The 72089-nt window shown below is 41.3% G+C and overlaps 1 protein-coding gene across 1 annotated transcript; it reads right to left on the reverse strand.

Annotated features, from left to right (window-relative positions):
- Positions 1–22268: 22268 nt before the first annotated feature.
- Positions 22269–46940, reverse strand: Trim42 (tripartite motif containing 42). The gene is made up of 5 exons (XM_005407776.2): positions 46417–46940; positions 41987–42684; positions 36429–37249; positions 33214–33438; positions 22269–22532 (listed from the first exon to the last, which is right to left on the reverse strand). The coding sequence occupies exons 1-5, from the start codon at positions 46755–46757 to the stop codon at positions 22446–22448; spliced, it is 2172 nt and encodes a 723-aa protein (XP_005407833.1). The 5' UTR covers positions 46758–46940; the 3' UTR covers positions 22269–22445.
- Between the last annotated feature and the right edge of the window lie 25149 nt (positions 46941–72089).

Raw genomic sequence — 72089 nt, forward strand, 5'->3', positions numbered from 1 at the left:
CAATTTCATTTTATAGATAGAGAAACTTGTTGAATGTGGTAACTTGCCTAGGGTAAAATTATAGCTCAGAGGATGAGCATAGTCTCAGCTCAGCCAGCTGAGTGCTCTGTACCATTAGCAAGATGTACTATGATATTATCTAATACTCCTTTTCTGTGTATCAGTGACCACAACCTAGGACTCATTCTTTGTCCTTTATCTTTCTTCCCTCCCACAGGTGGGAGGAGACAGAGCCAGGGATTAGTCACAGAGGAGAAATAAGAAAGTGACTGTTTTTAAATAAGTTTGGAATGGACTTTATTGACATTAGGTAAGAAGACTGGATTCTCAGTGATGTAATCTGCCCTAGCATATGGGATAGTAGTGTCTAAAAGTGGAGCTCTAATGATCCTGAGAAGACAAAGCCTTCCTTTTTCTTGACTATAGATGGTTTCCTTTATGCAGACCAAAACAAAAACAAATAAAAAAAGAAGAAAGAAAGAAAATAAAAAGAAAACCCCCCTAACTCTGTAGGATCTAAATTGGTGTGCTTAGCATGCATGCATGCTCATAAGTGACAGGGTGTGGGTAAGCAGGCATGTGCCTTGGCCCATGAGATCTGGCATTTGTACAGGGTCCTCTGTTGGCTTGGATCAGGAAGTTTTACAGAGCAGAGCCAAGATGAAGGTTTGCATGCAGCTCGGTTCTTTTGGTAAGTGATTGCAGGGAGCAAAAATGGAGGACTGATAGAAGGAAAACAGAAAAGGTGGGAGAGCCAGCCCAAGGATGTGTCATCAGACCAGTCACTGGTGGGTTTTACCCTGTGGGAACCTTTTGTGTCATTCACCGCTATGTTTCTTAGAATGGTCTACTTACAGGATGGAGGAAGGAGGCACTATCTGAGGCATCAATAACCTTCCCATTTCTAAGCTTGTTAATGCCTCAGAGTGGATGTTGCGTTGGGATGTTGAATATCCCTCAAAGAACCTTGAAGGTGTGGACCAGGGAGGAGATATTGGGAGGTGGTGGACACTTTAGGGAATGTAGCCAAATGGGAGGTCATTAGAGCACTGGGGGCATGCCCTTAAAGAGAACTGTGGAACCCTGGTCTTGTCCTCTTCCCACCTTTTGCTTCCTGACTATGGATATGAGGAGTTTGACCTACTATGTGCTTTCCACCATTGCCATCTGACACTCCCACCAGAGTCCCAGATCAATGGATCCATCCAGTCTTAGAGGGAAACCTCAAAAACCGTGAGGCAAAGTAGCTTCTTTCTTTATAGATCATTAGTGAGCTGTGATTGAAAAGTACAGTTAATATTTAAAAAATTATTACTATAAAGGACACATTGTCATTAATCCTCCTTAAAATACTTTTCCTTGCTTCCAAATCACTTATTCCTTCATTGTATCACTTTCTTGAAGCCACTTTGGAAGTCCTCTTTCGTGTCTTGAGTTGTGAGGTGGCTACTTCAACGTTCTGAAAAAATTCAAAACAGTTATCTTTCATGGTCATTTGACTTTGGGGAAGAGCCAGAAATTTCACAGTACCAGATCCAGCGAATAAAGTGGATGAGGACACTCTTTCATGTTTTTATTTCATAGAAATTATTGTAAACATTTTGAATCAATTCAGGACATCAAGGCAGCCATAAAAATACAAGAAATAGGACTTCTAGAACTTCTTCAGAAAGCGGCAAGAACAGAAAGCTAAGTGTGTTCAAAACATGGAGTATTTTGCAGGGGATTAGTGGAAATGTGTCTTTTAGGGTAATACACTTTAAAAAATTTAAATGTTCACTATAATGTTTGATCATGCCTCCTAGATCAGGTATTTCTTAACACGAAGATAACTAGTAGAGTGGCTGGCCACGCTGCATGGGCATTTCATGGGTGGAGAAGTCTGGGGGCAGAAAGAGAGAAAGACTGAGAGACAGAGCAGCTAGAAAGGGAGGGTAAGAGCTGTCGTGAGTATGTTTTCTTGCACTAACTTCAGTAAATAAAAAGGAAGGAATAAAAAGGAAGGCAAACAGGATGTGAAATGAGGCATATGACATGTCTGATACATCCTCTTACCGGAACATTGTTTTTTACTATTGAAACCTCTATTCTGTGATATTATTAAAAGTATTTTCCATACAGTGGAGACCATTAGAGACCTGATGAGTTTTGTCCAAGCCCAGGCAACTGCTTAGGACCTTTCCAAACGAAGTGTCATATCAAAGGAGTGACATTGACCCAGGATCTCTGATTCATCGTAGGCTTCACTAGACAAAGACAGGAAGAGATGAACATAATGTGAATTCCTGTCATAGCACAGTGGGGATGCTGGCTGGTGGCAATCAAGTGAGGGTTAGAACTGCCTTCAGCTCTTCAATTTGTAAGAATCAGCACACACTTCTGAGAACCTGATTTTTCATTGGTAGGAAGATGATAGTAATTCCTCCAGAGGAATGATAGAGGAATCACAGGATAGAATGAAAGTACAGTCTACTTAACCCAGTGTTTAACATGATTGCAGTGAGAACCTTGCTTTCCCGTGGGAGACTCTGAGGCCAGGTGATGGCTGAGTGCTATGCTGATATCTATGGTAGAGGCAAGCAAAGTGGGTACTGAGAGGAAGGGTCTTCATTACTTTTCTCATGGCTGGAACAAAATACCCAGTACCCACAAGTTAAGGGAGGAAAGGTTTGCTTAGCTAACAGTTCGTAGAGGTTTCAGTTTATAGTCAGTTGGATCCAAGGCAGGATGGCAGGGCAGATGCACATTGCAGAGGAGAAAGAGTTCATGGTAAGGCAATGAGGAGGCAGCAAGCAGCAGCCTGCCTTCTGTCTGTCCCTCAGGCCTCAAACTTACTGATGGGTGCCAGCCAGGATGGGGCACCCTTAATCCCATCATCACGCCCTTAATCCACATTCACACACCTTATCTAGCCACCTTTGAAACTCCCCACCTATGACCGCATGAGGTTTTGGGGGGACATTTAGATAGAAGCCATAACAGAAGGCTTCCTAGAGAAAGAAATAGGTGGTACAAAGATAGAAAAAAAGATGAAGATGAGCAATTTTGAGCAAGCATAAGAATTAGAAACAAATTCAGATGTTTGAATGTTGACGAGTAAACCTAACAAAGGAGGAGCCCTGTCCACGTGAGAGAAGGTTTGAAGTAATAGATAAACATACTGTGGGTTTTTTTTTTTTTTTTTTTAATTTTATTTTAAGGATAAAAGGAGGGAAACATTAACAGACATACAACATTTTACAACATATCACAAGCACAATACAGACAATACAGAGTTACAAACAAAGTGGTAGGGAATTAACAATGGTGGTTGTATTACATATTGATATCTTCAAAGTGGCTTCTCATGAAAACAGATATAGACATGCAATACTGGTCAACCAAAGACTCATTGTTTTGTTTTTTGTCTTTTTTGAGACAGGGTCTTGCTATGCAGTTAAGGCTGGGTTTGAGCTCATTTTATAGCCCAGGCTGGTCTCAAACTCATAAGGACCCTCCTGCCTCAGCCTCCTGAGTGCTGGGATTACAGACGTGATCCACCTCACCTGGCCATACTGTGTTTCTAAGCGGAAAGAGACAATATTTAAAATATGGCATTTCTCCTCTATTGTATAAATTTAGTAATTCACATTCTTTGTTAGTGTGGGATTCATTGCTACCCCTCATTATTGGAAATAAATTTGTCAGTATCTCCCATATCATACCTTTTGACCCAGCTATTCAATTACAGAAGTGTACCCTTCAGCAATACTTAAGTGTCCCAGATTCGTTGTAATAGTTTGTGTTAGTAGAAATTGGAAATCTTACTATTCTACATGAAGAAATGATCACTTTTTATTATGGAATACAATGCAGTGGCAAATGAGGGTTTTGTTAATGCATAGGTATGGACAGGGAGGTGTTCTAAGACACTGAACCACAGAATAATATATAGAGTATGGTCCCAATTGTGTAGAAAATGTAGTAAGTATATATATGTGCGCAAATGAAGCCATGAACCTGGAAGACATTGATGGGAACTGGATGTTAAACAAATGTAATGTTTTCTTTCAAATAAAAGAACATTGAGTTAAAGTGAAAAAAAAAGATGAAAAGAAGTAAAATATATTTTCTTTATGGGAATAGTCCCAGCATAGTTTTGATATGTAATTATTCCAAAACTGGATTCCTAGCTGATACTCCTAGTTTTAGGAAAATAGCATAGTCATTGAGCAAAAGCCTAAATGAGGTTATTTGTTTCCAGTTTTCTTGACTTATGACTTAAAATACAGTTTTTAGTCATGATTATTGAATATCGATTTTTCCATTTTCTTATACTTTAGATTAATATCCCTATTCATATAAAAATCAATGTTTGGGTGACTTATTAAGGTTTATGTTCCTTTTTATCCCTTGATCATAATTTTTTCCTTTTTACATAAATAATACTTGAATGCACTTTTGACTTTCATGTTTTACTTTACATCCTACCCTACCCTTTCAGTTTGTTACATAACCTCTTAGCTATGCTCACACACCTGAGTCGTTGTCTTAACTGGTGGAGTCAACAGTCAGAACTTGGGGTTTCAATGCAAAGTGTTCTCTTACTGTTTTGTCGGAGTCACTGACTAGTTCTCAGGCCCATGGTGGTGGGAGTTCAGGAGCCGCCTCACGTCTCCACAGTAGATAGTTTTTCCTCCCTTTTGCCATCCCCTGTAGGGTTGTGCTGAGGAGCGGGAGTCCTGTGCACCCTGGAGAGTTTAGGGTTTTCCATCTTCCAGGAAGCAGCACAGAAACAAGCAAGTCTTTCTCTTCCTAGCATTGCCAAGACTTACTTCTGTGGGCTATCTTATTATTCTCTTTCCAGGATGGGGGTAAATAGGAAGGAAAAGAAGCTGAAAGGAAAAGCAACACTCCTTCTACCAGGCTCGTGGAATGTCCATTAAGGATGAGAAGGAGTTTGCCACGTGGGTGAATGGGGGACAGTCCAGACAGAGAGGATGGTCAAAGAAGGACCAAATGGGGAGGGCAGGAGCCACAGCAGCTCCGGTGCTGGACAGCACCAGTAAGGCGCTGCCTTTTTTGGAAACCAGCTTGGGTTTAGAGAGTTGCTGCCTTTGCCTCAGTTTCTTCACCTGTAAAATGGGGATAACACTAGTGTCTACTTCATATGTTTGTTGTGAGGCTTTAATCAGTTAACATGTGTAAAGTGCTTAAGACAGGGCCTGGTGAGTGGTGAGAGCCATGTCAGTGTGTGTGTTATAAACAAGCTATGGTCTTTAATGGTGCAGCAATTTCCTTACATATAATTTATCTGCTTTTTATCTTTCTTAGAATTTTTTTTTCCTTTCATGGAGAGAAGTGATCTCACAACTCGGTACATTTAAACAACATAATGGTTTGATTTCACAAACAGTCTCTATTATCCCGTCCTGGCCAAAAGCTTTTTGGCAGTTATTTTTCTGTTGGGTTCATCTGATCCGATAAAAGGTTGGCTGGCCTCTGACCACAGTTTCTCTTTGCCATCTTCCCCTCAGGCTGGAAAATCAATGCTGGCTGGCCATCAGAGGGCCCTTGCTTGGCTTCATGTACCTTGTAGAAAAGCTCTGTTTACTATTAAAGGAAGATGTGCTGTAGGACCAAAGCCCCTCACAATGTCCCACTCCCTTCCTCTGTGGACTCTTTGGGGGCCTTGGTGGGTGAGGATAGAAGGGGAGTGAATACTGCCAGCAGAAGTGTGCTGGAAAACCACTTCTGAGGGCTGAACGCTTTGGTGTACATTGTTTCGTGATTACCTAGTGTAAATACTCCCCCATGGCCAACTTCAGACTACCAGCGATAGGTTGGGAGAGAAGGCCGCTTTCATCTCTCACAAGCTACTCACAGCTACTTCCATAGCGCAGGGGCTGAGCAGATGCTGGGGACGCCGGAGGGCGGGGAGGAGATAATTAGCATGTGCCAAGCATCTCCAGAGTGTGTTCTGAGCTGTGTGCTCTGCAGACATGATCTCATTTGATCTTTGTAATGACATTGTGAGTCCGCTAACCTCAGCCCCAACTTCCCACGGAGAGGCAGAGCCTCGGAAGAGTTAGGTAGCACACCCAAGGTGACACCGGAGTGGTGAAATGGTAGTGACTCGTGGATTCAAAGCAGCAGAGAATAATGCTAATAAAAAAGTTACAGGTAGTGCTGTGGGGTACATCTATTTTAACTTTAACTTTGCCCTGCCCCTCTGACATGAAAATCATTGATTTTAAGACCTGGGAAGAGCATTTTTTTTTATTTAGCTCAACTGCTCAGCAAGCAGATGAGGGATGTGAGCTAGAACAGTTTAATTTTAGCATGAAACGGCGTTAATGCGAGAACCTGTGCTTGCTGTGATAGTGAGGAAGGCGCACTGTGTTCCTGGGGTAAAGAGCCTGGAAGGAGGTGATTTTACTCCCCTAGGCCCTGCCCTTTGGGCAGAATGCAAGGGCACCGATGCCCTAATTCTAGGGAAAACAGAGCAATTCCTGGGACCAGGATTTTGGACAAGCCCTTAGGAAATTATGCAACTTTTCTACACTACCTGGTCTTTCCCATGGACTTGAGGACACGAATTAAAGCTCAAAGCAAGCGACAGTACTTGGACATGCTGACACCTTCAGTTCTCTGGGCAGGTTGTTCCTTTGGGTCACACACCTCATGGTCTCCATCCAAGGAGGGGCACTTTTTTGTGTGATACTAAGATTGAAGCCAGGGCTGTCACACTGACTTCCACCCCTGGCCCTGTTTTATTTCCTATGTGAGACAGCATCTCAGGGTCACTGAGCTGCCTAGGCTGGCCATGAACTTATGATCCTCCTGCCTTAGTCTCCCAGACTGCTGGGATTACAGGCGTGTTTCACCCCAGAGGGCCATGTCAGCCTTTGTCTATAGGGGAGAAACTGAATGAGGACATTTCAAATCCACTGTCCATCCTGCCTTGATTCCTCCGATGGTGGGTTAGTCAGGACCTGGTGACAGGGGTGGTGCTCACTAGGGAAAGGGTGCCATATCCAAGAGGCTGCAGGCACACATCCCTGTCACACCTGGGACCAAGGGTGTGGGATCTCTTCCCCTCCCTGTGGCTCACGTGCAGGTTCACTCAGGAAAGGGATGCTTCTTCAGCATTGGGCCACTGCAGTCTTTTCTCCAATCCAGACGGTGAGGTGGGTGGGTGAATAACTTGAGAATCACTTGTCAGAACTGGAGCATTATACTGGAGGCACAAAATAGAGCTCAGTGGAAATGAATAGAATTTGTTGTTATCCTACACTACTGTCTTCTGTGGGAGTTGTGTATCCTATAAAATGTGCTGTTGTGTTATACAGGGCTCACTCGCACACTCATTCTGTTTATGCATTTGTCAACAAACTTCTGTGCCAGGAATCTGCTGGACTCTTAAAGAGCCTGAGCCTTTTGCTCTTCTCCTGCATGCTCCACAGGCTCTGTTTTATGGCTAGTCACCCAGGAGTCCTCTACAGAGGTCTTGGACTTTAGCTTCTGGAATCTCCTGGAGTTAATTCAGACCTTTTAGATGCCCATTTACAGGCTCTGCACCTGTGGGGCCAGACCACATGCACTTTGCTCCTCAACCACTGCAGATGTTAGACTGAGCTATGAATCTCCGGGATTTCAAAAGATTCCTGCTTAATGACCCAGCCCTGGCTCCCGTCTATAAAAGTCATGGAACCTTACCTAAGCCAGTCAGCACAGCTGGCAGATAGATCCATGGAGAAATGGGTTATCAGAGATTCAGGGAGGAGGACAGAGCACAGCTGCTTCTGCTCTGGGAGTCCCAAGGGTCTAAGCCAGTGCAGCAGGGAGGGGCCAACAAGCAGGCCTTAGTGATGGATGGATGAGCCTCATAGTCCCCAAAGCCAGGACTTTGCTGGATGGAGCCAGAGGTTATTTCCTTTTCTAATGAAAGGGCAATTTGTCCCAGCACAGAGAAAAGAATTATCAGCATATAAAGTCTTCAGCTTCTTGAGGTAGAATTGCTCAGGAAGTGGCTGCCTGGGGAACCTGGAAGCTCAGGCTGAGGGGTGTATAGCCCTAAGTTCAAACTTTGGCAATCAGGTTCCATATGTTAAAGGGAAGAGTGTCAACTTGTGGGCATATTTTAAATTCACTGCACCTTAGATTTGACTGGACCCAGGGACAAAAATGAGGTGTCATTCTTTCCTTCCCTTCCTCTCTCTTTCTGTTCTTCTTCTTTTCCTATTTTAGCTCCCAATGCCAACAGATCTCTTTACACTGGCACAAAGAAGAGAGGCTGGCTTGTGGACTCCTGGCTTACATTATGCTGGCTCCAAGGCCAGAAGGTTAAGATCCAATCTTCTTCATTTAGTAAAATCACAAGAAGAGGCTCTGATTGGCTTCATTTGAATCACATGGTCATGCCTGTGTCAATGTCCCCCCCCCTCCAGGAAAGTAATTCTCTGATTGGCTGAACCTGAGTCACATGTCCACTCTTATGTTGCGAAGTAGTGAGTGTTGTTCATTAGTCCCTTGGGAGTCACTTGATAATGCTGAGGGAGAAAGACCCCCCCCATCATGATATCTCTTATATGTGATGGAGGAAGGTGATAACTCCTATATAGGCGACAGGTGAAGAGTACAATGCTTCCAGGCTAGCCAACTTTGGGGAGAATTTGAATTTTTTTGGTTTGAAGGAGCTGGAAGCAGCAGTCAGAGACAGGCTAAAGAGGAGCCTTGTGATCCTGGAAACCTCCCATGCTGCACCAAGTGTATTAGGCAGCTTTCTTACTGCTGGGAAAAATGTCTGACAACTGTAGGTATTAAATGAGGGGAAGTTTATTTGGTTCACAGTTTCAGAGGATTCAGTCCATGGATACCTGGCTCCAAAGCAGAAACATCACAGTGGAAGGACATGATGGAGAAAAAACTGCTGGTGGGTGGCTGGAAAGCAGAGAGCGGGGAAGAGCCCAGAGGGGAAGGATCCAGAGTCAAGACTGCTCCCAAGGTGATGTCCCATGACCCACCGAGACACAACCATAAGTGTGCTTTAATAATCTTTTAGCCATTTCTCAAGTCAATCAAGTTGACAATCAAAATTAACAGTCACATGCTCTGATCAGTATCTGTCTTGAAATAAATAATGTTAGAACAAGGCCATGGTGTAATCCTGTCTATCTGGAGAGAGTTTACTCTGACAGTAATTTAGAGGCTGGATTGGAGGAGGCTGATTGGAGACCAAAATGCTGGTTCAGAAACTGTTTCAATGATACAGCTGAAAAAAAACAAAACAAAACAAAACAAAAAAAACGGTTTCAGTAAGAATTTTAAATGTCATCATGTGTGGTTGAATTTTAGTTATTCTTGTTGAGTTTCTGGAAGAAGATTCTGGGTAGGAGAAATTTTTAGGCTTTTTCATCAAGGTATTTATTAGAAATGCCTTGACTATTCTTGTTAAGCCCTTCCTATGTCCCTCATTTACTCGATGAATGTTTATGAGGCACTTAGACATGGCAATAGTTAAGCCAAAGAACTGAATTTCTAGTGATGAAATAGCCAATATCGTGGCAGGTAACTAAGGAAGATATTTTTGGGTAAAAAACATAATTACCTCTTTTTTCTATGCACAAAACTGCCTTATCTCATGATAATTAAATGCAAAGGGACTTCTGCTTTTTACATCTTTTCAAATTTCATCCTCACAGCACATACTGTTAAGCCCTCCTACATGAGCACTGAGGCCCTGGCTGTTTGAGTGCATGGGGTTTGACACCTGTCACACCAGCAGCAGCAGCAGCAGCAGCAGAGATAGCAATTTAAAATGTTGTATGCATTTTTCCAGGTGTTCTGCATGCTTTATCTCATTTGATTCTCACAGCAGCTCCAAGAGATGAGTACTGTTACTGTACCCATTTATGCAGCTGAGAAAGCTGAGGCATACAGAAGTCAAGCAGATTGTTCCAAGTCACACACTGGGAAGTGGCGGTTTTGAATCCAGGCAGTGAGATTCCTGCTGTGTTGCTGTACCTGCTCTGCTGTACTGAATCAGTAAGCACCAGAAGGTAAGGCAAGAGCATGAGCCCTGGGTGCACACTTGCCCGTGTGGGAGGGATGAGGCGTCTCCATGTGCTCAGTGGAGCTAGCAGATGGGTACTATTGTGAACTCTTTCCTCAGGAACATTGCATTGTCTACAGATGCCCAGGCAGGGTCAGGATTTCAGCCCTGTCATTCCCCAGGGAAACACGAGAAGCAGCAAAGAGAATCTTGTAAAAAAAAAACCCCAAACCAAAACTCAAGACAAAAACCCTCAACAACAATCAATCAATTAATGTAGCATTTTAGAATGGGAGAATGAAGCAACACGGAGTGCACTTTTCTCTCTCCATCTTTATATAGGTGCTGGTGCACTGAAAGGAGCCTCTGAAAACATCCTTGAAACAATCCTATCCCAGTGTGGTCATTAGGAAAGCAGTTCTCTAGTATTTCTAGCTCTCCTTCTGGGGCAGGACGAGGTTGCACCTACTTCTGCCCCCTTGAGGCTCATGTGCTGAGTGACTTTGTGTTGCAGCCAGCTGACTTCTTAAGAGTTAGTAGGCAACTCTCCATGCTCCTGTCCTGTGTCATGGTGCTTGGCAGGCTGCAGATGGCCCATGTTCTTAGCCTATGTCTCAGAGCAGGAGACTCCCAGCTGACCTGTGGCGGACACTTTCCAGGAAAGAGTAACATTCTTTTTTATCTTACAGCATTGATTTGGGGTTATTAGTTCCTAGATCTACCATGTCATGGCTGAAGCATCAAGTCAGTTCAACCAAAAGAGTCTTGTGTTCCTCTGCTGAAGGAATTACCTTGTGTTCTTAATTGCAATTTGGCTAAAGGACAGAGAGTCATGGGAGACTGTGTAGGTCTGTTTTGACTGGGCATATTGCTTCCCTCAACATCACAGTAAACAGGCTCGGTATATAGCTCGGAGACAGAGCACTGGCCTAGCACGTACAAGGCCCTGGGTTTTATCCCCAGCACAAAAATGTCACACTAGCCAAAGTAGAATAGAAACGGAAAATCGAAAAAATCATAATGGCACTTGATAGATGTGATAGATGCATAGAGACTTAACTTTTCAAGAGTTTTTGCATCTATCTACTTTTAACCCAGGATAATGACAAAAACAATGTGTAACAGAGTCTATTTTCCAAAGATTGCCTTGATGACATCTGCTACCCCGCACACACTTCTGCTGTGCGGCCTTGCCATTTCCCCGTCGAGAGGTGGAGTTGGTTTCTCCACGCTTGAGTCTGCATGGGCTGAACACGCCCAGAAGTCCTCTGGCTCCAGTTCTGGAAAAAGCCCAGCTTTGGCGGCCAGCTTGTGCTTCCTGTCTGCCGCACGGCGGGGGGAGCCTCTATACAAAAAGCCCAACCACCCTTAGACCTCAGAGTGAGAGGAGCCCATGTGTTGTGTTGAGGCTGTGGGTGCGACACCATCATGAAACTGTATCCTCCAGCCCCGAGGCCCTAGCTAACGCCACAGGACCTCAGTGAAGCAGCTTGCCGAGTCCTTTCCAAGTCACTGACTCACATAAATATAAGCAAAATAGATGGTTGTTCTAGTCAGTATTCTTTGTGCTAGCGTCATCTAGCAACAGACAAAATATTAAACAGCAGTAACACTTTCTTATTTTAAAGGTAAGGAAATTGATCCTTAAAGGAAGTAAATCATTTTCTTAGGGTCCTAGTGCTGCTTGGGAGGATTAGAACACAGACACTGTGATTAGCACTCCGCTCAGGGCTCTTCCAGAGCAAACCACATCCTGGCACATAGGATATGTAGGGTAGATCCTACGAGGATCTACATGAGAAGGGAATTAAGGCAAGAGAGGTTGAGGGCCTTGGTTAAGGTCACACAGCAGGTTTGGGCCACTGACCAGACAAGAATCCCACCTTCTGACTCCGGCGTCCGGTTCTCTGCCCTGCAGAGTTCTAACTCCTCCAATATGTAAGACAGGAAGAGCCAAGCTGTTTGAACAATTAAAGGGTGTTTTTGTTGCCATTGTTTCTTGGTAATACTCTATAAAAGCAAACCATAATTCTCAGGAGGATATTAAATAAAAAGCTATAAAAATGTCTCATTGCCACAGGCTGAACATTTGAAGGGAAATTTGCTGAAGAATATGCCATCGTGTTAGAACGAAGGGAACTAAGGACAGGAGAAGGCCAGGGATCTGTTTCTATTTCAGAAGCCCCCTACTCACAGGAAGTCCTGGCTTAGACCCACCACTGCCCATTTGCTTTCCTCAAACAGAAACAAAAACAAAACTATCTTTATGGGCATGCTTAATGTGTCATCTACAGACAGTTTCCCAAAGTAAAGATGACTCAGGTCTCCCAGGGAGTGGAGCTGGAGGGCATGGCACTTTTCACTCTTTCTCGATATCCCACTTTCTCACTGCTGGCTCCTGCACTCTCTACTTTTTCCCGTAAAGGTGCACTCACAGTCTCTTACCAGTGGGTTCCCTCTGCTTGTAGAGAGCATTTTAAACACAATTCCATTAGGATGATTCTAACCCACAAAATTCCGTGGTGTCCACTTGACATGTAAGAATCTCACACATCCTCACCCTACCAGACGGAGGCAGTGTAGGCCGCCTAACTTTGTCTCATCTCTTTGTCTTGACATGATGAGCATTTATGCTGGGTTCTGCATTCATAATTTTCCAGGCAAGGTTCAAAGACGAGTCAAGCTCCCAGTGGAAATAATGAAAGTGTCTGAAGAATTCTTATTATCATATGGGTTAGCTATTGCCACAATAACGCTGCCTGACAAATCACCCCCAAGTGCAGACGCCTGTGACAGCATCCTCACCCTGGTGCTGGCCTTGCTGGGCAGCTTGATTGCAAACGGTGGTGGTTCCAGGTGGTGTGAGCTCCTGACAGCGTGGATTTGCTGCATGCGTGCTCCTTCTGCGCCAACAGTAAAGGAGAATCAGCTGCCAGGGGAAAAGCAACACCCAGGAGATGACAGAAGCACAAGGGAAGAAAGTGAATTGTGTATGTACACCTTAAGCTTCTGAGTGCATCTTATCTGTTTATAGCTCACTGGCCAGAGCAAGTCCCAAGACTGAGTCCAAAGGGCAGGGGTGGGGAGGTGGGTATGCTCTTTTCACAGTGGGGGCAGAGCAAGCCCCACAAGAAAGCCCAACATCATCAGGGTAGGGAAAACAGTCCCACAGCGATGGCTGGTGGAAGGGAACATTTTCTCAATAGAAATCTAATTTTCAGTCACCAAGGTGGGATTCCATTTCTGCAGCTCTGCTTCCAAGCATCCTGATCTCTAGGTGATTCTCCTTCTGCTTCCTTTAGGGGAGAGATTCCTTCCTCCTCGTGACAAAGAAAGGAAAGAGAGTGATTCTGCCTATGTTCAATTAACTTTGTTTGACTGATTCATTTTTTCATGTATAGCCAGGATAGGGTAGAGGTCACTAGGTGGTTTTGCTGACTTTCAGCAAGACCCGCGTGGGTGTCAGGATTTTGATAGTGCGTGTCTATGTTACCTTCTGTTCTCAGCTTTGGAGCTTTAGCTAAGCAGAGAAAGGTTCCCAGTCAAAGAAAAATTCTTTTCCATAGTATTCTGCTATAATTCTTCTTATATTATCTGTCACCCCCAAATTGATCAGTGGCTATCTTTCTATGAAAGATTGAAAGGACATCTGAAGGCCAAAGGAGAGATCAGTCACTGGAGTCCCTGGGATGTAGCAGTGGTTGGTTCCTGTCACTGAGGCAAATAACATACAGAATACAGAGATGAAAAAGATGTTCATTCAGATACCCAGCTGCCACTTAATGAAAGGAACGAATGACAGACTGATTGCGTTCAGAGTCCCTGAATGTATCATTTGCACCCTGGAATTTATGCCCTGATATTTACTGTTGATCAAAGTTGTATCCAAGCTTCCATGATGCTGCCTTTGCTGTTTGTATGACTTTTTGAGTAATCCTATTACATTGGTAAGAACTTTAAAATATTTTTAACTTATTTCTTTTCTGATTACTAAATAAACGCATTCCCTTCTGAAAGTACGGGAAAGGTATAAAAGTACAGGAAAAGATGTACTTATAACCCCACCATCTAGGAGTTATAGGAAGATGCTGGTGTTCTGGCTCTGGTACAAATATAGTTGGTCCTCTGATCAACAGGTTCTGCATCTAAAGATCCAGTCAACTGTGAATAGAAAATATTAGAAAAAAATACATCTGTATAGAACACACACACAGATTTTTTTCTTGCCACTGTTTCTTAAATAATACAGTATAACATCTACTCACATAGCATTTATATTACATATTATATATAATCCACAGATGATTTAAAGTATATGGTGGGGGCTGGGCATGGGAGCGTACACCTATAATCCTAGCATTCGAGGAGGCAGAGTCAGGAGCATCACAAGTTCAATTGTCTGGCCAATCGATGTACATAGTGAGACCCTGTCACTAAATAAAAAAATAAAACAGGCTGAGGATGTAGCTAAGTGCAAAGACTAGGAGTTAAATATCCAGTAGATGTCATATACAAATACTATGCAGTTTATAGAAGGAACTTGAACATTCATAGATCTTGGTGTCTGCAGGGAGGCTGGACCGGGGCTGGCTGGCTGCCTGGGTCCTGGATGCACCCACCACAGAGACATAAGAATCCACGGTTTTGTTGCTGGGTCTGCAGGACTGGACAGCCAATGATGTTGGATGCATCCTGAACACAGGTAACTCAGGTGATCAATATTTACAAAGGAAGAAAGAAAAAGAAGTGACAAATGTGTTCATTCTTAAGACAGTGGCCTCTGGAAGCTCAGTAAAGAGCAGGAAGAGAAGGGGAGAGGTGCAGGATTGGAACCAGGGGAAGAGAGCATGGAGATAAAGGTTAATTTACGCAAACTTTGCTCATTACTACTGTTAAAAGTTCTTCCAGTTTCCATTGGCTAAAGCATAGGACACTGAAACATTTTAAACTTGCCATTTTGATTGAGTAGTGGTGTGGGTACAAACTGAAATAGGCTTCCCAAATTTGAAAATCAAGTAAAGCTATTCTTTTTTTTTTTTTTTTTTGGTTTTTCTCCAGTACCGGGAACCAAACTCACGACCTTGTGCTTGCCAGGCAGGCGCTTTTGCCGCTGAGCTAAATCCCCAGCCCCAAGTAAAGCTATTCTTTAAAATGCAGTTTTAGCTTCTGTAACTTTGATGGATAGAGATAAAATGAAAGAGAAAGATGAGCAAACTGAACCCAGACCTTTCTCTTCCAGTCTGAGATCGAGAAATGGAAAACTCCCCAAGTGTCCATAGGCAGAGCCTGTGACCTGGGAGCCCCAGAGATGGGGCTTATTTGACAGTGTTAAGCAAAAGAACCCATGAATACGGCATGATTTGCTCTGTTTAAACCACACTCTAAAAGGTTTCCACTTTAATTATATCAGCTGTAGTGGGAGGCAGTTTACTCTGACATTGCCTAGGCAACCCTCCGTCACAGATGCCCAACCTGGACAGGGGCCAGGGAGCGGGCGGCCAGACGCAGCAGGGATTTCTGACCCTGTCAAGTCTGAGGGTCTCCTTAAATGTCAACATATTCCTGGTATCCCCACAGGCAGATGCTTGTGCTTTTAGTGACTCTTCGTATTTTGTATTTATTCATTACTACAATGGCTTCCCACCTTTGAAAAACACAAGCTTAGGTGTGGGATGGGCGTTGCTGTTTTCTGTCTGCACCGGGGCTGTGCAGCCTCATTCCTGGGGTTCTTTGGCGGCTCTGCGGCCCACATGTTGGGCCTCCCTCATCTGGGAGATGTCTGTAACCTGTTCATGGTAGACATGGTGACAGGCCTCGCTAGGCTGCCCTGGGAAAAATGCAAGGAGGTCATCTTTCTCGGATCTCAGTACAAAAATAATGAGCTCAGAGATGGGCCAGTTCCCTTGAGTGCAGGACCTCTGAATCGATCCTGGAACCCCTGGAAGCTTTCAGTGGAACAAGGTAGGACTACCGGCTTCTCAACACCACTGAAGTCCTGTGCAAAATCTTGTGTGTAATGTATGACCTTTTTTTCTAAGGCCTGTCCTTCTTCCTGAGAGTTGGAACCTTGACATAGAGGAAAGAGGCAGCGGCTTGAAGGCTGTGCTAGTTGGAAAGATGGCATCGCGTGGATTGTCACTGGGACTGATCTCACTATGGGGCACGGGCAGCAGGCCAGGCCCTGAGCTGGAACCTGTGGGCTATGTTCTCATACTTTATCCATGTGGGTGTTCCTATGGCATTTCACAGAGGGAAGCCCTGTGGCCAAGAGAGTATAAATATACTGATAAGGCCCAAATCCTACAGGGACAGCAGAGACCTGCACCCAGGCTGGGGGGTGGGAGCTGACATCACTGCTACTTTCCAGCACCACCCAAGAAAGGTGACAGTGCCCTGCTGGGAATCCCATGAATATACCAGGGACTTTTTATCCTGGCTGTTTCTGGGGAGCCACAAGAAAGACCCTATTTGTCCATGTAGAGGCCAATCCAGGAAGAAAATCTGCTCCTCATGGACTGGATGAGGGGAGGTTGGTCTCTTCACCCCAGCAGGCACTGCAGAGGCACTGGACTTCCCCTGAGAGAAGCTGACCTTTTTACTTTCCAAGCCAGCGCTGATCACTTTTACCCATATTAGTCTTGTGGCTTATTTTAAACGGGGAAGAAGACACTGTGGTCAGGGGCACTGAATGCCTGACTGCGGACATCGGGGTCTTTCTCTTACTGTTCCTGTATGGAAATGGACACCAAAACCCACTAGTGAGGGGAGGCAGTGATACAGGGGGCAGGGGAGAGTCTGGAGGAGGATGAGAAGTGGGCAGGAAGGCCTACAGTTGCAGGAGGGTGGAGCAATAGGGAAGAGTTTGTTCCCTCGGTAGGGTCTCTTTAATCTTGATGTCCCCAGTGTTGGTACCATGCCCAGCACTTAGCGCTACTGAGAAAGGCAGAATCTTCTAGCTGAGGTTGAGCCCAATCTGATTAAATAAAGGGAGGAGAGGAAGCACTTGGTTAGTGCAGAACCACTACGCCAACTAATTTAAACCACAAAGAAGGGCTAGAGAGGACAAAGGTAGCTCCTTCTGCAGAACTGGGAGTATGGCCAGGTCCCCTCTCACATCTAACCTGAGATCCTCTGCTTTGGAGCTTAATTCTCCTAGACTACTTGGGGGACAGGGCATGGGTGTGAGGATCCGGAACCACCTCAGCACAGCCTCCAGGGCACAAACTCCACTGTGTACAAGCACAGTGACCTTGGGTTAGATACTTAACCTTTCTGCACCTCAGTTTTCTCATTAGCAAATTGGAGAAAACAGTGTCTACCTCACAGGACTGTTGTGAGATTTCAATGAGCCGATGTGCGTAAAGTACTTGGTGCAGTGCTTGGCACCGCTACAAGTGTTAGCTACTATGGAGTACTTACTACTGCTGTTCACTTCTAGCTCTGTAATCAACATATGATCCTCACTAGCCACAGGATAAATTCAAAATCTGTTTTTCGCTAATCCTTACAATCTGCTCACCAGCCCCCTCCAGGCCTCTCATTCATTCATACATACGACATGTGAGTCCAGCTCCTGCACCCTGGTTTAGGCTGTCCCCCTACCTTGTATGCCCACACCCATTTTCTCTGCACCTCTAATTCCCCATTCAGCATGCACAGCCCCATTATGTTCCACTCCTTCCACAAGACTTGGCTCAGATGCAGAAGCCTTCTTCGGGGAAACCTGATTTTTTTCCCCCCACCATTTCATACATATAAGCCCATGGAGGGCAGAACTGCTTTATTTGCTCCAGATGCCGTGAGCAGGCTGGTGCAACGCTTGGTCAATTTTTATTGAGTGAATTTGTTGTCAGAGAGAAACTTCCCACGTCTGGCTTTATTAAGATGAAAGACTCTCTTTATTATGGTTTTCTTGGAAGAAAAAAAAAAATCAAAGACATAAGCCTTGAAACAGCTACAGTTTTATATAGAAAGCATTATTTCTGAGCTAAATGATTTTTTTCCTGAAGGAAAATTTAGACATTATAGCTCCTGGTGGAATTAAAGGAATGGAAATGAAGCCATGCACAGATTCACAGCATCTGAAGAACTCTGTTTGGAATCCATTTTGCTAACTTCTACAACTCAGTATAAGTAATTCAAGCTTCTGGGCCCAGTTCAGCTTTGCAGTAACACATGCCCCTTGGGCAGCTCTACAAATTGCATTTCCCCCCTTTAGATTTAGTTAGATATTTGCCTTAAAAATGTGGTTGCTTCTCTGAGGATGACTACACAACCAGACTCATTGGCAAAGAAAGTCCTTGATTTAAACCAAAAAGGTCTTGCAGATCATTTGGAAGTGTGGGGGAGAGACAGGAAGATGCCCCATTGCTCCCTCTTCCAGTGGGTCAGCCTTGCCCTCCTCCTCCTTTGCTCTTTTGTGACAAATGTCAAAATGGCTCAGTGGCTGCTGATGTGTTTGTGGGTGTAGGCATCTGTGTGAATGCAGGCACGTGTCAGTGTGGCTGACATGGGCCTACACGTGCTTATGTGGGTCCACATATGTGTTCCCTGCTGGGGAAGAAGGGCCAAGTGCTGCACCTGGCCATGGCTATGGACCAAGCACGGCAGCTTCTAAGTGTTCCTCTCCATAACCTTGGAGTCATATTATCTTCCAGTTCCCTGTGGATCCCCCTCCCCCCCTCTGGAGGGTTGCTCTGCTCCTCTCCTAGGCTTTCAGAAAAAATTCAGGCCATTCTTATATTATCGATTAGACATATATTGAGTGGAATCAGATTCATGCTATTGGAGTGGGGCAACTGTGCAAATGATAGCAACAGTCTAATTGATAGCAACGTTTTCCCACAAACCCTACTTCTCGCGAGCTCTCTAAAGAGGGAGGGAGGTACCATATGTGGTAAACTGAGTTCAACCACTCAAATCAGTGAGCATTTTTGAGTCCTCTGTGACTGCCTCCCCTTTCTTTCCTGGCTCCCTGTCTTTTTCAAACTGCCTCCCCCTCATGGCAGCCTCCTCTGTCCCCTTCCATGTCTAATTTTTAACTCTGGTCCTAACCCACACAGGAATCATCTTCCAAAAACTTGTGTCGCCATCTAGAGGTCTTTAGTATTCGTTAAGTTGGACAAAGGCTGCCCATCAGAATCACAGTGAGGATTTCACAAGACTCACATCAGGGAACCGGGGCTCTGTACTTTTAAAGACTCCATAAGCGATTATAATGCTCACCTTTGTTGAGGATAGAGGCCATGTCACACACTGAAGTGCCTAATAGCTCTTCAGTTGTTCTTGCAGTGGTCAGAAAGCAACACGAAGATAGGAGTTTTGTGTCTTTCTGGTCTACTGTATGCAACCTAGCTAAGCTCAGGGCACTCCATGTCTGAAGTGTTCTAGCGCAGTCATGCCCCCTGATGGTTCCCAACTTTAGGTCCCCAGCCCACGGATATCCTCTGAGCTCCAGTCTTACATAGTCATGCTGATTGTGAAGTTGGGCCTCTGTCCCAAGCTGCCTTTGTACACCAGCCTATGATGCTCATGCTGGAGTTCCACAGATGCCATCTTCCTTTGCCCCCTGGCTCTGCTGGGTTGTGCTACCAGAGGAGACCAGAGAAGCCCTGGAAGCATGGAAGGGGAAAAAGAAAGCCCTCTGTTCAACACTCTGCATGGCATCAATGCACCTAGTCTTTTGGGGCAGTGGCATTACAGCCTTTGCTGTCCATGTCCTGTTGTCTTTCTATGTTCCTAGAACCAGTCCCTTGGAAGCCTCTTATGTAGAACAGTGCCAGCCAGGCAGTGACCCCTCCTCAGAGATCTGAATCCCAGCTCAGAGCTCCTTCTCTGGAGCATCTGCCTCTGATAATCCCATCCTTTTTCTTTCCTCCATTTTCCCCCAGTCCTAGGGGTGATAGTGGCTTCCTACCATTGTTCTCTTTGTTATTACTCACAAGCTCTCTTCTGTCCTCAGCCCTCCAATACTTATTTAACCAATCCCCAATATTCAATTCTATCTGTTAAAATAACTGGTGAGGTTTCAGTTTCCTGACTCCATCAACTGATGTAATATCCACCTGACACTATTAGATTCTACTCAGCTGTCCCTCAAGCATTTCACATTTCATTCACCCAAAGCACAATCTTTGGAGTTTCCCTCAAACTTGTTTGTTTTCCCCTGTCAGGATGTGCAATCCACCCAATACTTACTTCTGAATCTTGGGCATTGCTCTTGACTCCTCTCTCTTTTTCACTGGCATACATATCATGGATTAGAGAGGGTTGTCAATTCCACCATGAATCCCTTCCCCACCTGACCTACCATGTCTTTGCTAGCAACCCTCCTGCCTTTTCTCTTGGCCCTCACAACTCACTTTCCACAGAAGCAAAAGTAATGCTACTAAAGATAAACATGAGTGTGGCATTGTTTTGTGCCACCTCCTCCTTGAGCTTCCTGTGGTGCTCACCCTCTGTGATGGTGCTCTCCAGTGCTGCTGGAGACGTGTATGTTCCTTGTTCCTTGTACTCCAGCCTTCCAGTGGTGTTCATTTTTGAACACACCAAGTCTTTTCTTTCTCTGTTTTTTTTTTTTTTTTTTTTTTTGTGGTGCTGAGTATCAAACTCATGACCTTGTGCTTGCCAAGCAGGCGCTTATGCCACTGAGCTATATCCCCAGCCCCCACACCAAGTCTTTCCATGCTCAAGGTCTTGGAACCTGCTGCCTTGCTGCCCAAAATGCATTTTTCTTCTGCACATATGTCCTGGCTCCTTCTCATTTTTGAGGAAGTGGCTTTATGGTCACCTCTTTGGGGAGTCCTTCACTGATACCCTCCTCAGAGATGACGTCTCCCTGCTCGACGCTACTTTCCTTGCTACCGTGTCTTCTCATTTTCAGTCACTGTGTGTTTGTGCCTTTACTTACATGATGTCTTACTCGTTAGACTGCAAGATATGTGGAGCGGAGCCTGGGTCTGTTTAATTCACTGCTGTGTTCCTACAGGTCTCATTACAGATGTACTAATGAAAGACTGAATCTAGAATGGGTACCAAAAGAAAAAAAGGAGGGGCAAAAACTACCATTAATATAACTAGCAAGTGTTCTATCATGCTGAGAGATATTCTTAGGACTCTGCCACTAATTATTTGTTCCTGTAGCCAAAGACTCTTCACTAAAGAAAGGTTATTAGGGTTGTTGATCTATGTGGCTATATAGAGAAATTATTGCTCAATATGGTGGGATATATTTGTAAATTTATATCGGCCAGCCTCTTGGTTATATTTAGCATACCTATATATAGGCCAGTATACATATATGTCTTTACCTCAAGGACAGTTCTGGGATTGGGGTTTTCATGTAAATCATAGCTTCAGAGGCCAAACAATGGTCAGGAGTTTCCTTGTTTAGAAATCTCTGTTGCATTTGGTAAATTCATTCTTCAAGAATCCATTCACGAAAAAATCCAACTTGAAGGCCTTTTTCAGTGTTCTCTACAGAGTCAAGATCAGGGTGCTACAGCTTATTTAATTCTAGTTTAGTCCTTGTTCGTGCCATGAGTAGGTGTGATCATTAAAATGCAATTTCATACAGTTAAAGTTTTTTTTTAAGTTTGATTTCATTTTAGTTTATCAGTAGTAAAATCCCTGCTGGCGTGTCATTTAATTTGCTCCCCATGCTAATGATGATTCTGAAGCTTTTTACAGAAATGATTATATGGTAATACCAAATCTGATAGTGGATTCAAGCCATCATTTATAGTAATAGGATCATAACAAAGCTCCCTGGGGAAACTGTTCTTGTAATACTGCAATGTATCCAGGCGCCTACAGCTCCTCATTTGCTCAGGGGCACAGAGGGAGTGAGACAAGGGAAGGCACATAGTCTCTGTGGTCCAGAGGCATATCTCAGAGGAAGGGGTGGAAGTTGTGGGAAGATACATTTAGGTTCAATAATTAGGAAGGGCATCTTACAGTGTTGGCTAAACTTAATATTGAAATAGATCACATGGTAAGGTCTAAGCTCCCCATCAAAGAGTGACTCACTCAAACACTCAGAGCAAGTCAGCATTAAAATGCATGCCCAGGGGACCCAACTACAGATAGAGCCCTCTTTTTAATGCCCAGGACATGGTGCTTGTCAGACACAGCACACAGAATGCTGAGCCTAGCCTGGACCTGAGGTGACAGAGACATACAGATTTGCTGACTGTATCTTGCTTTCATCATAATGGGCAAAGAGCAGGTCAGCAGGTCATGATGTTGGGGATTTCCTTTTATTAGCTCTCAGAAGACCCTTGTTGGAAAACTTAGTCCTGGGAACTTTCATCTACAACCTCCTTGAAGAATGTAGTGAGAAAAATACAATACATAGGTATGTATATAGATGGGTCTATTTTGGGGGGCATCTTAGCGGGGGCTCTGTGGGGGCTCAGAAGCGCTTCTGGAGGGCGGACTGAATATTCTTCAGCAGGCCCCACTTGGCTCGGTTCTTCCCACGCCCGTCTGGGGTCACCACCTGCAACGAGAAGCAAAGAGCCATGGTGCTAGTTGCAGAGGAACCGTGGCTCCCCGGAGCCCAGCACACCCTTGTTAGTATGGAACTACACACAACATCTCATCGACTCCTTACGGCAACCACGTGAGACAGATGTTCTCAGTCCTGCGTGAGAGAGGACGAAACCTCAGCACAGAGGAGCTCATAGCTTTCACAATGACCCGAAGCTAGTATGCAGAGAGGTTGTGATGCCATAAACCAGGTCCTGTGGAAGGGTTGTGATGCCATAGACCAGGTCCTGCTTCCTTTAAGGCAGCTCATGTACCTGAGGACTGGTGGGCTGGGCCCAAGTGGGTGTCTCCACAGAGTACTCGACCCCCGTATCTTCCTCCATCCCCTGGAACTTGTTTCTGTCATAGCTCTTGTCAGTTGTAAGTTTCAGGTACCATGTCTGACTTTCTTTCCAGACCAGGAACAGCTTGATTGGAGCAGGGGGACGACTGTCTCTCATCTACATAGCCCCAGTACTAGTTATGGTAACAAGAAGATTCTTAGAAAGGCAGAGAAAAGGTGAATAGGCTATAAATTATAAGTCTGCCAGCCTTTTCCCTTTGGTAAGGCTAGGGTCAGTGAAGGGTCAGTAGCAAAGGAGAAAGGCAAATTGCACTGAGCTTGAAGGCCAGGTGGAACCCAGCTAGAAATCTCACCTACCTTGCTGAGGTGTGGGGCTCCATGTGTGACCTGGAACGTGGTGCATTTCTCCAGGTCTCTGGTCTGGCAGCATTCTCATTCTTTCCCAATACACATTTGTTACAGAGGCTTTTAGGAAGTAAGGTTGGGACACAGGTATGGAGGAGTTCTGTGGGCCAATGGGCTCTGTCCAGAGGAGTGGGGACTTTCAGGGCAGATAGGAGAGGGTGGAGTTGAGATGGTGAAGAGGAATGTCTCCACAGAGCACAAAGTATGTATAAAACTTTTAACCTTTTATTTTTATATACAAAGGGAGAAGGCAAATAAAATGTAGATACTTATTAATAGTATGCTCTCTACTTTTATAAAATTTATGTTTGATTTTAGAGAAAACAGAACTGCATGCAAGATAAAGGTCATATTATATACTTGACAGATTACCCAACTCTTGGGTAAAAATGGAGAAAATACATAGCTATAACCCTGACAAAGGAAAAAATAAATAAGGTATGCACACTGAGCTATCACGGGCAATGAGGAAAGGGTAACAGTGGTATGAAAGCCTAGGTACTGACTCAGAAAATAGAGGATTTGAGTGCCTTAAACTATAGCCAGAATGTTCAAGAGGAAAGACAACATGTGACACGTGGATGGGCCAGGGAGGGTTGAGGTGTATGTACGAACAAGGTTAACAGGTAAACAGAGGACAGAAAAAGCAGAAAGACAGAACTGGATTGTAAAGAAATGGACATAGGGCTGTTACCCCCTCTCTTGTTCCAAGTGCCCAAGTTTCTCAAGCTCACATTGCTTTCCAAATGAATACTACCAAACTTCTAAGATAGAGTTGCTCTAGCAATGAAGAAGAGAAAAAGCATCACAGATTCTTTTTTGTTTTTTGGAACCAGGAATCAAACTCAGGACCTTATGCTTGCCAGGCAGGTACCATGCCACTGAGCTGTATCCCTGCACCCCTCCCCTTTTTTTTGTCTTTATGAAATAGAGTTTCACTATGCAGTTCAGGCTGGCCTTCAACTCACTTTGTAGCCCAGGCTGGCCTCAAATTTGCATGATCCTCTTGCCTCAGCCTCCCTAGTACTGGGATTACAGGCATGTGCCACCATGCCTAACCCAGAGTTTTTTATTAAGCTAATGAAATATTGGCTTCAGAACTAGATAAAAGCAATATAAGTAAAAACTGATAAACCTAGTTCAGTTATGATCATAAATATAATAATTTAAAATAAAATATGAACTAGTTTAAGTAGTTATTAAAGAGAGAGCATGAGAAATAACACATGCCAATCACATAGGATTTATTCCATGAATGCAAGAAGAGTTTAGCATCAGAAAATTAATCACTGGGGGCTGGGGATGTGGCTCAGTGGTAGAATTATCCTTAGCATGCATGAAGCTCCGGGTTTAATCCCTAGCACTCCCTATCAGTTATTGTAATGAACTTTATTAATAATGGCCTGAAGGAGAAAAATCGTATGATTATCTCAAATGAAGCAAAAAAGTTAATAAAGTTTATTATTTTTGTACAAGTTCTCAGAAATCTAGAAGTAGAAGGAAATTTCCTTAGTGTAATAAGTATTATATAAAAAGCCCTAAAAAATAACTCAGGAGAGAAACTTAAAGACCAGGAATATGACAAGAATATCTACTATCACTGTGACCATTTTATTGTGACTGAAGGCCCTACCCAAAGCAATTAGGGAAGAAAAATATAAGTTCAAAGATTGCATGGAAGGAAATAAAGCAATCATTTTTAGATAGTAGAATCACATTCCTGGAAAGAAAAAAGCATAATCCACAGACAGACTCTCAGAATAACAGGAGAGTTTTTTTCTGTCCCATGTAGTATTTTTAATTATTCATGTTTACTTTATGAAAAAATAAAACAAAATTTCATAACAAGAGAGTAAGAGAGTAACAATAGTTAAAACATTGTGCATCATTATTTTCAAAGTAGTTAGAATCAAGATGCATCTAGAAACAGCAATAGTCTTTATTCTAAACAAGTGATCCATTAGAAAATATAACAAAATACAAAATAACAGTCTTAAAATCAGCAGTGTCTGCAAACTATTTTTATTGGATATATGTAAGGTGTGCAACATGATGTTTTGATACATATTTTTCTAGTGAAATAAGAAGACTAACATATCATCCCACTAATTACCGTGTGTGTGTGTAAGAGTACCTAAAATCTGGGTAAATTTTTTAGTCTGCAGTATTGTAGTGCTCATGCTATTCATTAGGTCCCTGAAGTATAATACTTTAACCAGGAAGGCATAATATGTCTAGAGAGAAAACTTAAAAGCCCTGGTAAAGAATATATAAAATAGTTTCAATAAATGTTCAGATATATTACAAATATATCAGTTATTTCCTAATTAAAGACTAAATGTCTTCCTTAAAGTCTATCTGTATTTTTAAGAAAATTAAATTTACTTACTCCAAAAGTTATATGGAGCAGTAAATCTGCATTATTATCTAAATAGAACTTAAAATAGAAAGAGGTCTAACTCAGCTATAAAAAAAGATAAACCTGAGGCTTTTATAGGTAAATAGATGCAACTAGAGACCATACTCATAAGTGAAGTAAATAGGACCCACATGTGTAAACATCATATTGTCTCCCTGGTGAAAGAACATGAAAGAGTAAATAAAACCCAAAATATACAATAGATGATAAGAAAGGGAAAGAAATTGCTCAAAGGAAGGAACAACTGGGATGAGGGAAAGAAGAAGAAGAAAGTACTAAGGCATTTTATATATATATATATATATATATATATATATAAATATACACAGTGGCATAACTATATTGTTGGTGTTTGATGGTTTGTTGAAGGGAACAGTTAATGCTTAAAAGTTTGTTTTTTTTTTAATATTTTGACCAATTTTGCATGCTTATATCTGGTAATCTGAGCAACTTATATGGTGATAACAATTTGCAGTATAATATCCATTGGTGAATTCCTAGAATCCTGCATAGTGACACTATGTATTGTCTCTAATGTTCTTTTAAATTATCATTTTCTTATTCCTTTTAATGATTTGATCAATCTTCTATTCTTATATCTGGTAATCTGAGCAACTTCATTAAAGACAATAATATGTAATATCACAACCGCTATTAATCTGTATCATTTGTTTTGAAGCCCTGTATTATTTTCAATGTCCTTGCTTTGTGTTGTTTGTATTTTGCTATTGTTCTTTTTTGTACTATTTTCTTTAAATTAAATAAAAAGAAAGAGGTCTGGTGGAGATACTGAGCAGTCTGTCAGGACAAAGCGCAAAGCTGAGATTGAAGTGGTAAAACCAGTATGGTACTGACAAAGACAGATACATAGAACAATGGGGTAGCGACACAGTCAATGTACAATAGAGAATTCAGAGATGTACCCATAAATACATAAGGACTTAGTACAAGATTAAAGTGACATCCTTGTTGTATACTAATAGAGAAAAGACATTGCTTGATAGATGGCACTGGAAAAACCGGCTCACTAGATGGCAAAATAGGTACATCTCTGTGCGACATGCAGGGATAGAGTCTGTATGGATTAAAGAGCTAAATTTAAAAGGTGAAACTGGGGGCTGGGGATTTAGCTCAGCGGCAAAAAGCGCCTGCCTGGCAAGCGCAAGGTCGTGAGTTTGGTTCCTGGTACCGGAGAAAAACCAAAAAAAAAAAAGGTGAAACTGAATTTTCATAAAAGAACAGATAGATTATCTTTGCAAGCTAAGTCAAGGGAAGGACTTTTAAAATAAAGCTTTAGATATAGAGCTTTAGAAAGTCAAAACAGGGAAAAATACTTGATGACTTTGATGGGATCAAAATTGATGATCTCTGCTACTGCATGAAGTTCTGTACATTCTGAACAGAGATAATAGACAATGTCAGAAAGGGAGAAGATATTAGCAATATCTTAAACTATTATCTAGAATATATAAGGACATCCTGCAAATAGAGAAAAAGAAAAATGCAGTAGGAAAGCAGACAAAAGATGTTAATAAGGTATTTATAGGACAGGAAATGCTGAAAACTTACAAGTATATGAAATTTATTTATTTATTTATTTATTTATTTATTTTTTCCGATACTGGGAATCGAACTCATGACCTTGTGCTTGCCAGGCAAGCGCTGTGCTGCTGAGCTAAATCCCCAGCCCCTATGAAATGAAATTTAAAACAATAAGAATATATCAGTTTTAACTATTAGGTTAGCAAGATAGAAATGTGGATTTTACTAAATTTAGGTGAATCTTAGAATATAAGGGCCATCATTTATTCCTTATGAAATTATTCACAGATGTGATCAAATTAAGTACACATCTTCTCTATGACCTGGCAATTTCACTCATGGTATGTATCTGATACGAACTGAATTGCATCCCTTCAAAGTTTATATGTTGAAATCCTAAGCCCCAGTGCCTCAGTTTGTAATTCTATTAGGAGATAGAGTTTTCAAAGATGATAAAGTTAAAATACGGCCATTAGGGTGAGCTCTAATCCAACCTGACTGGTATAAGAGGAGGAAATTCAGACACTGAGACACCAGGGATGTGCGTGCATGAGGACACGTAAGAAGTGGCTATCTGTAAGCCAAGGGGAGACGACTCAGGAAAAAAACCCCTGCTGACACCATGATCTTGGACTTCCAACCTCCATACCTATGAGAAGGTAAATTTCTATTGCTTTTGTGAACCACCCTGTAACATGTTGTTATGGCAGCCTGTTATGGTTTGTGTCTGGATGTCCCCCCAAAGCCTCATGCAGTCATGGGGTGGGCTTCTAGAGTTTATGACTGATTCATGGTCCAACGTTGGAATTATGGATGTGAGTGCTACACCCGCCCTGAGGTGGGTAATTTGTATACAAGGTAAAGGAGGGAAAGAGGCTACTTGCCGCTGCTCCTCCCTTTTGCTTTTGTTGCTTTTGCTGTCTTCCACTGCCTTGAATGGTTGCCCTCTGCCATGTGCTACTCTGCCTTGGAGCCAGCCAAGTATGGACTGAAACTGCCAAGAACTGTGAGCTGAATAAACCTTCCTTCCTTAATTTTGGGTGTCAGGTATTTTTTCTCAGCAATGAGAGAAAAGTTACCAAGACACAACCTTAGCAAACTCTACAATAACCTGGCGAAAATTTCACATCCCTATCCCCAAGGTGTCATGCACAAGGCTGCTTGCAACAGCATTAGTGGAGGTCCCTTGGGTGCCCTTTAATGGACAAAATGTCCATAACAGCATGGGTAGATAATAAAAACACATCATTTAGTGGAAAAATGACCAGAATCAGAGCAAAATATGTAAGGCAACAGTATTTGTGTAAATTAATAACATTAAAAACAATACATGTCATGTGAGAACACATTAAAACAAAAAGGTAAACATGAACTACATTAGAATGGATGTCACAAAAGGGGATATGCAAACAAGAAAAGGATCTTGCATAGGTTGGTATTGATAGTGGACCATAAATTGAGGTGTATCACTGATTAAATCCTCTGGCTATGAGGTTAAAAATCCAGGTCCAGTTTGACACTAAATGATACTTGCTCCAAGGTTTAAGGTTATGTGCAGGCTGAGTAGAGAGGCACCGGCAGAATTCTAACTATGTGAAGGGTAGCAGCTTTTCAGAAAACAATAAACCTTAAGGAGACAGAGAATACAGCACATTTATGTTTCATTTTGGGGCTTGCAGCCACTGCCAGTGTGTGGGTGGCCGTAAGGTGAATTCTTCTGAGTGTGGGAAGAAGTCATTCAGGTTGTCCCCCAGCCTCAGCACCTGAAGACATGTGGCTCAGCCTGAGGACAGGGTCTGCAGTGAAGAGAGGCAGAGCTGAGGGGAACTGTGAGATAGCCAGGCAGCCCTGCTGTGTGGCTGGGCTTCAGCAGGGGCGTGGGCTGGGCAGGAGGGCAGCAGCACTGGTGCAACTTAGTATGGTCGTGCTTCTCCTGATCACACAGGCACAGAGGGGCTGGCAGACAGAGCAGGGCTGTAAAAGCCTGGTTAGGGACAGGGATTTCTGCTTTTTGCAAAGCTATAGAGAAAGGGTCAGAAAAGTACCAACTTGCGATTATTGTTGAGCCTGAAGTTTTACCTTCAAATCTGGTGTAAACTAGAACATCCAGTTTACGGATTACGGTTAGCAGAATAATGTCCACATCCTATCCCCAGAGCCACTGAATATGTTATGTTACATGGCAAGAAGCAATTAAGGTTGCCAGTTAGCTGGTCTTGAGATAGGGAGATGTCCCAAGTCATGGGCTGGGCCTGATGTAATCACAAAGGCCCCTCAAAGTAGAAGTGCAGGTAGAAGAGAACCAGACAGATGGCAGTAGGACAGTGATTCAGCCCAATGTTGCTGGCTTTGCAAGGGCTGGAAGAAGGGGCCATGCATCAAAGAATACAAGCAGCTTCTAGACTCTGGGAAAGGTAAGGCAATGGATTCTCCCTTACTCTCCAGAAGGAACACTGCATTGCTGACCCTGTGATTTTACCCTGTGAGAACATTTTGTACTTCTGAGCTCCAGAACTGTAAGGCAATATATAATTTGTGTTGTTTAAAGCCACTAACTTTTGATAGATGCAAAGGAGAACCAACACTCAGATTTGTCATGAGAAGACTTCATGGAAATAGGCTGAAATGTAAGGGGAGAGGGAGACAGTGCATCAAAGCAAGGAGACTACAATGGGAAAGAGGAATGGTAGTCATCAGGTATGTAGAGGAGCAGAGGAAGGTCAGGATCAGGGACAGAAAGTGTAGTCAGCAGGGCACACACTTTTCCTAAGAACATGTTTCTCTATCTCTTCGAAATTGGCAATTGGGCTCTTGGATGCCAGAGGCTCCCAGCTGGGGACTGTGAGCAAAAACGGATGAAGAAGTTCAACATGATAACCCACCCTCAGGAAGCTTGTAACATGGTGTTGTTGGGATTTGGAGCCAGGTACCTGAGCCAAGAAGATGCAATACTCTTCCAAGTACGTGATCCTCTCTCTCTCAAAAATAAAGAAAGGGAAAAAGAAAGAAAGAAAGAAAGAAAGAGAAAGAAAGAAAGAAAGAAAGAAAGAAAGAAAGAAAGAAAGAAAGAAAATCCCAAAACATTAGTTCTCCCTACTGTGTCTTTCACATCGTTCTCCTAGAGTGAGGTATTATGACCCTCGCCTGAGCCCATACTGCTCCAGACTTGGATGCATCTGATGACGACGTAGGCCAACAAAGAATTCTGGCTTTGGACACACATCTGAATTTCAACATAACCCCTCCTTCATGTGAGGTGAGGCCACTTTCCCCCTCTGCATATCAGTTTCCTCTTCTGTAAAATCTGGGCAAGAGCCCCTCCCTTTCTGGGTGGTTGGAATGATTGGTGATAATGTATAGATAGCATCTGGCATAGAGCTGACCTTCAAATGGGACCTTTCAAAAGCCTTCATTTTCTTGATACATGTTCTCTACTCTGGAGAAAATCTCTTAAAATCAACAAGTCTTAGACTTACGCAAATCAAATATAAAAGGTGTTATTTCACTCCTTGTACAAAAGTGCATATGATGGAAACATTGCATTTTGGATAAGAAATGATTCTGCTGCCTAACTGCAGCATTAGAATGAACCCTTTCAGGAATACCCGCCTAGCACTGATGCCACAGGAAAAATTCTCGATTTTATAGGAAGGAGCTAAAGTCATTACTTTTATGAAGCTTATAAATGTCATTCAAACACACCATCTTATTTTCATTTGCCGTTGAAGCCTTTACTTATGCAAATGATGACAAATGTTAAGGAAACCAGTGTTTCCTCTGGAATGCTAATATAACCACGAAGAAGGGCGGAAGAATTACTTCTGAAGGAAAAGTCTACACTCTGGCTCCTTGAGTCAGATAAAAATGAAGCTTCCAGAAAACCTCATTTATTAGGGCTCTGCTCATTTAGATATCGTGTTAAAAGCAAAGGGCCTGGAATGCATTTCCTTCTCTTACAGGGAGGGCGAATTAATCACATAAATGCAATTTTAGAGAATGGCATTTCTTGACTTATTGCATAAAACATTCAGCTTTCAGGCATCTTGTGGTACTTTGTAATTATTAATTTTGTTTATCAGTTTATTTCTTTGCTCTTTAATTCAGGCATCCATTCATCTATTCATTTGATTGGCCCCATTTTCACTCATATCTTCATTCAATAACCATTAAAAGCCTGCCATATACAAACTGCTGGGGTAAGCACTGGGAGAGAAAGATGAGCTGTGAATTTCGTGCTCAAGGAGTCTACAGAGTGTGAGGGGCAGCCAGGCACCCAGGGATGGCCCAGCAGGTGAGGTGGCTGACTGATAGCACACTTCTGCCGCTCTGCCCATAGCTGCTCATCCAGACATGGCAGAGGTACCTTAACAAAATTACGAACAGCGCTGGGTGCGCTTCATGGGCAAGATGTGTCTGGGGGATTCCTAAAACTTGATAAAGAAGACGGAATGTGGTAAAAGGAAAAATCCACAGTTGAGAAGACACATTGCAAAATGTGGGTATTCCCTGTTCTCAAGGGAAGGGTGAAGGACCAGATGGGAGAACTGACCAACAACAGGATGGGAGCTGGGGTACAGCAGCAGGAGTGGCCAAGCAGGCCTCCCACCCACTTCCTTCCCGTACAAGCCAGCGTCTGACCTCTGCGGGAGGGGAGGGTATGCATGAGGCTGCTGAGGCCCCAGGAGCGGGCTGTCAGCGTGGATGAGCGCCAACCACACAGACTGGCTACAAGGTGCGTAATCCTGCCCTATCTTACCTTCTGTCTCCCCCTTATCACCAAAGGAAGTGACACATCAGATTCTTAACCTCAAACATCTTACCAGGAAGACAAACAGAATGTGGTTAGTCAGATGTTGTTGGAATTAGAGCTGAGGTTACACATGCAGGCTGCAAGCTGATTTTAGAGGAGCAGAGACTAAATAGGCTAGTCACAAATGGTCCAGATTCAGAGAGAAGCAGAGATGGGATGGGAGAGAGAGAGGAGAGAGGAGAGGGGAGAAGTCAGAGGAGAGAGGGGAGAGAGGAGGAAGTAGGGGAGGGGAGGAGGGATGGGGAAGGGAGAGAGAGAAAGAGACAACTTCTAGCTTTCCAGTTCCCTTGGGTATAGGCCCTTACGGGGGTCTCATGTGACCTCTCTCTCTCTGTGTCCCTTTTTCAAAAGCTGAAATGAATGGACTTGTCCTTTGGGCTTCTAAAGAATTCTTGATTGAGGTGTAATCGACTCGGATTCTAAAGAACACCATCATAGTTATACAGTAAGATAGCTCTGGGCAGTCTTAATGTTTTTCTTCTTTCTCCTTTTAATATCAATAAAATTATATCTGCAAGTGTGTGTTCCCTGGGGGTATAAAGAAGACTCAGTCTTGTATCGCAGAGAAGAAAGAAATAATCTATTCTCTTTTTCAGAGCCCACCTGACATGTGTAGTGGCTATTCCTTATCTTTCAGATTAAAAAAACCTTTATTTTAGTATAAAAAGATCTTAAATAATGTATAGGATATACTTAGACTAAAAATTTTATTTGTTGCTTAGGAGAAATTCAAACTTAACTGGGTATCCTATTTTTATTTGCTAAACTTGCACTATCTTTGCCTAGGGAGAGGATCCCTTTTTTACTTTTTCTCACATTACAATTATGTCTTATTTTCTCATACAAAAATTATTTGTTTACTAGACCCTGAGAACCTTGAAAACAGAGATTACACCGTATGCTTTATTTTGCTCCCATTTCTGCATCCTAACACATCCTAACAATGCCTAGAATAAATATTTGTTGAATAAAGCACAATTTAAAAACTCTCAAGTCATATCTGCAAATTCTAGGGGACAGCAACAGCCTTTGCTTTGGTCTTGCATTAATTGGCAAATTTTCTGGATGGATAGAGAGAGTCCCTGTGGGTTCTGCAATCTCATGATCATCTGAACAGAGTTGCACACAGAATCTTTCAAAAAAATCTGTTTAAGAAATAATGTGCACGGTACCTTGCAGACGTCACTCCATTGCCCAGGACCATTATCATTGATTGCTCTAACTTTAAACAGATACTCAGTGTTGGGGGTCAGGTTGTGTAGCTCCAGATTCTGCTGCATTATGTCCCGAATTTGTCCACAGAGCTCCATCCTCACACTGTTAGGAGGCGTAGTAATGAGTTCATAGAACTCCATCTCAAAAGAGTCCACATCTTCTGCTGGGCAAGTCCAGTAAACCTATGGAAGAAATGAGCATGCTGGTGTGGGACTAGTACACATCACTCAGCTTTCTTTCCTGTAAAGACCGATTCTTTGGCTCTCTGGGGCTCAAGTGGGGCTGACCACACCCCCTGACACTGCTGAGGCCTTTGAGCATAGCATGTGCAGCAGTCTAGCAAAGCTGTGGAAAGAGACCTGGCGTGTTGCTTTTGATGGATTCCAGGAACAATACAATGCTCTTCTGGGTTCTGTTATTCTTGATAAACTTGGAGGTGACAATTGTCCTTCCAACACCACTAACAAAAGTAGCTACGATTTACTGAATACCAATTATGTACCAGATTCACATCAATCATTACCATCCCTAGTTCATGTAACCCTCACAGACTGGAAGACAGACTGTACTGTCCTTTTCACAGCATCCTAAGGGTACAGTTGGCAAACTCTGGTGGAATCACAGAATACTGGAAGGTGAGAAGAATATCTATTCCAACCCTGATTAGAAGGAAACATCCAAAGAGGTGAAATGACATATCTAATAATGGGAAATATATGTTCATATCCAAAGCATAAAATATCAACTCTTGGGAAGAGTTATATTAATAAACATCAATTAGCAGGTAGTGTCTGGCATATAACTCTTTTATGTACATAACTATATTTGTCTTTTCAAAAGTCACTATCTAATGATTTTATTAAAATTTTAAGGTTCTCATAACATAAAGGTTATGGAACAAAATTAATTTGCAAGTGTATAAATCTATAACAAATCTATAAAACAATAAAATTTGAATTTTTCTGGTTATCAAAGCAAGAACACTCACTGTAACATACTTAGAAAATACGGAAGAAATTAAATATCACTCACAATTCTACAATCTAGTTAATTCATTATGATTTCTTTTCATTTGTGGAATACACATAAACACAGAGATACATAGAATTTGTCTTGTACTACTCTGATTTCTTCTGTCTTTCATTTACTATGTTTTATATATTTTCCTATATTATTAAAAATTCAGTAGTGTACATCTTTAAAAACTTGCCCCATAAATAATTTAATCCTTCTATAGTTGAACATGTAGGTTGTTTCTAATTTTGTAATCTCATAAATAAATGTTGCAATAGACACATTTGGGCCTAAATCTTCATCTGAATTTTTAAATATTTTAAAGGAAGGGATTTCTAGAAATAAAACTGAGTTTAAAAATTTCCAGTTTTACAATACATATTAATAATTTATAGGACTAACTTTAATACCTCAGTTCACAATTGCTTCTGTTCACAAATAATTGGGTTGGCAAATGAAAGCGTTAGGCAAAATTTTGTTTAGGTTGTTCACAAACTCTGCATCGGGTGGCAAACACAACCACAGCCATCTTCCTCATACAAACACAAACACAGCCATCTTTCCCAAAATCTTGCAGCAACTTATGTTTCTAAACTGAGGTACCACGTGTATTTTCTGTGCCAAAAGTCCTAAAGATTTGAAAGAGATGTCAACACAGGCTTATCTTTCCCTGTACTGAGCCCTATGATTCCTCTGACCCTAAAATGAGGATCAATGATATTTTTATATCAACTATCACTGTATGGCAGTAGGTTAGGTGTTCTCTCTTGAGAACCAATGACTTGACTGGATTGCTTTCTGTAGGCCTGTGTTTTGAGTTCACCCAGGAACAGCTAGTAGGGAGCATTTGGTGACTTTCCCCAGGCGCAGGTATAGGACAGATACCACCAGTTCTTTAACTTTAAAACAAGGACCTGTCAGCTCGCTACAAAGTCTGGGTTGACGTGGAGATGAGATCCTGCTGCCACCCCTGACCTGATGTCACTTATACTGTGGGTCTTGCTGCTTTAGAATCATTTTGCGTCAACTGCTCAGTCATGGGTATCTCTTATGCGAAGGTCAGGGAGACCACATTGTGTCTGACAGCTTCTGTGTGGTCTTTCTTGGTGTCAGCTATAGACTTCAAAACACAGATTACTACTTCTCAGGGGAAGTGAGGGCTGGCCAGTGTCTGATCCTCACTTTTCTTTGTTTGTTTGTTTTTAGACAACCCTTTTAAACCAAAGTGTGATCAGTAGATAGCAGCACTAGAAATGTGAGAGAAATGGACTAAACCTGCTAAGCAGAATCTGCATATTAACAAGATCTCCAGGTGTACATTGATGTTTGAGAACCACTAGTTTAGGCTCCAAACGTGCTAAACATTTTTGGGAGTATGAATCACATTCTTAGATTATGGGGCTTCTGTCATAGGAAGAGAGCCCTAGGCTGACTTGGAAGCTGGTCTGTTAGGAACCCCAGAAGAATAAGACATACTCTCATAGAATATGTAGTTATATGATAATCTTTTTGCCTCTTTGAATTTTAACGAGATATCACATAAGCAGTTCAATTTAGACGCAGTTAGACTTGGAAGAGCTTTTGTCCACTTTAGGTCATGAAGGTCAAAAGGGAATCATGTCTCTTGGGGCCCGGTGACAGAAGCTGGCAAGACCTGTGCAAAACCCCAGTCTCCACCACCCTGCCTCAAAAAAAAAAGGTGAATCTCAGGAAGGAAGAGTTGGAATTAAGTTGGAAAACTTCCAAGTTTCTCATATCACAAAGTCTGAACATTTTCTTTGGGAAGGATAGTAGTTTCTGGGAAGCAAAAGCTGATAGGTAACCAAGCCTGCATTTCTAATTCTATTTTTTAGGCTGTCTCTATTACAAGCACTCTTTTGAAAAATATTACACTCTTGAAGAAGTCTCTTCAAATTCCTTTAGTTCCAGTGTGGTTCCCTTTGGATCAGGGGCGGGATATTCAGATGGGCTTGTAAGGATGAGTTACATACACTGACTGCTTTAAGCCAACCTTGGGTTCCTGAAAGCTTTGAATGGGCTGACCACAAAGTGTCCAGAGGAGCATATTTAAGTGACCAGGTCCTAGAGGTCAAAGAAGTATGTACAACCCTTCATGACTACTCACTTCCCATCTCTGACCTGTTCCCACTCCTCTTACCTTGGCAGCTCTTGGGTACACCAAGGTCTGGTAGATAACAATTGGGCCTGGGGTCTTCACAGAGGCCTCATTGAACGAGTACCAGTTGTGGAAGCTGGTGCTGTCCTGCACAACCTGGTTTTCTGCCGCAGTGCTCCAGTAGGTGTACAGGCCATCTGTAGGTTTGGCAGGGGCAGCTGACTGGGCTCTCCCATAGGCTTCCAGGCCCATCCTGGCCTTCTCGCTGTTGGTGTTGAAAGACAGCAAGGAGGAGCTTCGCTGGTATAGCTGTTGGTTGCCGAAGCTGTGGGTGCTGAACGTGACCTTCCTGGTAATCATCATTTCGGAGTGATTGGGATAGGGGGAGGGCAGCGAGTCCCCCGAGGAGCACACCTTCTTGGGTCCTGTGGGGAAGAGCTCATGGATGGCACTGGAGAGCTCAGCAAAGTCCAAAGGCATGCAGTGCAAGGAGTGGAGCCGTAGGTGGGGGTCGGGCCTGTAGGTGCTCTGGATGCCGTCCTCGATCTGGTCCACGAGAATCTTGGCTGACTGCAGGAATGCTACTTGGCCCGTCTCCTTCAGGGCTTCCTTCGAGTAGGCAATGAGGCCATCCATTTCACTCACTTTCAGCGCTGTGATTTGCACATATTTTTCTATCTCCTTCTGCCTGGACACTTCTAGATTCTCCACCTGTTCCATGATGTCTTTCTCTTTCTCATGAAGGATGCTGCGCAGCTTGAGAAATCCATTCCTGATCTCTTTTCGCTTTGCCTCCTTGTCAGCTTTAAAGCTGTTTTTCAAAATGTTGAATTCCATGAGGTCATTATCAATTTCGTATCGGACTGCAAAACAACCATGTTAGTTACTGTTAAAATTTTCATCTCCTCAGATGTGGAAACAATAGAAACTGGAGCAAATTAGATCAGACTCCATGGAAGTGAGTGAGGAGGGAGGGAGGCACTGGTAGGTGGGAGAAACAGACCAGCCTAGGCTTTCAAAGTGCATTTCCTCCACTCCCTCCCCTCCTCTTCCTCTCAGATTTCCCTTAGGTACAACCCACTGTACTTCCCTGGCATAGTTCTGTCTGTAACAGTGACCACCGTGGCCTCAGGTCTGAAAAAGTTTATGGCCACTTTTGACCTTGGTTTTCACCAGACTTCATTTGTCTGTAAGTTGGACTGGAAATGAGATGAAATCACAAAGTGACTGGGCCCTACTCTTTCCTGTGGGGAAGGTAAGCTGTTACAGAGCTAGGAGAAAGAAACTTCTGGTTATTTCTTCTAAAAGACACCTTGCCCAAGGATTCTTGCCATCAAAAATCCAGCCCTGAATACCCTATGGTATCTCTTATTTGAGTAACACAAAGTCCAAACATGGAGCTCAATAGAGGATGGATAGGAGACCAGGGGATGGATCTCTTTCAAATGGGAAGGGTGGGACCAAGAGATCAGGAGTGAAGGATGAGGGGGCGTGGAAAGGGAAATAAGTAGAATAAAGATATGCTATGTATAAGAACCTAATAACCTCATGAATGTAAATATTATATAGCATAAGCATAAGATTAATAATATCAATAAGAATGAAAATGGAGAAAGGGGAATTAGAAAAGAAGGAGTGAGGGAGGGGGAGAGATGGGCTAAGGGGTTATAAAAAGGAAGCAAGGTGTATTGTGTCCATGTACCCAATCCTCAAGATGACTGTAACATGCATGTACTGCAAACATGTACTGCAAAGGGAAAGAAAAAGAATCCAGTCCAAGCAAGAGTGGGAAATGAGAAGTTATCCTTCAAGAAAGGGTCTCTTGTTACCCTTGGAGGAGAACCAATTTCCCCTGTGTCCTCTTGCACAGTATTTGGAATTTAAGTCACTCTGTCAACCCTGGAGCCCTGCTGCCTGCTGCACACCATTTAAGGTGCTGGGGACACAGGTAGGAGGAATACAAGCTCCCAGAGACCTATCAGTCCTGCAACTATAAAGTGCTGTGGCAGGGGTAACACCTGCCACATTTATGGAAAATTAGCACCTTTATTGGCTTTAAGGGGTTTTAGGTATGAGACAGCAATTTGAAGACCATCAGCTTTTGATAGCATATACTATACATATTTAAGATCCTCCTCAGGGAAGGCCAAGGCTGCAGTGAGTTGATAAACTCGACATTTTACCAAATTTTATTGGATAGAGAGGATGACTAAATATTTTGCACTTTGTTCTTAACATCCCCTTTGGTCCCCAGAAAGCTGGTCTTCTGTGGATGGCTATGGTAGTAATGATGTGCATTTGAGTAAAATAAAGCTAGTGTTTTGTCAGACCATGAGAAAAGGGGCCATGGCCGCACTATGACCAGTGTGTGTAGAGGTGGGCAAATGGGGTTTGTTTTCTAGCATCTTGGAGGTCAGTGCCAACAATATCACTTTCTGGCCTTTTCTGTAACGTCTCCATTTCCTTTGCCTACCTTGTCCTGCAGTGTCCTGGAGGCAATGCAGGTGGGAGCTTTACAGGAAACTGTTTGTAATTTCAGTTCTGCTGTAAGGTTCTCCTCGATCTCCCCCATAGGCAAGCAGGTTGTAATTTACAGCAGCTGAAGTTCTGTTACGCATTATTATCTTTGACCATTCAATAGTGACCTGTTGTTAAGGAAACTCGGAGAGGAAATGCTTTGCTTTTTAGAGATCAGTCAAGCTTCTGTACAGCAAAGTCATGAAAAATAGAATAAGAATTTTTCAGACAAGGGTGAAGAAAGAGTCAGTGCCAGGAGAGGAGAAAAAGAAGGGACCAGAAGCACTCTCACTCCAAAACCTTGCAAGTGGGATGGCTTAGCAAGAGCTGATCTCAGAACAAAGTCAAATCAAAGTGTTTTTCAGGTAGTATACTGCAAACTAGGTACTATTTATTAAACATTTATTAGCAACCTGATCTGTATATTATGAACCAGATCCACATATTATCATATATTATATGTATCTTTCTGTATAATAATAAGATATTGTTTCCATTTATAGATAAAGAATCTAAGGTTCAGAGAAGTGAACTAACTGCCCAGAGTCGCATGGTCAGCACATGGGAGAAACCAGACCTGTCCTGCATCTGTTTGTCTAACATCAAAGCCTAAGTTTCTTAATTTCTCCAGCTGTGGTCCTCAGCTCTCCGTGAGTACTGGAATCACTTGAGTAGTTTTCTTGACCTCACCTGCTGAGATTTTGAATCAGTTGGCCTGAGACCGGGCTTAGGAATCCAGAAGAGGCAGTTTTCAGTTAGGTTTAGAATCTATTCCAGGGAACCTCGTGGGCATCTTTGCTTAAAAAATTCAGATTCTGTTGCAATAGGCTAGAAGGGCTGAAGATTCTGCATTTCTAACAAGCTCCCAGGTGATTCCAGTGTCTTTGGACCACATTTTGAATGGCAAGGAGTTATATCTCTGAACTCTTCTTAATCCAGTTCTCAATATTTGCTGCACAAAAAACTCACAATGGAGAATTTTAAAAATCCCACTCATCAGCCTGCATCTCTGTAGTAATAGGACATGGGTGTAGGCTGTTAGTAAGACTGCAAAACTGGATCTTCTAGCAAGTTTTTATTTTTCAGTGTATATTCTCAGATCACCCACTTTTAAATAGTCTGGGAATGTGGTCCAAATGAACATTTATGGCACCTCCCTAGAAGCTGAATCAAGTGCTGAAGCACAAATTCAAACTGTAGTTTAAAATGTTATTTTTGTTACTTCAAGAAAGAAGCACAGGTTCAGTCCTTCACCTATATCTGATATCTACTTTACCTACTAGCCCTACTAGCCCTCCTCTTCCAACTGCTGAAAAAATCCTGAAATTTGTGCTCGTGCTGTTCCTAAACTTTGAATAGAAGTTTGCTACCTGATCTTGAGGTGCCCTTGATTCTGAGAAAACTGTCCTAGGACTCACATGTGTTGGCATTCACATTCCATACAACCGCATGGGCGTCACAGCAGATTGTAGGTAGTAGCCCGTTCCCTATGCTGAAACCAAGTCTATCTAAGCCCTGACCTGGGCCTGCAGTGAGTATTATTTTAAGAAGACCTTCTAGGAACCTGTAGGTCTAACCATTTTCTTGGTGATATGCCTCAAACAGGGTTTCTTTAATATGAGGCTTCCCTGGTGGTAGCTCCAAAATGGAATAATTTTCTATTCACACTGTTGACAGGTATGTGGCACTTGAGAAAATCAAAGTATTTCTGAAATATTCTTGCTGGTAAGAAGTCCCAGGTGACATGAACATTAACCAAGTCTGTCTGTGTCCTCCCATGTGCTGACCGTCTATATTCAATGGGAGCCTTCTGGGCAGCTCGGGGAAAAGCTGCCTCTCCCTCTGCGTGTGGGCATGTTTGTATGACAGACCACAGTATTTGACAAAGGGAAAAGGGTGCCTTGAGCTGGTGCACCTTGCTTGGCCACTGACTGCAGGCCATTCCTAAAGGACAGGGACTACCAGTAGTATGGCTGTCCACCCTACACAGTTCTGTTTTTAGATTCTGGTTACCATTTAGCTCAGAGTACTTGTGAAATGAATGCTGTTCAATTAATATGGGATTGGAGTCAGACAGTCTGGGTCTGCTACTCACTCGTTGCCTTGCAACCACAGTTCTTTTATCCATGGATGTGATTTTAATGCCTGTACTGTAGGATTATTGAGATCAGATGTAATGTATTTCAAAGGCCTTGTAGAGTTGGCCTTTATACAAGGTGCTAGTCTTGGAACCGAAGGTCCCTAAGAGGATCCTTAGGGTCCACCTGTCTATCCAGGTGGAGTCACATCCAGAAATTATAGGGCCTTCTCTGAGCTCTTTAAAATACTACTCTACTTGGTTCTATTATAGAGACTGAGGTCTGTTTCCCTTCTAGAACTATAACTCTATTATATGTACCCAACATAAACAGCTATGAACAGGCACACAGAGGAAAAACAAGTTGTTGGCCACAATGTTATTGGCTATTTCTGAGTTTTCCTATTATTTACCTTATATTTGTTACCACTTCATTTAATTTATTTTCTAAAACTTTGGGAGAAAGCTCCTGGAGGAAAATTTTTACATTGGGATGACTTTTGGTGTTAGCTTAATCCTTTTCTCCTGAAAATTGGCCTGAGGGTTGGGGGGGGTCAGAATCCAACTTCAGGACAAAATACCTTAGAAATGTTCACAGAAGTTCAGGAAACTAGAGAATCAAATTTAATTTCCAAAGAGGAAAATGGAGCAAGAGGACATGAAGATTATAGAATCTTTATGGACTATAACATTTTTTTTTTTTTTTTTTTTGGTGTGCTTTGCATAGAGTAACTCTGTGCTCACAATACTAAATGAGGGAGTTACTCCTATTATCCCCATTGTACAGAAGGGCAAGCCAAGGCACAAGAAGGCTAAGTGGCTGGTGGCAGCAGCCAGTGTGGATAACTGACAGTGACCATGGGCGGCTCCATGTTTCCCGGGCACGGGGACTGCTCTGGTGGGCGAAGGTAAGGCTGTCACTATCAGATTGCCCTAAGCCACCTTCCCCATCAGTTCCTGAACCAGAGCTACTCGGGAGGGGAGACACACACACTAGCACCAAGACCTGCTTTGAACTTGGCGATGGCGCTGAAGAGTGCCGCGGCCCTCTCCGAGCAGGCGTCAATGAGGCTGACGGTGTCGTGGCCGCTGTGGAAAGCCACCTTGCAGAAGGTGCAGAGCAGCTGGTTGTCGCTGCGGCAATACTCGCTGATCCGGCTGGATGGGTGCTGAATGCAGATCTTCTCGTCCTGGTCCGCGGGGCTGGTGTCCACGAAGACGTGGTCCTGCATGGCGACGTCCGAGTGGAAGGCCTTGAGGCACTCATTGCACATGTTGAGGCGGCAGGTGGTGCAGCGCTTGTAGGCGATGCGCCGGCTGCGGCAGACCTGGCAGAGGATGGGCCCAGAGGAGCGGTCGAAGCGCCACTTGAGGTAGCCGTGCTCCTGCATGTAGCGCTTGGTGAGGCGTCCACGCAGGTAGTTCTCAGGCAGCTGCATCTTGTGGCTGTAGGGCATGCAGTGCGAGCGGCTGCACACCGGGCAAATGAGGATGAAGAAGTTCTCCGTGACTTCGGCGCGTTTTTGCAGCTGCCGCAAGCACTTCTCACACAGGCTGTGGTTGCAGGGCAGCATAAACGAGTGCAGGCGCAGCCGGTTGCACATGGGACAACTGAGGTGGTCGACCAGATGGCTGTCCACTGGTGGGGTCTTCACATCATCTATCTGGATATCGCTGCTCCCCACATGCAGAGCGGTCTTGGACCTGCAGGGAGAAGCAAACAGGAGGGCTTGCTCTGTGGAATGGGGAAGATAGGGCTCCTGCCTGGGTGCTTGGCATCTAAGCTGCCTCCTCCACGTTTTAGCTGGGTGACCTCTCTGCCTATTCCTCATATGATTGGTATCCACGCCATGGAATTTGTGGAGAAGATTGAAACTAATTTAATACCTCTAAACACTGAATGTATTCCCTGGAAGACATCTGCAACTGCTTGGTGCAATTTTCCAGCAAGAGTAAAGCAGCAGACTGGCCAGGAACAGTCAGTCGGGCCTTGAGATTCCTTTGGTTATCAGTAATGTCATGGAACCCACAAGGGCACTATGATTGTGATGGCTCCAAACAGAGCAGAGGGCCAGGGGTGTAGCTCAGTGGTACAGTGTCTGCCTGGCAAGTGTGAGGTCCTGAGTTTGATTCCCGGCACAAAAAAAGGACTTCCAAACAGAGCAGAACTACTTCATAATGTTGGAACTCAGACGAGAACATTCCCCAAATCACAAAAGTGGCCACTCTCTCAAATGGATAAGGAGGAGTGACTGCTGCTAGTTCCTCTCCTCCATTGCTACCCTACACTGCATTGCAGATTCTGGTTCACTCACTCTGTTCTTTCCATTTCTATTAAGATAGCCAAAGATTTACCCTCATGTTCACACATACTATAAGCCAAATCCTATCATAACTCATTGATGCCATCTCATACAGGCACCTCACATTGGCCCGTGGATAAGTTCGCACTTGTTGAAGTGAGTCCATAAACCCAATCTTGCCCAACTGCAAGTGAGTTCTTGGCAGGTTGTGCCTAGAGGGCATCTACATTGTTATTATTGTACACAGGAAGGAATACAGACAAGGGTAACTAAGTATTCCCCAGGACACCATGAGGTCAATACCTGAGCCAAGACTAGAACCACCTATGTGATCTAACTTCCAGACCAACAGGTAATGCATGGTACACATCTTGGAGAATAGTTTCTTAACCTCCCGTGTCTTAGTTTCATCTTTAAATCAAAGCTCACAATGCTTCTTGCTTCATGAGGTTTTCTTTATCAAGTCTAAGTGAGCTAATCCATGGTAAGTGATTAGCTATGGGTATATTGTAAGCATTGAGCAAGTATGGCCAGTATAATTACTCTCTGCCTGCTACTAGGTGCTTATGTCCACAGTACAGAAAGATTCCACAGGAGAGGAAAGTAGTGACCAAATCCATGAAAGCATGTACTTCTGTGGGTTTGTGTGTGTTGAGATAATTTATTTGTCTAATGTCTGAGGCTTTTTTATTATTTATTTGTAAGAACAATGGATGAAGTGAGAAAATTCTTGCAAAATTTAAGTTTATGGTCTAAGCAGTTACAACCAAAGCAAATGTAAGGAGATGCTCGACCTGTGGCTATTCTTGTCTCTGTTCACAGCAGTGTTTATGTACTGGTGTTGACACTGGGCTGCGTTCCCTTCTGCCTTTGCCTTTTTTGCTTTCCCTATATCTCTGTTTCCTTCCCTATTCTCTTGGCCGAGGATCTATGCCTCAGAGTCCAGACCCTCAAAGGAACTCTCAAACGTACTGCAATGAGTGGCCCTGTGGTGACAGAGTCTCCCGCCTGTAGACTCAAGCACCTGGAAATTTTCTCACCTAGGACAGTAGTGGTGAACCTGGGGCACATGTGCCGCAGCGGGCTGTTTGTTATCACTGAATGCTCTGCAAAGTTCGCCATCACTGTCCTAGGGTTCGGAATGCTGGGCTCTGTTCTCTCTGTTTCTTCTCTGCTTCCTGGTTTTCTGCTTGGGCCAGGAGGACCACCTGGAGGCACAGGTCTGTTTGTGGTAGCTGGATGGACTTCCTTTAGTCTGGCAAAATTCTAGGGCTCTGAGAATCAATGTGTACTATAAAGGGAGACAGTGTGAGAAGTCAGGAAGGGAGGGATGGAAGAAAGGAGAAGTCTTGGAAGAGAAAGAACAAACACAGGTTTGACCAGAGGCAATAGCCAGTAAGCTGTGGTAGAGAAGAGTAGGGAAATGACAAAAAGGATGAGGCTGAGAGGATGCGTGAGACTGGAGTGGGGGAAGTTGCTGGGCAGGAGAGGTGCTGAGAATCATGGAGACAGGAGCCCAGAAAGCAGAAAGGGGCAAGTTTGGAGTCAAGCTCCAGTATGTCAGAGCTGACCTTCTGGCATTTGCAGTAGTACCCCCACATAAAGACTAGGTGGGAAATTGACATTCAGGGGCCCTGGTTCTATGCAGTCAGCAAGCCCAGCAGCTTTGTCTTCCTGCCGGGATAGCCTGTCGGATTTAGGCCTATTCTCCTTGCACCTGCATTCTCACCTGGCTGGCTAGGTTCCCAGAGTCCCTCCCTGCCCACTCCAGACCATTCAGCACATCACCTGGACGAGGCAGAGCTTTTGCAATTCTGCTGTCCTGTTTGTGATGTTTAGACTAAAAGTCACAGTATTTAGGGTTAGGGACAGGCATGAGAATATTTTAAAGATTCCCTAGGTGATACTAATGCACAACAAAGGGTGGGAGCCGCTAATGCCTGAGGCATTGTTCCAAAGCTGCTGTTTGATCCCTCCCTGGCTGACAGAGGCTCAGTGACTCCCCATAGCTGGTGCACAGAGAACGGGGATGTGCAGAGCAGATTCACACCTCAGAGTTTCTAAACTTGCACCCAGAATCTGCAGCTTCCCTTTCATGCAGGTAGCATGAGAGGGCTATGGGTGGTGAATAACAGTTATTAGACATCTGTTAAGTGCTTAATTGTGAAGTAGATCATATTCTTCCCCCAATCCAAGCCTTGGCTCACAGAATTGCTTTTCCAGGCTTGAAAGCCTTCAAGCATTCCTCCTTTGTTCTCTCTCCTAATCTTGTCAACCATAAGAGCTGAGTTATGATCTTTCTTGCTCTGAAAAATGTAGCTGTACTGCACCAGACTCCTCTCATGTATGACATAAAAAGACTAGTTGGCAGAGCTGGAAGAGGATATGCAGTGCCCAGCAAAGAGGATTACTGCTATGAATGAGTAATTAAGATCCTACCTTCTATGATTTTGGATGAGAAAGGAGAGAATGCCATTAGGAGTTCATGGGTGTCTAGGGTAGTTATATAAATTGCTGGGGTCAAACGTGGCTCACAGAAGTTCTCACTTTTCCAATAAATATTTCAGATTTTAAAAATTCATAGGAAGGAGAACAATTTATATTGTTCCTATTGCAAAGTGCATATATTAATCCTCATACCCACCCTGTGATGGCAGGTATCATTGTCTCTATTTTTTAGTACAGCATTTTAAACTTAAGAGCACAAATTCTGCATTGAAATCTTAACTGGATCTTATTAGCTGGGCAATCCTGGGCATCTTAACCCCAAAACTCAGTGTCCTCAGGGCTACATGGGCACAGGATGAGGGTCCAGCAGGGTCATGCCTGCAGTACCTGGCAAGTTGCTTACACATGAGGTATAATCTCTCACTGTCTGGTTCAGTTGTAAGAGTTGGGGTTCAGAAGGGTTCAGCGCTTATTTCCATAGTTAGTGGAGGTTGGGTTTGGAACTCAGAATTTAGACATTTTTTTTTAGGATACTCTTAATTGCTACAGAATTCTTGGCCTCCCCTTTTCAAATAAAGCAGTGGACTCAGAGAGGTGCTGGCCTGTTCTGGGGACTCCATAGCTGGTACGAGGTCCCCAGTTTTCCTGGGCCAATGTGGTCCCACCTTGAGTGCCAGGCACTTACGAGGTGCGGATGCTCTTGAGACGGCCCTTCCGGAATATGATGGTGGCATTTCGGCAGCAGCGGCTCTCATAGTAGTGGCACTTGATGTTGCTGCTGGCCGTGCAGCAGCACTTACAGTTGGGGTCATTGGCCCAGGAGCAGCAGCACCAGTGGCAGTTGGGGTTCTCTGCGCAGGTACAGTGGCAGAACTGACAGTTCCTCTCGTCCTTGTAAGGGCAGGGGAAGCAGGTGCAGTTCCGTTCTGAGGTGAAGATGAACTTGCAGCACAGACAGGAGCACAGATGAGGACAACATCTCTGCCATGTACAGCATGGGGAGCAAACACACATAGCAGTATCCATGATGTCTATACGATTGCCACTTGGTTCCCAGGGCTCTGGACACCTCCTCTACCAGAGTCCCGCTGTCAGTTCTCCAGTGGAGGAGTCCTTCCTCCTCCTTGTGAGGCCTTCAGTTTGGGGGTTGCAGGAAGTTGGCTGTTTCTGAGGCCTTCACAGGTGGTGTCCCTACAAGCAAGTTCATGGGATGGCTTTACATACATCTGCTTGAGGGCATTTGCTTATGTCACAATCCCTGTCTCCCTACTCTATCTGACCATGCTGAGTAGGGAGATGACTCGTGGGAGTTGTGGCATGGGTGGGTGAATGGTCTAAGTCAGTGGTGGTGACCCTCTGGCTCACATGTGATCATTGGAAGCTCTAAAAATTTCATCATCACTGTTCTATATTGCCATGGGACCAGCTCCAGAGCAGAAGTGATACACTATGGATCCTGGGGGTTTGGCTGTCACTTGTCATCTTCCAGGTTATGGGATAGGTTTTATAAGATATTTCTTCTTGCTTGGTATTTTGCCTGGAGTTTGGGCAAATTGACTACATGCTATGTCTTCATTGACTGAAAGACCTGGATATGATTAATTAGAAAAGTAGATTGGCATGGTTTTCCTCTCTGTGGACTTTTCCTGCACTGTTACAACTCTTTATTTGATGAACAAAGCACAGTGCTTACGAATAATAGTGATGTCACATTTAAAGAGACATCACCATTTGGAAAAAGAATTAAAGGAATGAATGTTATAGGTTCCCTGAAGTACTTCTTTCAGTAGACATTGATCCTGTCACTCACTGCGTTGTTACTGCTCCTTTTCATGAGGCTTTGTACATAAGTCACTCAGAGTTATCTCTTCACTTTTTTGTAGCTTCCTGGGGTTTGTCTAAGGCTCGGGTTTTGTTTCCTTTTATCTCACCCTCACCAGTAGCCCTTTCATCCAGGCTAGAACTCTACATAGAATGTAACTGTCATTAGCACATGCTCAGAACCCCTAGAAAGTAGACTTTACATATGTAGTGGAGAATTTTACTTTTCTCTTTATGCAGCTTGCAAAGATTAAAAGAGCAGAAACTTCATAGAAACCATACTATAATACAAACAGTCTTGCTATTTTTTTCAAAAAAGCAGAAGGGAGAGCTGAATTTGGCTTCAGAAATGCATTGTATAATTTATTATCTCTCCCCGTGATTATCACTTTTAAAATAGAAAAGAAAATTCACTGAGCATGAATCATGGCAGCCTCACATTGATTTTAGATATCTATAGCTGAAAATCCTGGATCACAGGATATGTGCTTTACCTTTTTGATAAATAGTACTAAATTAGTAGTGCATGTGCCAGGTTATACTAACACAGTAAAGGATGAGGAAGTCCTTTTCCTTGTGTGTTGGAGCAAACTCAGTTTTATAATATTCTCCCCATCCTGGAGGCACAAAAGTTTGCATTTTATTCCTAGAGTCATGATGCATTTGCATCATTTGTCTCCGTAGGGCCCTCTCTTGATTTCTTTAAATTTTTTTTATTGAGATACAATTCACTTACTATTAAGTGCTCAATTTTAAAGTGAACAATTTGTGGTTTTTAGTATATTCATTACACTGTACAACTATCACCATTACCTAATTCCAAAGCACTTCTATCACTCTCAGAAGATGTCCCTCAGCAGCCACTCCACTTCCCCTTTGCCCCAGCCCTTGACAATCTACTTTCCCTGTTCATTGATTTACATATTGTAGGCACTTCCTGTAAAAGGTGTGATGTATGATTCTGTGCATGGATTCTTTAACTTAGAACAGTGTTTCCTGGATTCATCCATGCTGCAGCATGTATGAGGATTTAGTTTTCACTTTTAGAAATAAGTTCCTATAAGCGTTTATGTACAAACTGTTACATGAACACAAAGTTTTGGTTCTCTTGGACAGGAGTAGAAGTGTTGTATCACATGTAGCTCTGTTTAACTTTTTGAGAAAATGCCAAACTGTTCCAAAGTGCTTGCACAATTTTACATTCCTACTAGCAATACAAGAGGATTGCAATTTTTTCCATATGCTTATTCAACGTGTCATTGTCTTTCTTGCTCTGAATTAGCCATCATAGTATGTATGAAGTGGGATCTTACTGTGTTTTAGATCTGAATTTCTCTAATGGCTTTTAATGTTGAAACTCTTTTCATATGCTATTTGTATAGTTTTGGAGGAGTATCTCTTAAAATTTAGTTTGCTCTTTTTACTATTGGTTTTTAAAGAGCTCTTTATATAATCTGGATCCTGGATAACAAACACACAATTTAAAATTATTTTCTCCATTTTCTAGATTGTCTTTTCATTTTAAGTAGTGTCCTTTTGAAGGGCCAGGGTTATACAGATGAGAAAATAGAACTGGGGTCTCCTTAGGTCTTCTAGCTAGTCCTGACTAGAAGGAGTTAAAAACAACTTTATCAGACAAATTCTCCTGGGAAGCAAATCAAGGACAGGGGTAGAGGAAAAAAAAAAAAAAGCAAACAGATGAAGAAAGGCACCAAATGGCCTTGGCACTCATACCAAGAGACCAGAAAAGGAGCAGACAGGCAGAACACAGAGAGAAAGCTAAGTGCATAAATGACAATCTGCCCGCACTTCCAATAAAATATAGGAGAAGCAAGCAGCTGCCTCACTTTGAGATTGTGTGTACCACACCGATGCACTAACATATATATGTATTCATTCTAGAGTCACTATATTGTTCACTATATTATAAAGTACAGTAGATATCCATGCATCCCCTTACTAACTCTAAGCTAACCATGAATAAATTATCCCTTTGCCAACTAGCTGCCCACTCCAAAGATAAGGTCTTAAAAGGTAAGCCAAGAACAAGTAAACAAACAGACAAAAAGATGCTATGTGTAGGCCCCTGGAAGAAATGCCATCGGGCAGTGGTGCTCAGAAGCCAGTCCAGTTATGGGAAGCTCCCAGTGGAGGGGGAGGATCACGTGCCCCCCCCATATAAAAGCAGCTGGGAACACAAGGGCCACAGGTCCTCCATCTTTCCAGAGCCCCCCACCTTGATTCTTCCTTATCAGGGTAGCTATTTATCTTCTCCTTTTTACCCTTTCTTTTCCTCTTTACAAATGAAGTGTCTTCCTTTCATTGAACTTTGTCCCTCTAATTTTTTATCGGGGCTGAGTTTATGATCCTGATGTGCTGCTTGAACAGCAGAGCAGTGGTGCTCATTCCACAGATGCAATAGCTTTGGTTCCCTGAGAGGAGGCAGACGTGACACTTTGAAACACGGAAGTTTTAAACTTTGATGAAGTTTTTTATTTATTTATTTATTTTTTTCCGGTACCGGGAATCGAACTCAAGACCTTGCGCTTGCCAAGCAAGCGCTGTGCCGCTGAGCTAAATCCCCAGCCCAATGAAGTTTAATTAATATCTCCCCTCCTTATTTTTATAGCTTGCTTATTTGGTGTCATTTGAAAAAAATGCTAGCTAATTCAAGGTCATAAGGGTTTATCCCCATGTTCAATTCAATAACTTTACAATTGGAGCTTTTACACTTGGGTCATGGACCTGTTTTGAATTAATTTTTTTTCGTTGGTGGGGTACATGGGTCCAATTTCATTCTTTTGCATGTGGATATCCTATTGTCCAGCACCTTGTTAAAAAGATTATTTTTGAATCTCTTGTTGAAAATCTACTGACAACAGGTGTACAATTTATTACTGAAATCTCAAATCTGCTCCTCTGATCTGTACATGTATTTTAAAAAGTGCAAACCAGGGGCTGGGGATTTAGCTCAGCGGCAAAAGCACCTGCCTGACTAGCGCAAGGTCGTGAGTTCGGTTCCCGGTACCGGAGGGGGGGAAAAAAAAAAAAAGTGCAAACCACATTCTATTGATTGCTGCAGCTATGTTGAAACTGGGTAGTGTGAGTTCTTCACTATGGCTTTTTCTTAAGATGGTGCTGAATATTTCATGTCCTTCATTTTCCATATTATGCTTAGGATCAGCTCGCCTGTTTCTGCATGAAGTTCATTAGAATCCTGACAAAAATTGCATTGAATCTGTAGATCAACATGGGGAGTATTGCCTTCTTGCCTTCTTGTGCTCTAGTCAATGAACACAGAGGTTTTTTTTTTTTTCATTTGTTTAGGTCTTCCTTAGTTTCTTTCAGCAATGTTTTATAGTTTTCAGTGTACAGGTCTTGCACTGCTATGGTTAAATTTATTCCTATTTTGTCCTTTTTTATGTTGGAGTAAGTGGAATTGTTTTCTTAATTTTATGTTTGTATTGTTCTTTGTTAGTGTTAGAAATAAAACTCACTTTTCCATATCAACTTGGTATCCTGAACCTTGCTGAACTCTGTTTATTAGCTCGAATCTGTTCTTGTTGCTCATATATATATATATATATATATATATATATATATATATATATACAGTGTGCCAAAAATGTATACATACTTAGGAAATGAAAAATCATATGATGTTTTTTCAACAGATATTGTTACCCTTGTATGGGGAACCCTGGGGGGTGTCATCTATTGCAGAAAACCCACTAACACTGCCGGCCCTTAGAGAAGAATTGAAAATGCGTGTGCAGCAATCTCAATGACCAAGGTTACCCAAACAGCAGTTTGCAGTACTAATAAATGCCTGGAAGCTAATGGCCACCATTTGGAGCATCTCTTGTAATTATAGAGGCCAAAGATAACTTGTATTAATCTCATTATATCTCCATAAATTTAGTATTAAAATATTTGTACAAGGTTTTCTTTTCCTGAAGTGTATATATGTTATTGCCGGCCTCTCTCTCTCCTTCTGAATTTGAATGGTTTTGTTCCTTATCAAGTTGCTTTGACTAGATCTTTGCTCCTAATTTTAATAGAAAAATCTTTAATCTCTTCACCTTTAAGTGTGATATTCAATGTAGCTTTTTCACAGATTTCCTATAGCAGGTTCAGGAAGTTCTGTTATATTCCCAGATTACTGAGTGTTTTTTTTTTTTTTTTCTTTATTATAGAAAGGGTACTAGTTGTTTTCAGATGCTGTAGTCTGAATCTATCAGATTGGTTTTAAAAATTTTTTATAGCAGGGCTGGGGATTTAGCTCAGTGGCACAACACCTACCTGGCAAGCTCAAGGTCATGAATTTGATTCCCGGTACCAGAAAAAAACCAAAAAATTTAAAAAAATTTAAAAAAATTTTTTATAGCGATATGGTACCTTACATTGATTTTCACATGTTGAATCAGTTTTGTACTCCTACCATAAATTCTACCTGGTTATGATATAGTCTAATGGTTTGATTTAAAATTTTGTGGTGCTATGGTTTAGAAATGATTTGTTCCCCAAAGATGTGTGCCCTGGAAGCTTGGCTCCCAGGGTGGTGGTGTGGAGGGGGTGAAACCTTTAAGAGGTGGGGCCTAGCATGAGGTAATTAGGCCCTGAGAATCACCCTTAAGAGTGGGTTAATCCATCTTGTGGGAGTTCTAGCTCTAATGGGACTGGATTAGCGCTAAGCACAGACTGTTATGCAGTGAGGCCACTCCCTGAGCCTCGCTCCTTCTGCCCAAGCCAGTTCCCCTTCGCTTCTCTGCACTATAGTGATGCAACCAGTTCATTATGCTATCTGGACCCTGTAGCCATCAGACTCATAAATTACACAAACTTCTTCACTTTATAAGTTACCCAGGCTCAGATATCTCACTGTCGTAACACCAGAGTAGCTAAGACAATTCGCTAGTGCTTTCTTAGGGAGTTCTCTACCTATATTTACAAGAGACATTAGACATTTTCTTTTCTTGTCATATGTTTGCATGTTTTGGCATCAAGGCAATAGTGACATAAAAAAATGAGTTAGCAAATGTTTCCTTCTCTTCTCTTTGGGAGAGTTTGTGAAAGTCGATTGATGTTAAATTTATTTTAAAGACTTGATAGAATTCACCAAAATGTAAGAATAGCATACACAAATAAACATGATACACTGCATGAATAGGATAATGGCAGCAGTTATATGATCATTTCAATAGATGTAGAAAATGCATTTAATAAAATTTAACATCGCTTCATGATAAAAACTCCAAACAAATTAGATACAGAATGAACATATCTCAGCATAATCAAGGAGATATACCACAAGCAATAGCTGGTGTCACACTGAATGGGAAAAAATAAAAGCCTCCTCTTTAAGGTCTGTAATGAGACAAAGATGCCAATGTCCACCTTTTATTGGATATTGTATTGTACTAGAAATCTTAGCCAGAGTACTCAGGTCAAAGAGGGATAAAAGGCATCTAAATTGAGAAAGAGCAAGCCAAACCGCCCCTGTCCACAGATGATACGATCATATATACATAGGAAACCCCAAAGGCCCCATCAAAAAACCTTCAAGACAAAAAATGGATTGCACAGAGTTGTGGAGTACAAAATCATACAGAAATCAGCAGCATTTCTATACATCAACTGCAACTTGTTAACTAGAAATCAGGAAAGCATTATTTACAATAGCCAATGTGTGGAAGAAATCTAAATTGGATGAATGGATAAAGAAAATATCCATTTGAAACGTGAGTGAAGTTGGGTGTGGTAGTGCATGCTCCAGCAATCAGGAGGCTGAGGCAGGAGGATCACTGTGAGTTTGAGGCCAACCTAGGCTACATAATGAGTCCACACCAGCCTGAACTACATAGATAGACCCTGTCTCAAAAACAACCAACCAACCAACCAAACCAAACAAACCCAAGTGAACCCAGAGGACACACCAACTGTAATAAGTCAGCAACAGAAAAACAAATACCGCATGATACCATTTCTATGATGAATCTCAGTATCATAGAAGCAGAGAGTGGAATGATGGTTATCAGTGGCTGGGGTAGAGGGAAACAGAGGCATTAGTTAAATGGTACTAAGTTTCAATTATAAAAGATGGGTAAGTCTTTGAGATCTACAGTACCCCATAGTGCCTATAGATAATAATACTGTATTTTGCACTTGAAACATATCATGAGGGTACAATTATGTTTTTATAACAAAAATAGTAAAAAGGCAAGAGGGAAATTTTACAGGTGGTGGGCAGGTTTTTGGTGTAGATTGTGATGATATTTTCCAAGCTCATAAAGTTCTACACATTAAATATATACTGTACAACCTTTTGTTTTTCAAACAGTACCTCACAGAATAAAAAGAAGTTAAAAAAAGAAAGGGGATCAAGAGATAGATGGAGGGGGAAGGAGGAAAAAAAGGGGATAAAAAGGGAATTAATATGTATTATATGCATGTACCAATTCCCCAAAGAGATGTAAACATTATGTAATATAAACGTGTGCTACTGAAAAAAGATTTTTCAATCACTGCCATACATACACACATACATGAGGAACCTTCTAAACTGGAGGTCACTTCTCTCTTTACCCATTTATTACAATGTTTAGAAATGACCACAGGAAATACAGGGGTTATGGAAAAATACAATGAATGTTTAAATTTTTGAAAACTTATTACAGTAGAAGACATGTTGCCTAGAGCGATGGGGTGAGCGTGTTGGAAGTGAGGGGTGGTATTCTGAGTTCTTTGAGGAGGGCCGATGGCAACGTGTCATGGAGTACAGTAAAATTTAAAAATTCAAATATTCACTAGTTTTTAGTCACACCTTGTTGATTCATTTACAGCACTTTCTTTTTTCCCCCTGCAATTTCTGTCTGATTAAAACATTACAGTGTGTCCTTATCCACTTTACTTTTGAAAACTTATATTACCATTAATGCCCCTCACCCCTCTCATTCCCTGGGTCTGGCTCCATGTGACCTTTGGCGCTTCCCCATGGTCAGAATGACTATGAAGGGTAAATGTTTTGAGTCAGTGAAGAACATCAAGGTAAGCACAACAGCACAACTAAAGATACACGCAAAAAAGTACTTTCATGCCTGCTTTGGAGAGCAATGTGAACGATGGGATAAGTGTTCAAAGTGAGGGGGAGTATTTTAAGGAGAATACACCACACTGTGTGTTTCACTGTAATAATTTTTTAAAAAAATTAAACATTCACTGTATATTCTAGTCGCAACTCAAAGCCATGTGCCCACCTGAGACGACGATGCCCCTTCTCTGCACTGGTGGTTAGATTTCTAGGAAGAGCTACAGGAAAATCAAGTCAACTAAATTTGGTGAATCTAGATCTTTTGCTTGTACATAGCTTGCTGACCAAAGTGTCTCTATGTTTCTCTGAAACAATAAGGGAGGGTTTTCATGAAAAAAAAAAAAAAAAAAAAAAAGAGGTGAAATCATCTATGTTTGTAGGTATATGACTATGTATATCTATTGAAAGTAATTAAAAACCACTATAAACAACATCAAAGTTTAATAAAATATCAGATTATAGAATCCACATACAAAAAAATTAGTAGCCATTAGGTATACAAACAAAACAGCTGCATAATATAAAATTTAAAAAACCAGTTTATATTAGGGAATAAGATTAAAACAAAAAACAATGAAAACACAAGTGTAAACCCAAGCAGATAAGTGTAAAACCTCTATAAGGAAATTATAACACATCCATGAAATATTTATTAAATATAGACTTCAGTAAATGGAAGTACTTACCATAATCATGGTTAAGCAGCCTGTCATAAAGATGTCAGTCTTCCTAAATTACTTTACAATTTCAATAAAATGAGTTTCAGAAGTTTTTTTTAAACCTAGGGAGGTTGAATGTTTACTTGGAAGAGGAAGAAGCAAGAGTTGCCTGACATATTGTGATGTAATGTAGAGGGAATCTAGTTGTGCTAGATATAAAAATATATGATAATTCCTGTATAATTAAAACAGTACAGTATCACTATTAGTGGAAGAATAAACACAGCACTGGAAGAGAACAGAGAATGCCAAACCCAAATAGACCAAACTGCATATGAGAATTTAATGTATGATCTAGGCAATGTCTCAAAGTAATGAGGTAAAAGAATATTTAGTGTGTCAAGTTAGGAGAGTTGGGTTACTTCATGTAAAGGAATGGCTAAAGTTCTCATGTGATCCATCAAGATAAATTCTACAGGGATTAGGGATTCAAATGTGATAAAAGTTGAAACCATACAAGTAATAAAAGCAAACATAGATGAACTGGTTTATAGCCTGGAATCGGAGAAAACCTAACCTATATATGACACACAATTTAAAAGTAATGAAGGAGGGGCTGGGGATTTAGCTTAGTGGCACAGCGCCTGCCTGGCAAGCACAAGGTCATGAATTTGATTCCTGGTACAGGAAAAAAAACAAACAAACAAAGAAAAAGTAATGAAGGGAAAAAGTTTGATAATTTTACAATGTAAAAATCACTTACAGAATAGAATGGACAAAAACAAAGCCCTTAAAAATACCAACTCCAGTAACAAAGTAGAAACACAAATGATAAATCGGAAAAAATCTATAGCTTATAGGAAAAGATTTGCAAATGGAGATTTTCTACAAATTTCAGTGGAAAATATTAAGTTTTCTACAGAAAAGTGCACTAGAAATATGAAGATTTTACAGAAAAAATGTAAATACTGCAATCATATATAATTTTGCTTATCTTTGCTTATAGTAAGAGAAATATGAAATAATGCTACACGGAGATACTACTTTTTACCTGTCAGAGTCCCTAAGCTTCCCTCAGAGAGTGTACTCTTTTGAGAAACCTCTCAGCAGAAAGTCTCCTAAGCTTCTGATGAGAATGTTTGGCACTTGACCCAACTCTCCAAATAACATTTACCTGTTGACTGGACAACATCATTTCTACAGATGTCTGCCAAAGACAACTGACAAAAATGCAAAAATATTTATTCATGGACTTAAACATTAACAATTTTTGATACATGTAGTAGATGTTGATGTTTATACAGTGCAGTGTGATATTTCCATACACGTATCTAACATGTATTGATCAAGTCAGGGTGTTTCATGCTCCATCTTCTTATGAATATTTTGTGATTGGAGCCTTTGAGCTCTTTCCAGCTATTCATAAAATCCATAATAGTTATTGTAAACTATAATCACCTTAACTGTGCTGTTGTACACTAGAACTTATTGCTTCTATGTTTTGAAACCCGTTATCCACTCTCTCCTCCATTTCAGATTCTGCTAATCACCATTTTACGTTCAGACTGGTATTTTTTTGCATTCATACATGAGACAAACCATGAACTGTCTTTCTGAAATAATCTGAATTATTTCACTTAACAAATACTCTCTAGTTTTATTAATTCCACTGCAAGTGATTGGTTGTAATTTTTATGGCTGAAGAATATTCTCTTGTGTATACACATAACACATTTTCTTTATGGGTATTTAGATCAATTCCATATTTTGCCTATTATAAATAGTGTAGCAATAAACATGGGCATACAGATAGCTCTTTGAAAGACTGATTTCATTTCTTTTGGATAGATAGCAAGGAGTAGGACAGCTGGTTAGCACAGTAGATTTAGTTTTTTGAGGCATCTCCGTATTGTTCACTGGATGGCTGTACTACTTTATATTCCCACCAGCAGTGTAACAGTTCTCTTTCCACTACACCCTCACAAGTATGTATTAACTTTTACCTTTTTCATAATAACTATCTTAACTGGTTTGAGATGATATCTCATTGTGGTTTTGATTTGCATTACTCCAATGACTAATGATGCTGATTTTTTTTTTAAATTTGTTGGCTTTTTAAATTCCTTATTTTGTGAAGAAGAAATTTATATCTATCCTTTCCTCTTTTTTTGTATTATTTATCTGTCTGATGTTGGGTTGTTTGAGTTTCTTAAACATTCTGGACATTAATTCTTTACCAAATGAATAGTCTGCAACCTTTTTTTCCAGTTTTCAGGTTGCAGCTGCATTCTTCTTTGTTGCCCTCACTGTGCAGAAGCATCTTAGTTTGATATCATTCCATCTTCCTTTGGTTTCCCATGGTTTTGAGGCCTTATCAGAAACATCATTGCCTTTACCAAAGTGGTTCTTCTGTTTTCTTCCAGTAGTTTCATATTTTCAGATCTTACATTAAATATTGTATCCATTTTGAGTGGAGTTTTTAATAGGGTGAGAAAGGGGTCAAGCTCCAATTCTCTACGTGTGGATATGCAATTTTTCAGGCTCCATTTAGATGGTTAATTATGGAACTACTTACAGTAGTTCAAAACTATAGACACTCTAAATATCCATCAATAGGAACTGGTCAGATAAATAAGTCACATCCACATAAGGATGCCTAATGTACCAATTGCAAAATGAGAAAGACTCCATCTACTGTTCCAGACCGATTCTTAAGTTATATTATTGAGAGAAAAAAGCAAAGTCTAGAAATATGTAAATAATATGTTACCTTTTATTTAAGGAAAGGACTTAGTCTTTGGTTTATGTTTTTATGATATGGAAGATATATCAAAGGTTTAGATTTATGAGAGAGAAAAGGAACAAGATGGATGGGTCTATGTATTTTAATTTGCAAAATTGGTTTTAAACACATTTAATTTGTTTACATAACTATAAAACAAAAGTAAACTAGTACTCTTAAAAATTAAAGAGAAATTAACTTAGCTATAAAATAAGTTGATGACATACAAGAGAAATTATTTCAGCTTTTCTTAAAGCATAGTAGTTTCACTGTCCTGCCTCAGTTTCATTTGCTTGTCCTTTAGGACAAATAAAACAAACCAAAGTAATGGGCTGGGGATTTAGCTCAGCGGCATAGTGCCTGCCTGGCAAGTGCAAGGTCATGAGTTCAATTCCTGGTACCGGAAAACAAACAAACCAAAGTAAAGTATTAATTTCTTTCACGAACCATATTGTTTTGGGTAGTTTGTTGTTGTTATTGAGAAAACACGTGTACTGTACAACAAGGCAGATGAAAAATCATGTTGAGGTCCATGAGACTCAGAACTTCTGGTACAGAGGAAAAGACATACAGATGCACATTCACTGAAGTAAAACAAAACAAAACAAAACAAACACCTCAGTCTTGAACTGGAAATAGCGAATCAACTTACATTGTATTTTACCTAAATAAAAATGTTCCTGGCTCTGGCTACATCAAAAGCCCTAGACCATGACCTACCCGATATGATGAGTCCTTTTGTCCCATAGACAGTGGTCTCTAAGTATCTATCATTAGAAGGAAGTAGGGTTCATTAGGGGAAGTGGCAACTACAGATGTGGGCAGAAAATGTATACAAAAAACATGTGTTTAGCTCTACATTTCATGACACTGAGTGGGTCCCTTCTGGAACCAGTTCAGCTTTGCAAGTGGATATAAAATGGAAATGACAGCATATCATCAGGGCAGGGTCAGATGCTGCAGCTTAGAAGGGAGAAAATGAGACCCAGTACATGGGTATAGTGATGTACACAGCCCAGGTACCATGGTAGATTGAGACCTCTCCTCCAATTGCACGGGGTGTTGGCTGCTCCCAGTTCACAGCTGGGTTTTTCTCTGGGAGCTACCTTCAGTGGAGAGGAGTTGCCTTGCCCAAGATTGTGCCTATTCAGAGAGCAGCCCTACCTGAACTGGGACAACCTTAAATAACCACCACATTCACTGAAGAGGTTCTGTTGGATTGGCTGAAGTTTGGAGCAGCAATTATATTACAGTTTAGTTTTCCTCCCTGCCCAGTCCTGTTTGCCTCACTCCCCAAGAGCAGTCTCTAATAAACCACCTGTGCACAAATCTCTGTCTCATAGTCTGTTTCTTATGGAATCTGGACTAAGCAAATGGGCGTGGGAGCCATTTGGTTTATACGTTCCATTGCCCACATGAGCAGGTAACTTTATTTCATCCCATGGGAATAGCTTCCAGGGGTTTTGGTGGGGGACATGTACATACAAGAATGCACTGCATTCAGAGAAGCTCACAGTATGGATTCCTACAAGATATTTATAGTTCATTCATAGTCCTCCTAGACCAGGTGTACTTTAATTATTAGAGGTCATTTTTACCCTAAGCAGTGTTGCTTGGTAACATATCTGACTTTCCACCTTTATTAGTTTCCAGGAGAACACAGCTAGAAAGTTAACCCAAGGTCATTTTCCTTAAAGAAGGAGAATGTTTTCTGTTAACTCTTTATTCACTTTTAAAGACTCATGTGTTATTAAAAATAATGGTTATAAAATAAAAAAAATCCTAACAAACCTCATTTAGAAATACTAGAAAATGAGCTCATTATTTTGAAACCTGGTAAATAAAGGAAAAGGGCAATTTATCTAGACTTTGAAATACATACTGTGCCTGAGGATAACAAATGACTTGATATGAGGAATGTTCTCTTTATAGAAATATTCCAGGTAGCTAATAAATGAAGAAGCGCAGAATTAAGATATCACTCTTTTGCAGCTTCTACTGAAAAGATGAATGTAAGCCTTAATCATCAGTGATGGCTAATAGCACCACAGGGAGACAACTAGACACTCTGTGCCCCCTGATGGAGGGGCACAAAAGGACATAAAATATTCTTGCAGAAAATTCTCAGTTGAATCTGATCAAGCTTCTAGCTCTAAATACCAATTGCCAGGGACAGAGGAAAATGTTAAATGATACTATGGTGACTAAATGTTCAAAATCCAGGCTGTGGAAAACTATACAGCAAAAATGAGACAAATGACTTGGTATCCTCAATGAAGATGCTAGCAGAAAGAAAGGGAGGAGAGGGAGAGGGACAGAGAAGAAAGAAGAGGCAGAGGTGTAGGAGATTTATATGGTTAAAGAAATGTAAGACACAAGTGCATATTAACTAATTGTAATGTATGTACCTTATCTAGATCCTTAGCTGAACAACCTGTAAAAAGCTAGGATTCGATTAAAGACATTTAAAACTGACTAAAGACCATATGGTAGAAAGGAATGATTATTAATTATTAGGTGTAACACACGTTCAGTTGCCTTTATCTAGAATGTTTGGGACCACAAGTGCTTTGGTTTTTTTTTTTTTTTTTTTTTTAACATTTTGGAATGGTCATGTATACATAATGAGATATCTTGGTGATGAGGCCTACATCTGAACATGAAATTCACTTTTGCTTTGTATACATTCTCTATACACTGCCTGAATATAATTTTATCCAGTATTTTCATAATCTTGTTCAGAAAGCAAAGTTTTACGGTGTAGAATTCCCACTTGCGTCATCATGTTGGTGCTCAAAATGCTTCAAATTCTAGACCATTTCAGATTTAGGAAATTTGGATTAGAGATGTTTAATTTATGGTGATACTGTGGTTGTTAACTAGAAGAGTCCTCAACTTTTAGAGATACAGACAATTAACAGATAAAATAATTAAATAATGACTTTTTCTGGAAAATAATCTGTACTATGGAGAAACTGGTAAAGGATTAAATGAAACCTGGTTGGGCATGGATTGGTAATTGCTGAAACTGGGCAATAGGTATATGGAGTTTAAAATACTCTTTTCTATACTGTTATATGTATGACACTTCCTGTTATAGCAATTGGAAAATATATACATTTAATGTAACAATTGCAATCCAGGAAATCTATCTATGGAGATCATTTCTATAAAAACACCAACAAAAAAAGGAAAAAAATGGTTGAAGTAAACTGAATATTACATAATGACATATGGTTGAATATTGTGGTATATTCATGCCATGTAGTCATTAAAAAGAGTAATTTAGACCCAAATAATTTCACCTGGAGGAATTTGCAGGAACATTTCTGAATGAGAAAAATAAAATGCATGTATGTAAGTCTGGGGCTCTATTTTTAAAAATAAAAAAACTCCATGTGTATATGTGCATGAGGGTGGAACAAGTTATTAGCACAGGTTTCTTGGAGTTGGAGGAGTGGGAAAGTGTTTTGGGGGGCTGGTAGGTAGATCAGGCTGCTGAAAAACTGTATAAATGGAAAGAAGCTGTGGTGTAGCCTGTGTTCTGTTGGTATTGTGGGTGGTGTGTTAGTTGCCTTTCCACTGTTGGGACAAAATACCTAACATACACAACTTAAGTGCGAAAAGGTTTATCTTGGTTCATGGTTTCAGAGGGTTCAGTCCATGATTAATGGGACCAAAGGCAGAAACACGGTTCAAGGACTTGGTGTAAGAAAGTTGCTCACTTTATGGCAACCAGGAAACAGAGAGCAAGGTAAAGTGTTGGAGAAGACATATACCCTATGAAGACACACCCCCAGTTACCTACTTCCTGCCACTGGTCCCACCTCCTAACATCTCATTTAAATAAACTCATCAGTGGGTTAATATTGGGTTAATAATATTCCTTAGTTATTGTGGGCTGATCAGGTCCACAATCTCCCAAACGAGTATATGATGAAGGGTAAATAAGAAGACACAAATGGAATGATTTCAGGACTCCAGGAGGATCAGAGCCTTCTCACAGAATTAGATTCTCTTAGGGCTAAGACCAAGACCTTCTCTGGGTGGCCCATATCTATTTAGTTATCAGAAGAAGGGAGAGGAGTACTCAAAAAGGGCAGAGTCTCCCAAGGACTTCTCCAAGTAAGGTATTAAATTAATTCTCCTAGGAGTGTTATGCCTGAGGCTATAATCTTTATCTAGTTGAGATCTGATCCAGGTGTCTTTGACTCTGATCTTGTCTTATCCTTTGAGGCTTTTTGGCTTCAGCACCCTACAGGTTTTAGTAGGGATTACTGACTCACAGAGGTTCACTTACTATGAGTCTGCCATTTCCAGACAAGTAGCCTAGGCCTGGACACATTCACAAGTGAACACAAAAAGCCAATTGGTCAATTTAAGTCCTGCTCAGGTCTGATTCATAGTGGTCTCCATCAGGTTAATGTCCTCATCTTCATGATTCAGTCACCCTGCTAGACTCCACCTCTGAACTGTTACACTGGGGATCAAGCCTTTAATATGTGAGGATTTGGGGGCTTCTTTAAACCATAATAGGCTGTATGATCATGGTACAGGCTATGGGGTCCAATTGTCCAGCTCTGCTCCTTACCAGTAGTGATGCAGTGAAATGTTCAGCTATGTTTGTGGGGCACTTACTAAGTGCTCTTTCTGGACCGACAGCTAATAATATACAAGCAAACAGGCCACTCTTGCCTCTTAGAAGCTGTCATGTCGAGGTCAACACTGTATGCATAGGATGCTATGGGCATGTTGCTTGACTTTAGGAGCTTCAGATTTCTCAACCATAAGATGGGTTCTCAGGGTTATTAGGAGGATTAAATCTGTGCAATATGATGCAACTGTACTCCCTTGGCCACATTTCTCTCATCATAAGGACGAAATCAACATGTTATTACTATCTCTAGTGGTGAGAGGATGGGTGATGGGAAGGGCAAGATAGAGTGGGCAGAAGTCAAAGAAAAGTAAGTCTGAGAGCTAAGGCATAGAAAAATAAGGTAGAGTCTTGTAATCGTTTCTTGAGAACACAGAAGGAAGGAGGTAAATTTACTCATTCATTTAACAGCATTACTGCTTACTATCTTGTACATCATTAAATAAAATTGTCTTGGCTATAGTCCAGAAGATGGTGATAGACAACAGACACTGAGAAGAATAACAGTAAACATGGAATACGCTAGAAGGTTCCACTGAGAAAGGAAAAAGAGCTGGCGAAGTGCATGTCTGCTGGGGCTACTGTAACAATGTCCCACAACTGGATGGTTTACACCACAGAAATGTATACTCCCACAGTCCTGGAGAGTGGAAGTCTGAAATCAAGGTGTTGGCATAGCCATGTTTCCTCCCTGGAGACTCTGGGGAAGACTTTGTTCTGAGCTCCTCTCTTAGCATCTGGTAGCTGTTGGCTTGTGGCAGTGCAACTCCAGTTTTCTCTCGGTGTTGTCCCTATGGGTATATCCATCTCCGTATCCAAATCTCCCCTTCTTATGATACCAGTCACTCCACTCTAGTGTGCTCATATTTTAACTGATTTCATGAACAATGACCCTATTTTCAAATAAAGTCTCAATCTGAGGCACTAGGTCTAGAACTTCTGTGTATGAATTCACATAAAAAGAAGAGAGGTTGAGGTAGGAAGGGGGAATAAGGTTAAACAGGAGATTCAGTGTCAGCCTCACTGAGAAGGGGACACTGGAGTGAAGGCTTGCAGGAATTAGAGGGCAGGCCACGGGGATACCTGGGGTAAAGCACTCCAGGAAGGTCGGCTGCCAATGCAGAGCCACTGAGGCAGGAGTGTGTTTGGTTTCCCTGGCAGAAAGCCAGTGTGGTTAAGGCAGAAAGGGAGTGAGGAAGCACACCAGGTGGTGAGAATCTGGCTCCGACCGAGTGGTTCCTAGAGGCTTGTGAAGGACTTTGGGATTTGCCTGGGAGCATAGTGAAGAATGATTGCAGGTTCTGAGGGAGCAGAGATGAGACGGGGCTTGTGCTTTGAGAAGGGGGTCTTTGGTGGTTAGTGGGCGGGTACACTTGGGCGGGAAAGCCATTAGAAAGCTTTGGCTGTGATCTATGTGAGAGATGACAGAGCTAAGAGAGTGTGAGAAGAATCCTGGGGCAACATCCTGTGTGGACAGGTGGGGTGCCCTCTGGTGCCCAAGAGAAGGCCTGGCTTTGAAAGCCGAGGAAGGGAACCCAGCCTCTGTAGGTATGTGTAATTTCAATACTCTCCTCTTATGGCCCATTTAAAGAATCTAGCATAACACTTGGTGGACAGAAGGCCTCTAACAAAGGTCAGTTTTTTCTGTTTCTTTTCCACCGTCCTGTGCACCCATTCCTCCTTGCACAGTTCCTAATCACTAAGTTTGATCTCTCCTGGCTGTTTAATCCTTAAAGAATATGAGCTGGTATAGATTTAAAGGAACGCATTTTCTCTTTTTTTTTGGTTTTGGTTTTTCTCCGGTACCGGGAACCAAACTCACGACCTTGCACTTGCCAGGCAGGCGCTTTGCCACTGCGCTAAATCCCCAGCCCAAGGAACGCATTTTGAATGGTCATCTAAGGAAGCTTGGGTTTTTGAGGCCATGTCTCAGGGTCCGAGTAAGGGTAAAGCTGATGCTGTGTGGAGGAACACCAAGATATCCTTGCTTTTTCCCTCTCTTGTATCCCATTCCTTGACTCATACAGAAACAAACAAACAAACAAACAAAAAAAACCCAAAAAATCCTCAAAGCTATGATTTGTGCTTGGAGGTCTATTAAATAATTTTATTTTAACAGAATGTCCCCTTGTCTTTAAGTATTCCCCATCTGAGATATTTTTCAAACTGAAAACATGGACCTCAAGTGGTAGACTTTTAGGAAATGGTTCGGCTGGTTTTTCTACATACACTTCATATTTTCTCAAATAATGACAATTACAGTAACTAATATTTATTGGGGACTAAATTTGTCCTGGTTTATGATTCTCCCCAGGAAATGATAAAACATCTAGCTATGAATGGTCAAAATCATAGATTCATAAAGCCACAGAATGTTAGAGATTACAGTGTTCTTAATCTAATTTCAACCTCCCTTTATTATCAAAATAATTGAGACAAATGTTGGCTTCTTCAAGGTCACCCAAGGATAACTGGTTCTAGAATCTAAGTGACCTGTGTTCTAGGAACCTGATTTTTCTGTTATATTCTGCTGGAAGGCAGATGTCCTCAGACTATGAAAAAGGGGTACCATGATGCAGCCTTCAAAATGAAATGTAGACAGCAAGCCTGTACTGAAGACATTTGATGTGACATTTACCACTTTTGGGAGTTCAGGTTTACAAGCTCTACCACATTTAAGAGGCTTTAAAACTCTTTAATTGCTCATTTATCTGATGTTACAAAACTGGTCCCTACAGATACAGACTGACAGGTAAATAGCTCGTTGAGAATTTATTTAAAATAATAAACTAACATAATGCATCTTCTCTGAAGAGAATTATCAAAAGCACAGGCTCGCTCCACTGTTTGCAGCAATATTTCTTCTATAGTCATTATTGCCTGCAGTCTCCTGATTTTCTAGAGGATATTTCATTCCTTGATCCATGAATTACTGTGCTATAAGTAAACTTGGCAGGTCCTGTGGGGACAAGTAGATCAGGACGATTTGGTGAAGGTTATAGAATCATTCTGGGGATTGGACAGGCCTGGTGAAAATTCTACCTGTCTCTTAGATCTGCCCTATTTGGAGCAAGCACATAAGTAAGCTCTCTCTGCCTCCGTTTTCTCTTTAGTACAATGGGAATTATAATAATATGTACCTCATTGGATGGTGGTGGGAATTATATGAATTATATATGTGTAGCATCTTATTCTCTGCCTGTCTTCTTATAGGTGCTGACAGTGAACTTCACTATTGTAGAGAGGCAGAATAAAGCACAGCCTTGCCCTCCAGGTGTACTGCTTGCACCAACACCATTAGCACACTAGCTGGGAATACACTGCTGTGGCTTTTGATTCCACCAAGCTGAGATTAAGTTTCAGTGTGGTTACAACTAATAAGCTATGTAGCTTTGGATGAATCACTTAATTTTTTGAAGTTACTCGTCCATGAAATAAGGAGAAGATGATAAGACCACCTACCTTATGGATTATTTTTACATATAAATGAACTGCTGGTGAGTTCTTACACAGTGTCTGGCAGGTGACTAAGATTATTACTATGCCTTTCCAGAGACTGCAGTAAGCTTGTGATAAAACAAAAGAAAAGTGTCATTTTGTTTGAGCTAAGAAAAGTTATTTCTGTGTACCTACCTAAAAGCAACATGTTAGATAAATCTTAAGTTTCCAGATAACAGTCTATCACCTGTACGTCATAATACTCAATCCTATTAGTGATTAGTACCCTATTGGGCACAGGGGAAGAGAAGAGGAGAGGAGAGGGCTTGAATACACCCTCCAGTAAGTGTCTGCATCAGCAGGGCTGGAACGGACATTGGTGGTCCAGCCTTCTGTTCACATAGGGACACTCTTCAAGCTGTGCTCCCTGGTATTTTTGTGGGCTCTTTTGACATTGGGGAGCTTTGTTGTCTGTCTGAGGAAGCCCATTTCAGTTCAGACTGGCAGATTTCTAGCTATTGGGAAGCTCTTGAATTAATATGTAGCAATGCCTCAGGAAACAGTTGCTTGGGTACTATGCACCAGGGTTGAGAACTTATGTACTAGGTTCTTTGAAATATTGCTTTCATTTTACATGAAATCATTTTTAATTGATTTTCTTTACTGATGAACCAATTCTGAGGGACATTTGTACTCCCAATTGGTGAGACAAAATGTTTTCTATGACATAGACACGTGTGTAGTTTATAATAAAATATTCTCTAATTTCACAGGAAAATGAGTAGTTTCTTGATCAAATCAAGTAAATAGCCTATTTATTTTGTTAGCACTAAGCAATACTCAAAATCTCAGAATCCCCTTGTGCTAATTTTATGAAAGAGAGCATCAACCTTAGTATTCAGTCATATCCTGTGATGGACTTGAGTTTTCTTAATAACAGCTGCTCAGCATTATTAATTTGAACAATCTGAGTCTTTTCTAGCCCTCAAGACCTGCATTTTTGGGGTAGAAGAGATTCCGTACCAAACATAAGTATCCCCTGCCATTACTCCATCTTCCCTGGAGACTCAGCATTAATCAACCCAAACGCAAAATAACCTACTTCTTTGCCTGTTGGATCACTAGCAGAGTCTAATATGACCAAGTCTCAATCTTGACTTCCAATTCAATGGGACCATTGTGTTTTCCAATGGCAAGATATTTCTCTTGGGTTTAAGACTTTTTAAAGTAGTGTAACTTCTAAAGTATGGGGATAAGAAGTATAAAATTTCCAAGTGGATTATTCTGGATAATGATGAGGAGGATTTATCTACTTCTACTCTTTCATTCCTGGATGCATGTCTATGAATTGTGGAGGACACAGTACTGTATATTGGATATGGGTTCAATAGCACCCTTTAGGATAGTCCTTCAGCTCTGTAAGATTATTTCTCAACTGGTTCTGTAAGTGTCCTCAGCAGGCCATTTTGTGGTTCTATAAGTCTAGCTGCTTGTAGGTGATGGGATCTGCTGTAAGGCTGGTTGAAATTCCATAAGCGCAAGCCACAGTTTTATTTCTTTGGATGTGAAAATGAGTTATTTGGTTATAAACAATGTTGTGAAGGATAGCAAGACATCAAATAAACATTTCCTAAGCCTACAGATGGCTGCCGCAGAGTAGGCTGATCCATATTCAGTAGAAAGTTCTATTTTAGGGAGGGCAAATTGTTGCCCCTCTATAATGAAAGGGGTCCATTGTAATCACTCCATCACTGTGTAACTGGATGCTTCCCGGGGATCACACTGGGCATCCAGCACTGTTATTTCTTCTGGGCAAGTGATACCCAACAGTGGCGGTAGGCAGGTAAGTCTTGATGATTGGTGAAGTGAGGTCTTTTTTGGAACTCATGCATGGCCTCTGTGCTATCACTATATTCAGGGGCCTGCTGTACAAAGTCTGTTGTACAAAACAGGTTTACTGACAGCAACAGATTTTATTTCATCCACTCTATTTTGATAACTTCTTATGGATGAAGAGTCACATAGAAGAGGTATACACAATTTTTCCCCTTTTTGAGAGGTCCATCTTCCAGACCTCCTTGTTAACAACTTTTTTTCTCCAAATGCTGTCCTTCTAGCCAAACCAAAATCTACAGCCTATGGATCAATGCAGATCTGAATTTCTAATAATGTCACTCAGAAAAAGTAGAAGACAGAATGTATTGCATAGTGATCTGAGTAGAGGGAAGATTTCCCTTTGTTACTGTCTTTGGAGATACTCCTAGTTGGGGTTAATTTCAGCTTCTTCCAGTATTTCATATGGTACCATCTGTGAACCAGACTGAAGTTTATTTTTTGTCAACTGGTCATAAAGATTTTCCACAATGCTGAAGATTTGGGATGAAGGAGAGATGACACGGAGTCTCAACTACTTGCTCATGCAATTTACTTGTGCCCACAGTTTTCTAAAAATAACTTTTGTGTAAAGTATTTCACTACATGTGGAGCTGCCTGGTCTATGGTTCCATGGATCACATGCTACCAAGTTCATGAATAATATCTCCAATCTGGTCATTTGTTGTTTTGTAGTCAGGTATTCAGGCTCTTCTAGGCTACCAGCCAAAAGTGGTTTCTCAAGAAGCTTAGTGGTTAATTTTACAGAATGGTCATGGACTTGCTCCCAATCCCTGGGATCTTGTTAAGATCTTCTTTGGGAGAATATCAGAGGCTTCCTATAGTGTCCTCATTTACCTCAGGTTGCTTGAGTACCACTGCATTTGCTGGGTCACATGATCTAGTTGGCAGAATAATTTGAACTTCACTGGATCTGCTGAAAGACTTAATTTGCCTCTTCTGCCACATAAAACTGGGGATGGGGGTGGTGTCATGTGAGCTACTCAGTAAATAGTTTAGAACAGCAACTCAAATGTACATATTGTCAGCAGATCTTTTCCATTCTGGAGGGCAATACAAGGCAAAGAATCTACTTTCATTTTGGAAGGACCATCCCAACAAAGTCTCAGACCATTAGGTTTCCAGAAAATGTATGAGTTAGTTTGTTTCTCGTTTTTATGGCATTTATTTATTATCTACTACCCTTTGGGGTAGTAGGTGTTTTCTGTTTCCTTCCACCCTGTTCAATCAGCCTGAATGTAGTTTGTGTAATGGATCAGTGTAATGTTTTGTAGAATGTTGAGATGATTAAGTCTCTGTGGCTAGATTATGACAGAAAGGAAGAGAGTTAATATAGCCTTGAAGGAAGGGAGAGAAGATATATTGTGTCCCTAACATGAGAGCGAAAGACTTCTTTAGGGAAGGGGAGGAGAAAGGAGAGGGAAGAGGAGAGAGGAAAGACAGAGAGGGAGAGAGAGAGACAGAGAGAGACAGAGAGAGAGATGCTAGATTAATAATTAGATTAATAGTTGCCTGCCTACAGGTGCAAGGTCTGTATTGATTTACTCCATTAAAAACTTAGTATATTTGGAACATCACCTGATCAAGTTTGCCAAAAGTCCACATTCTCTAAGATCTACTTGTCTTATGGGCCAAACAAATGAGTTAATTTGAGGATGTTATAGTAATTACCACTTCTGCATTAATAGTGTTTGAATCACTGATTCCTGAAGGGGTACAGTGTGTCTTTTGTATCAACTATTCTGGAAGAGAGGAAACTCCCAGGGGCTCCACTTGTATTTTTCTACCATATTGGTCACTATTGTATAGTCCAGAGAGTTAGTGTGGGGATTCCAGCAGTTGTGAAATATAATTATGATAATTATACACCCAGGCAATGAAGATAAACACAGGGTGAGTTTGTAGATCTAATGGAAATACTGTGACATGCTTTCAAGACAAAACTATCACTGTGTCTCCATAAGTATTAAATACTGCACCACAGTGGTTGAATTATTAACCTCAACTTAGAGCCAGTATCAAGTAATAGCAAATGTTCCACATATTTTCAGTCCAGTGCAAAGCTTTCTGAATAAATGACCACAAGTCTTTTTTGGGCAAGGCTTGTAGAAAGATTTACATTGCCTATTTTTGGATATGTGGCAGTGACCTTCTGAAAGAAGCTGTACCTTGCTTTCAAGGTGCTTTGAGTTTAGGAACTGGCAGAGCCTATGACTTCCTACAAGACAATTCACCATGCTTCTTCCTACCACATTAAAGGGTTTCCATTTATGTAGATACATACTAACTCAATTTTAAACATTTTCTTTATTATGTTTTCTATTTCATTAATTTCCATTCTTATTTTTATTATATATTTTCTTCTACTTTGGTTACACTAACCTGACTTAGTTTGCTTCTTATTTTCTAGCTTTATACAGTGGAAGCTCATATTTTTCATTTTAAAACTTTCTTCATTTCTAATGTGAACATCTGCAACTATGAGTTTCTTGATCATCACTTTTTCAACTGTATCACATTAATGTCCATTTTGTGGGATTTCTCTTTAGACTCAAGTTATTAAAATGTACCAATTTATAATGGTCAGTGTTTTTCTAGATATATTGCTATTAATTTCTCATTTAACTCTATTGTGATAAAGAATATACTCTGCAAATTTGCAATCTTTCAGAGTGTTGTAAGTCTTGTTTTGTGACCGAGCACTGTTAGGGAAGAAAACCACAATTGTAGGTGTGAGAGTGAGATAGTTTGCATTTTGGCCACAACAATATCTCCCATCTCACAATATTTTCTTAAAATGTGATCCTGTTATTTCATTGTCCCTTTCCTTTGGGCATTTTTGGGGGACAGTTTTAAAGATACTAATTTTATCTGCCCATTAAGTATTTACTAGAATTCATTTGTAAAACTTCTAGCTGTAGTATTTTAAATGGATGGGAGAGGGTAGCTTTTGACATAATTATTAGTTTCTGCAATAGTTTCTTCTCTCTTATTTTGCCAGTTTTGGTATTTTATATTTTACTTTGAGAAATCATGCATTTCACTCAGATTTTCATACTTACTAACATTTTTGGGTGAAATATTCTATTATGTGTCTCTAGATTTCCTCTGTATCTGTGTTTTTTATTACTTATTCTTGATATTATAATTTTGTACTTTTTCTCTTGAATAGGCTAACTTAATGATATACTAGTTGCACTGATTTATTTCTCAAAAATTCTGCTCTTAGCATGTTTTATTTATTATTTGTTGATTATCAATTCATTACTGAGTTTATACTTTTCTTGAACATTTTTCATAAAATATTTTTCTTTCTTTTTAAATTGTTTATGTTAAGTGCTTTATATTTACACTATCTGTAGGCTGAGAATATTAATTTTCCTCTCAGCACAATTTTGAATGTATCCTTGTTCTAATTTCCAATGTTATTTTTAAAAGTTATTTAACAATTATAATTTATCTATTGATTTTGACCTGATAATTAGTAGAGATATTTCCTCCTGTTTCCAACTGGTTGGGTTTTTGTTTCTGCTTGCTACTTATTTATTGTTCTATTATATTGTGATTTTTAGAATGTGATTTGTATTATTACAGCTTGAAATTTATGCCTAAATGATGTTAATTTTTGTATGTGCACCATAGCAACCTACATAAAATTTTTGTAATATTGTTTTCATATTTTATCTCCTACTTCATATGCTTTATCTGTCACAGAGATAAGAAGTACATGGAAACCTCTTATTAGTTTTATATTTTTGTCAGGTTCCTTCGTATTTCCTATGGTTTTACTTTATAAATGTTGATGCTTTGTTGTTTGATTCCTAATGGTTCATGATTGTATTATCTCTATGGTTTGCAGCTTCTATTATTATAAAGTGACTGCTTCTACCCCCATGCAAGGCTTTTACCTTAGATTCAACTTTGTCTAATAACTGTGGCTCATACTAACCTGACTTTTCATTTTAAAACTTTCTTCACTTCTAATGTGAACATCTGCAACTATGAGTTTCTTGATCATCAC

This window comes from Chinchilla lanigera, unplaced genomic scaffold (assembly GCF_000276665.1).
Source record: "Chinchilla lanigera isolate Chin_1 unplaced genomic scaffold, ChiLan1.0 scaffold00107, whole genome shotgun sequence".
Lineage (NCBI taxonomy): Eukaryota > Metazoa > Chordata > Mammalia > Rodentia > Chinchillidae > Chinchilla > Chinchilla lanigera.

What these genes read in the sequence shown, in the direction of transcription:
- Trim42 (XM_005407776.2), bottom strand. Translation starts at nt 46,757, where the DNA reads ATGGATACTGCTATGTGTGTTTGCTCCCCATGCTGTACATGGCAGAGA. An exon ending in CATCGCCAAGTTCAAAGCAG is followed by an intron (nt 37,250 to 41,986) that starts GTCTTGGTGCTA and finishes GTTGTTTTGCAG; the next exon opens with TCCGATACGAAATTGATAAT. An exon ending in AATGGAGTGACGTCTGCAAG is followed by an intron (nt 22,533 to 33,213) that starts GTACCGTGCACA and finishes TTCTCGTTGCAG; the next exon opens with GTGGTGACCCCAGACGGGCG.